We start from the raw sequence: 52,483 nt of genomic DNA on the forward strand, positions 1-52,483 counted from the left end.
CTAAACCCTGACCCCTGGCCCTGACCCTGACCCCTGACCCTCACCCTCACCCTCACCCTCACCCCAACCCCAACCCTCCCCCTAAACCCTGACCCCTGGCCCTGACCCTGACCCTGACCCTCACCCTCACCCTCACCCCAACCCCAACCCTCCCCCTAAACCCTGACCCCTGGCCCTGACCCTGACCCCTGACCCTCACCCTCACCCTCACCCCAACCCCAACCCTCCCCCTAACCCTCACCCTAACCTCTTAACCGTACCCTGTCCTCTATGAACATCTGTAATCACAGAGTCCCTCACAGGTCTTTCTTTAAAGATTGAGCTGGCAAATGCGGGTAAGTTTCCTGGCTCAAATCTAGGATTTGCCGTTAACCACAATTACTTTCCTCTGGAGCCCGCGTGCTGCAACCACGGAAACCCGGGCACCTGGGGCTTGCGGTCTGCAGGAAAAGCCGCCTCACTGAGAAACCTGTGCACGCAACTGAAGAGTGGCCCCTGCTCCCTGCAACTAGAGAAAGCCCGTGTACAGCAACAAAGACACACAGCACAGCCAGAAAAATAAATGAATACAATGTTTCCAAAGCTTCAAATTTTATCTAAGGTACTTTTATTCATCTCCTACTCACTGTATGAGGATGGCCGTTAGAACATACTTACTTTGCCTGCAGATAAGCAGAAAAACGATGAAATCTGACAATATTCTTTTTCCCACATGATTTCCAAAACCAAGAGGTAGGTGAGGACAGACCCCAGTCCCTGTTTCTGGACGAGAGAGTGGTTTGTGGGAATTGTGGAGGAAAGGGCAATCGCTCCTCGTTTGGGACTATTTCTTCCAGGGCATTGGAAGCCATGGGATTTCAGGACGTCTAACCTCAGCAAATAAGGGCGAGGTGACCTGAGTCTGAATCCCCCCACTGGAAGCCCAGGCTCCGGGCGCTCCCTGGACAGAGGAGGCGGCATCTCCGCTGCCCGAGGGCCCAGCGAAGGCTCTCACGGCGCTGACACAAGGGAAGCACCAGGTCTGCGTGCCCTTCAAGGTCCACGTACCACGCCAAGCCCCTCTGTGACCCAGGGGCGGTGACGAGACAGCTGGGACCGTAAACATTGACGGAAGATCGTCCCTGTTGCCTCATTTTCTGAAAATTGTACCTTTAAGAAACACTTTTAGAAATGACGCAGGGAAGGACATGATTTCCTGAAAATGCTGCAGTGTAACTCAGATTGAAGATGTGAGAGACACATCCAACCACAGGGAAGAGAGAAATAATAAGGAAATAAATACAAACACTCAGGCAGGCAAGTGTGCACACAGGACGTCGTTCAGGGCCGGGCAGACGCTGGGGCTGTGCTCTGCCTGGGGGTCGTTGTCCCCGATGCCCCGCAGACCAGAGTCCACCTGTGCTCGGGCCTTGATCAGGTGCCCGGAGAGCTGTCCTCGCCCTCCCCCGGCTGCCGCTGCCGCTCCAGCCCCGCCAGCTCCTCGCTGGAAGGCTCTGCGCCCCTGGCCCTCGCCCGCGGGGCACGGAAGACCCTCCGCAGAGAGCAGGCCTTGAACGTGGCGAGCAAGCCGTGGGTGGGTGGCTGGCTGGCTGAAGGCTGGGGCATCCGTGGGCAGGTCCTCCACTCGCACGTCGTCGGAGAGGTCGTCCAGGTTGCCAGGGCGGCGGGGAGCGCGGTCCAGAACGAGCAGCGCTTTGAACGGGGGCGCGTGCGTGGCGCAGTACCTCTCCACCGGGGCAGGACAAGTCCCCGAGCCGCTCCTGGAAGAAGCTCCTGGTGACCCGGGCCCCCTGTGCGAGCGCCACAGCGCGGGCATGTTGGGCTTGGAGAAGCCCCCTGAGCGCACCCGGGTTCTCCGCGAGAAACACCAGCAGCGGCAGGGTCAGGAGATCGCGGGCGCCTGTGAGCCCAGGGTCCGGCGTCTCCGCCGCGGAAGGGCCCGTCCTGCTGGGCAGCCGCCTCCAGAACAACCGGGTCTCCTACCCCACGGAACACCTGCCGGGCCGCGTCGCCGCCGTCCGGGATCAGTCTCTGCAGCGGCGCCGGGCACCTGCGCGCAGTCAGAGCAGCGCCTTTAAGCGCGCGAACCAGCCGCAGCTGGTCTCGACGGTCTCAGGCCCAGCCCCGCGCCTTGCGCCCGCTTGAGCTCCGCGAGCAGGCTGCGGGCCTTCTCCTGGCCCAGCACCGCGCTGCCGGGCGCCGCGCACCTCCTCGGGTCCTCGATCCGCACGCTCAGCAGCCGCTCCATGATCTCCATCACCAGGCTGCGGCTGTGCGTCAGCCTGGCGGTGGCGCGCGGCGTGGATGCTTGCGAACTCGCTCGGATCTTGTCCTTGTCGCGGATAGTAGCCACAGGGGTGGCGGACAGCCCTTGAGTCCTCCTGATCCCGCTGAGCTTCTCTCCGGCTCCAAGAGCCGCAGCACCTCGAGCTTCACCTGCAGGTCAATGGCCTTGCAGTCCCGCTTCGCGCTCTGGCGCTGGCGCGCACGCGGCGGCCTCTCCAGGGCGGGCTTCAGGCCCACACCGCTCTCTCCAGCATATTTCTGCTCCCACCTTGTGGCTGCCGATTTCAGGACCGCTGCCGCCCCTGCCCCGGCCCGCTGCAAAACGGGTGATGGCATTTACTGGTGCTGAGTGCCCACAGGCCTGGGGGAAACCATCAGAGGTCACCAGCTGGAGTCTCGCTCTAGGTGGGGGATTTCAGGCCATATCTGGCCGGAGCTCGCTGCTCACTGGATGGATTATTGCCCAACGGACCACAGAAACTTCACCAAAAACCCACTGCCACCTGCCCGGGCTCCCAGTACTCGCAGGCCTCAGTGAAGCCTCCAGGGTGGCAGGACACACCGCAAACTGATGTCAGACCAACCACAGAAATTACCAGAGGTCAGAGCTTGGCCCCAGGGACGGCAGCCACGGTGCACGACCCCAGCTCCCCGTTTGGCAGTGGCCAGGCAAAGGAGAAGAGCCAGCCAGCCGGCGGCGGCTGCCACATCGGGGCCCTGACTTACCAGACGTGAGCCGTGTCGCTAAGGGTGTCGGGACTCAGGGATTTTGTTTCTGGGTGTGTTGTGGGGTTTTTTTTTTAATTCACTTATTTTGGGGCCATGCCACAGGGCATGTGGGATCTTAGTTTCCCCAACCAAGGTGGAACCCGAGCTCCCCGCTGTGGAAGAGTGGAGTCCTAGCCCCTGTACCACCATGGACATCCTGTGTTTGTTTCTATGGAGGAAATGCTTGTGCAGAGGAAAGCCGCCCAGACAGCGTACTGCAGGCCCTGCGTCCTTCCACAGCCCAGCGCTCAGAGGCAGCCCCGCAGTCAGGACGGGTGATGGGAGCCTGACCCGGGAGCACCCCAATTGGTCTCAGAGTTGCCAGCAGGACACCAACTGAGTCCAACTCGGGCAGGTCTGGCAAGGCCGCTGCAGATGCTCCCAGGCCCGGCAGTGTCTCAGGAACACCCAGGAATGGCAGTCAGCAGTGGGGAGGGCCGGGGTGGGTTCCCCTCTCCCCCCTCATCAGGCCACGCTCCTGGGCTGGTCTGCTCTCCTTCCTGCGTGTGAACAGGTTCCTCTCATCATGGGGCAGACCCTGGGTTACCCACCAGGATCACAAACACACAGGAGCCCCTGACAGAGAGAGATGTTCTGGTCCCATCCAGAGGACAGGCAGACCCGGAGTGAAGAAGAGCCCAAGAAGGCAGAGCCAAGATAATGGTGTGTGTCTCAGAATGACAGGCGAACAGCAGCCCTCATGCCCCATCAGCCTGGGCAGACGACTCCAACAGAGCCACTAAAGGCTGGGGCTGCCTGCACCACTGGAGGGGAGCCCGGCACGAATGAAGTGACAGCAGTGGGCTGCAGAGTGTGGATGGGGCTTTTTTTTGAAACATCTATGTGGCCCACATTCACGCACACATCCATGTGTGCACTGCCCGTGTGTACATGAGGGACGAAGGACACACAGTGGGTGACAGTGACCATCTCCAGGGAGGCAGACTGAGTGTGAGGCATAAACTTTATACACTTCTGCTGAGGTCTGAATTACTATAGAATGCACCTACATTTTACATTTTTCTTTAAAATCGGAAGACGTAAATAATCAGCACTGTATTTCTATCTTTGTCCAACAAAAACTGCTAATATAGTAAGTCCCCTACATAAGAACAAGTTCTATTCCAAAAGCACATCTGTAGGTCCAACAAAGTTAGCCTAGGGACCTAACTAACACAACTGGCTACGTAGTACTGCAACAGTACTGTATTTAGTACGGCTACATAATACTACAATAGCACTGTATATAGTACTGGCTACATAGCACTGCCATAGTACTGTATATAGTACTGGCTACACAGTACTGTGATAGTACTGATATAGTACTGCCTACATAGTACTGTGATAGTACTGAATATAATACTGGCTACACAGTACTGTGATAGTACTGAATATAATACTGGCTACACAGTACTGTGATAGTACTGATATAGTACTGCCTACATAGTACTGTGATAGTACTGTATATAGTACTGCCTACATAGTACTGTGATAGTACTGAATATAATACTGGCTACACAGTACTGCATAGCACTGTATACAGTACTGGTTACATAATACTATAATAGTACTGTATGTAGTATTGGCTACAGAGTACTATAATAGGTTTATAATACTTTTCACATAAATAATACATAAGAAACACATAAAATAAAGAAAGCATCTTTAATCTTACAGTATAATACCTTAGAAAGTATAGGAGTATAGCACAACACCTGATTAGAGGGACTGGCATGGAGTGAACAGGCAAGAAGTTACTGGTGGAGCTGGGCGAGGAGGGGGAGCTGGCAGAGAGAAGGACCGTCAGCAACGGAGACGGCAGGTGGGCTGTGACGTCACTCAGGCCTGACTTCGAGGCACAGGTTCTGGCTCCTTGCTGGATTCAATTCCATCTCCCTCTTTAAAAGCCGATCCAGGGATGTCTGGGCAGTGGCTCTTTTCTTCTCATCATAGACGACACGGTAGCACTGGATTGCGTTCTGAACGGCTGCCTCAACCTTCGTGTACCGTTCTACATTTGGGTCCTGGGCCTCAAAAACGAACAGTGCCTCCTCAAACAGAGCGAACCCCCTGGCCATGTCCTGCATGGTGAATCTCTTCAGCTCTTCACCTCGTTCTTCCTCCTCCTGTCTCTCTTCGTCCTTTCTCTGGGCCTCAAGTTCCATCAGGTCTTCATTTGTGAGCTCCTCGTGTTGCATGGCAAGGAGTTCAATGAAGTCATCCTCCTGCAGATCCAGCTCCAGCTTCTCACTGAGGGTCACTAAGTTGCTGAAGACCTCTCTGGACTCCTCATCCACCTTCTCGAATTCACGAAAATCATGAACAAACTGTGGGCAAAGGTTCTTCCATACACCATTCATGGTGCCGGCTGTAACCTCACGCCAAGCAAAATCAATGTTTTTTATGGCTTTGTAGATGTTATAGTCCTTCCAAAATTGTCGCAAGGTTGTTCCTGACTCATCACTCGCCTTTACTGCCTGACGAAAAGTGTGACGTAAATAATATTTCTTGAAAGTTGATATAACTCCCTGGTCCATGGGTTGGATAAGGGGTGCAGTATCCGGTGGGAGACGCACTACTTTGACGTTGGGATGAAAATCGTCCATGAACAGGGGGTGGCCTGGAGCACTGTCAAGCAACAAAAGAATGTTGAATGGGATGTCCTTCTCCAAGCAGTATATCTCTACCTCCGGAATAAAGTGGTGGAAAAACCAGTCCTGGAAAATGGCCTGTGTAACCCAGGCTTTGGGGTTACTCTTCCACACAACAGGAAGAGAGCCCTTGGCTATATTTCTAAGGGCTTTTGGGCTCTCTGAATGGTAAACCAAGAGAGGCTTCAGCTTCATATCTCCAGAAGCATTGCCACCAAACAGCAGAGTCAGCCTGTCCTTTGCTGCTTTATAACCTGGCATCAACTTTTCCTCCTTACTGATGTAACTTCGGTCTGGCATTCTCTTCCAGTACAGTCCTGTCTCATCCACATTAAAAACCTGCTCTGGTAAATATGCCCCTTCATCAATAATTTCTCGAAGGATCTCAGGAAATTCCCGGGCAGCAGCCACATCTGCACTCACTGCCTCGTCACTTACTTTTACACTGTGAAGATTGGCTCTGGCCTTGAACCGATAAAACCAACCACAGCTGGCATTAAAAGATGGGCCGTCTGATTCTTCGCCGTATTTCTTCTTCAGGTCTTCATACAGGCTTTTAGCTTTCTCTTGAATCAGCATTATGTTGAGCGGGGCTCGACGCTGATGCTGGTCCTGCAACCACACACTGAGAAGTTTCTCCATCTCCTCCATCGCTTTCCCACGCCGCTTGGATATGATCGTCGACATCATCGACACAGCAGACTTCACGTGTTCCAGGATCTTGTCCTTGTTCTTGACGATCGTGCCAATGGTTGAACGGTTCAAGTTAAACGAACGAGCTACGTCTGTCATCTTCTCGCCTCGCTCCACTCTCTCAATTATCTTCACTTTCGTTTCCATCGTTATCGCATGGCGCTTCTTAGCAGTACCAGCTACATCACCGCTGCTCTTACGCTTGCTTCCAGACATCCTGGGCTTGAAATAAAGATACTGTACTACTGTACTGTGAAGTACACAAAACACACAACCCCATGTAGAGGCTGCACACATGTGACAATGTACCCCAGACACATGAACTAACTTACGTGACGGGACATGCAAACACATGTTCACATCTTTAAAAGTGTGCAACGGGCAAATTCACATACAAGGGACTTACTGAACTCTGTATATGATGGTGTGAGCCTGGACCAGGGTGCCAGGCAGGGGCCAACCCAAGGGTGAGGGACCAGGGGCGGGGGGCCAGGGGGTGCTGGGCATAGCTGCTTACGGTGACCTTTCCAGGGCTGGGGTGAAGAAGGGTGGGGGGCAGAGTTCAGCAGGATATGGCATCTCTGACTGTGGAGGACTCACAGCTCACCTGAGCTCCATCCGAGAAGGGCTTGGCTGGCTCTGCGAGGTCTCCAGGCTGTTGGTCCTCAGGAGGGGCCTGGACCAGGGCTGAGGGGGAAGGGGAGTGTTAGGGTCTGCAGCCCCGCCCCGCGGACACAGGGGTCGGACACCCAGAGGTCAATGTGCAGCTGGACACTGGCCGGGGACTCAAAGTTGGATGAGACCTCGCTGCCCTCAGACTCACAGAGGGTGGCAGCCCCTTCTGACCCGCACACGTGTGACCTCGAGAGCACACCCAAGGCCTTTGAAACCCAAGTCACTGAAATGCCAAAGAAACAGTCATCAGATGCTTCCTTCGGCTACAGCTGGGTAGTCGGTAAAGAGCTGTGTCAGCAGGCCTGAGCTGTCCAAGCCCTGCACACTCCCGGCAAAAGTCTGGCCCTTGATCTGCTCCCAGTAGGGGACCTCAAAGCCCTTGGAAGATTCTGCCTGGTAACATCAGGCAAGACCCCCGGGGGACAGCACCCCAGGCATGCTGCTGCACATCACTGCCTGGGGAACTAAGCATGACCCACACAGCTCCCACAGGACAGGACTCTGGAATCTCATGCCTGGTGTCTCACAGACTGGGCACCTGTTCCCATTGCTGACTTTAATGTGCATCCTTTCACTGTAATAAACGACAACCAAGACTATAACAGTCTTGTCGATTCCTGCAGCTCCTAGCAAATCACAAAGCCTAAGGGGTGGTCTTGGGGACCCTGAATAAAAACATCTGTCTGCACAAACAAAGTATACATAAGTTCACATGAGCATTAACCCTAATAGCCAAAAGGTACCAACAACCCAAACATCCATTAACACTTAAAACAAAAACAGACTGTGCTATAACCATACAATTGGATATGACAAGGCATAAGAACGAATGAGATACTGACATACTATACCATGAACGCTGAAAACATTACGCTCAATGAAAGAAGCCCATCCTCTAAGCCACATACTGTATGACTCCACTTACTAAGACATCCAGAGTAAGAAAATACACAGAGACACCAAGCACGTTAGCGGCTGCCAAGGCACTGGGAGAGGGCAGAACGAGGAGTGACTGCTGCTGGGCACAGAGTTCATTTGAAGGTGATTACACTATGGTGTTAGACACGGGTGGTGGCTGTACAACCTCGTGAATGTACTAAAACCCATGAACTAGACGATTTTTTGACATGTGTGTTACAGCTTACTAAAGATGGGTTTTTGTTTGTTTTTTGAAGTGCTATGGTTTCCACCCCTTGATACAAGGGGCCAAGCAGGCAAAGGAGCTGCACAGACACTGAGTGAACGAGTACACAAAGGCCACGGGGACCTGATGGCTGTCACCAGCCATGTCTCCTGCCTGCTGCGTGGCTGTCACCTCCTCAGGTGTGTAAGTGCACATCCAGACCAAGGTGAAGACATTGTACAGCACGAACCGCAAAGCCACCCTTGGCCGGGCTTTCCCCACTCCCTCCAGAAAAACGAGGACACCCTACTTGTGACTGGAGGGTCTCATCATCCAACTCTCAAACCAGACGGGACTCCACCAGGCCAAGGACCTTGCTCTCTCCCCTCCCCACTGGACCCACAGGGCTTGCACATGCCATGCACTCAGTGAATTTTCCAGGAAGAAAAAGAAAAAGAAGGCTCAGAGTACCCTCAGAGGGGGAAATGCCACGGCAACTGCAGGCTCGCACCTCTGGGAGGCTCACAGGCTAGGAAAGTCTTCAAACAGGTCATGGCTTCTGAGCCTTCTTCCCAGCAATGAGGACACAGAGGGCCGGGGCACAGTGAGCAGGCACTCAGGACCTACAGTCATGGGCTGGGTCCCCCTGCACATTCCCCTGCCCCAAGCCCAGTCCCTGGGGCTCACCAGTCTCCTGAAACATCTGAGCGAGGTCCTCCACGAGCGCCACAGCCTCCTCGCCGCTCTCGGGGCACTGGGACTCCACCCAGACCCGGGTGTCGGGGGGCAGCACGCCCAGGAACTGCTCCAGCACCAGCAGCTCCAGCATCTGCTCCTTGGAGTGCACCTCGGGCCTCAGCCACTGGCGGCAGAGCTCCCGGAGCTGGACCAGCGCCTCGCGGGGCCCCGCGGCCTCCTCATAGCGGAAGCTGCGGAAGCACAGCCGGGGGTCCCAACCGAGAGCAGGCAGGGGGGTGTGGGGCTGAGGCTTGGAGAACGGTTCCGGATCCCACGGGACGTCCTCGTCCTCCTCCACCTTGATGATCACGAGCTCCTCCTGACCGAAGGGTGCCGGGTCAGCTGCCATGGTGAGGCGTGGGGAAGCTGGCCTCCCCGTCTTCACTCAGCCACACGCACCGTCTTCCTGGGACACACACACACACCCAATCAGGGCTGTGGACCACCCACACCCCTCCACCCACTTACACGCTGCAAGGCCACTTGCCGTGAGGGAGAGCATCCCCAAACCCGGCCACCTGGGCAGCTGGTGGAGGACACCTTGTACTGAGAACCTGGTTAGGACAGTGAGGGAGAGGGTCCTGGAGAGAAGCCTTCAGGAGTTCAGGCCAGACTGGGCCAAGGAGGAGGGCTGCTCCTGGGGAGGGAGCGTGGACATGTCCAGTGTCTCAGTGACAGAAAACCCGGTCAGCAGCCAGGCAGAGGTGTTAGCGGGAACTAGCGGAGGCCCAGTGACCAGGGAGGGCCCCAACCCAGGGACCAAGTGCACAAGTGCAGGATGCAGTCTGCGGGGCACTGGAAGGAGCGACAGAAAGGAGAAGTGTACGACACGGCAGCTGGGGACAATGAGAGCAGCCACACAGGCAGAGCAAGAGCGGGCGCCTACCCTGAGGGCCTTCCTTCCTTCACCTTAGGCTCCTCTGGGGCCCGGTCCTGTTGAATGGTAAAATTTCCAAACAGCAAACAGAAGCTACTGCTGTAAGTGTTCACCAAAAGATCCTGAAAACCAGCAATTCCTCAGCTGGCAACTCTGGGGAAAGGAATTGGAGGAAGACATCTGCTTTTCCTTTTGTAACGTCTGCAAAGCATCTGAATTTCTATCTTTCCACCGGTCATTTGCTACCACTGTAACTTAAGAACATAGATCATTTTCCGTGCCAACGCATGGCTTTAACAGGGTTTGTCAGGGATCCCCTGAGCCAGGCCGCTCAGTCCAACAACGCCCAAACACCCGGGTTCTGACCCCCGAGTACCCTGCCTAGACCCGCCTGCACTCTCACCTCAGGGGGGCACGCGCGCAGGTGCAGCGGCAGCAGGGAGGTGCCCTGAGCTGCAGAAACCCAGGAAGACTTCTCAGGAGAGGTGCGTTTAGGGGGAGCTAGGCGGAAAAGCTGACCCAGTGTGTCCACAGAACTGGGAACCGCCGGCCGGAGGCCCAGAAACTCCGCCAAGAAAGCGACCACCGCGGATGCACAAGAACTGACCCTGAAGCGCGGCGAAAGCCCAGCTCCTCGCGGATCACTTCCGGCCCGCGACTCGCTTCCGGGACAGGCCCAGTCCCACCGGACTCCATGTCCCAGCAGCCCCCGCGCCGCCGATCCGAGGAAATCGCTGAGGGACTCAGGGAGCGGGTGGTGCTCCTCCGCCCTCTTGTCCCGCGCCCTCTGGCCAGCTGCATACCCTGCCTCGGGCTTTTCCCCCACGCGCCTGCTGTCTCCCGCGGACTCACTGCCCTCGGGAGCTACGCCGGCTGGCGTGGAACAACGCCACCGTGCAGAAAAGACGACCAAACACCCTGGGGTCCCAGGACCAGGAGTTTTCTGGCTGCTCCACGGACTATTTCCGAAGCCTTGTTCCCACCCCGCCCCTCGCCCCCTCTCCCGAGCCCCCAGCCACCTCCCCACGACGCTGCACGTTAGCCAGCGGAGGTGAGTTGAGGTAACCCGACGCTTCTGCAGCTCTATGACAACCTCCCGCGCCGGGAAGTGGAATTGGCGCGAGTCCCGCTCCGCCTCTGAGGCCCGCTGGGAAATGTAGTCCTTGGCTTGTCACAAGACCCTCCCAGCCCAGCTGCGGATACTACATTTCCCAGGGGGCAGCTGGGGAATGAAGTTCTTCAGGGCCCCGAGACCGGTGCTCCACTGCTCTTGGGCTGAGGTCCGGTCCTGTCCCTGGTTCTGAGGAAAGCAGCCGATGGGTCGACGCGCGCGCGGCCTGTCCACCATGGCCTGCCTCACGACCTCACCTGCGTCTCTACCCCTCCCTCCGTTAGGATGTGGCATCTCCTCGCACTGGGTCCTGTCTCTTCCAGCTGCTGGGCCACACTCCGGCTCCACCGGGGCTGCTTCTGCCTCCCCGTCCACAGGCGTTTACCAGCCACACAATGCTGGGCCGCCTCAACACGTCCCTATCTGATGCCTGGCATTTTGAAATGACCGGCTTCCAAAAGCTGGGCACCACCTCCCAGAAAACCTCCCCTATCGGTCCCGCTGGATTTGGGTCCCTCCCCGGTCACCCATCATAGCCATTGTCACACAGAACGTAACCGCCTCTGGACTGGCAGCTCCGAAACCAATCTCTCCCACCCTGGTCTCCCCACACCCAACATGTTACAAATGCCCATAATTTGTGTAATTTATTAATATAGTCAGTCACCAGGCTCCTCAGCAAAGCGCCTTCTCTTCTTGCCATCCCTTTTGCTGCTCTTGCCAGGAAAGCAGGCCAGGGGCCACATCTGACCTTTCTCCCTGGAAGGCTGGACCCCTGCCGTGGCTCAGGCTGCTTTTATGTGCTGACAGCATGCCCACCACTGCAAGTACTAGCTGAGTGACAGGAATGCTCTCTCCCAACTTCACTCTTGGTGTGTCTGCGTGTGCATGTGCACATGTGTGTACAAGTAGGTGTGTGAGCATGCACGTGCACCCACACAGGCACAGATACCTGTGTTGAAAGGAGGCCAGACAGCCATGTCTCACCACCTGGGGCTCATCTAGTTGGGGTACAAGAACACCTTCCCTTGCAGATTTTGTGTTGATAATCCACATGGTATGTCTGCAGACTCAGGCGGATACCCCAGTGTACGTCAGACATCACTTTGCTGATAAAGGTCCGTATGTCCATCTAGTCAAATTATCATCTTTTCATCTTTTCCGATGTGAGAGTTGGACCATAAAGAAGGCTGAGCGCCCAAGAATTGATGCTTTCGAATTGTGGTGCTGGAACAGACTCTTGAGAGTCCCTGGGACTGCAAGATCAAACCAGCCAATCCTAAAGGAAATCAACCCTGAATATTCATTGGAAGGACTGATGCCGAAGCTGAAGCTCCAATACTTTGGCCATCTGATGCAAAGAGCCAACACACTTGAAAATGACTGATGCTGGGACAGACTGAAGGCAGGAGAAAGGGGGTGACAGAGGATGAGATGGTTGGATGGCATCACCGAATCAATGGACATGACTTTATGCAGACTCCAGGAGATAAAGGCATAGCAACCCACTCCAGTATTCTTGCCTGGAGAATCCCATGGACAGAGGATGCCGGTGGGCTATAATCCATAGGCTGGCAAAGAGTCAGACATGACTGAAGTGACTTAGCACGCACAGCACCAGGAGATGATGGACAGAGAAGCCTGGTGTGCTGCAGCCCATGGGGTTGCAAAGAGTCAGACACAACAGAGACTGAACAGCAACAAGGGGACAGAACAACAAGCTGAACGTTGAGGCCACTGAACCCCCAGGAATGACTGAGTTTTTACAAAGAGCTCTAGATCTGGAAGACCATCAGAGTGACAAAAGTTCGGCCTCAGAGGCTAGAGGGAAGCCAAGATAACCACAGCACAGAAACCCAGGGAAGAAAAGATCTCCAAAGCAAGGAATGGTGCCTGGTATCAAAAGCCACACATGCCCATAGGCTCTGGCACAGTGCAGGCTCAGACAACACAAGTCATAGAAGCCCAAAGGGGTGAGGATGACATGGAAGGTGAGCCAGAACAGTAGGAAACCCCCATCCAGAACTGGTGGGAAGTCACAATAGGGCACAGACAGTCAGGGCTGGCAAACAGCAGAGGCTCGTCTCAACCATGGCCCCTCACCACAAGGAAGGCTGCTCTGGTGGGCTGTGCTTGGCAACTGCTGTTCTATAGGGTGTGTCTCTGACATGGATGGGCACTCCTGGGTCCCGCAGCTCATCTGCCAATCAGAAAACACTGCCCTCAAGCCTAGTGTTCTGTGTGCCACTGTACAAAGTTGGCCGTGCATGAGGTACGAAAACCATGAGTCAGACGTGGCAGGGTCTACCCTCCAGAAACAAAACTCATCAGACAAAGCACATCTGCAATCAGGCCCAAGCCTCAAATCACACAGGTCATTTAAAGAGGTCTGTCCTTCAGAGTCTGTGCCATGGCCACTCACCCACCCTCTGTGGGCCCCACCTGGGCTGAGTGCAGGCTTCCTGACGCTTTTGTTGACACCATCAGGGGGCCTCTGGAGGCCCTGCAGCAGCCCGAGCCTGTCGCCTCCTTTCCCGGAGCAGCTCCCGGAGGTGGGCAAGGGCACAGTGGACAGCCCGGGCCACCCACAGGCTGCGCTCCCGGTTGGGATCGTTCTCTGAGAGGACCTGCAGGCCAGCAGCGAAGTGGGACAAGGCCCGGGCCAGGTGCTCTGAGCACAACGCAACCACAAGTGTGTCCTCGGCCTCCGCACCCCCTGTGGCCTCCGACTCCGGTCTTCTAGAGGCCAGGCCCTTCCCACACTGGCAGGGCAGCTGAGGGCCACGGGCGTGCCCACCGTCCGTGCCCAGGGGGGTGGGCGTGGGCTCCCCGTGGGCCTGCAGCAGATGGCTAACATCGGCCTCAGCCACGTCGCCCAGGCCTGTGCGGCTGGCTAGTGTCTCGATGCTGCGGGGGAGCTGGGGCACGGCGCTGGGCTCGGGAGCACCAGCCAGCACGCACTCGGGCCAGAGCTTCCTCCAGGCACTGTTCATGGCAGCAGGCTGCAACTCCGCCCAGGCCTCAGCGATGTTGTCCACAGCAGTCATGACAGTGTAGCTGCGCCAGAACTCCCACACGGAGGGCCGGTCTGCACCGCCCATCTCCTGGGCCAGCTGGCTGAGCGTGCGGCGCAGATACTGGGCCTTGAAAGCAGTGATGACACCCTGGTTCATGGGCTGGATCAGGGTGGACGTGTTCTTGGGTAGGAACTCGACCCGCACATGGGCTGAGAGGCCACCCAAGTGGGCAGGGTGGCAGGGCGCACTGTCCAGCAGCAGCAGGGCACGGTGCGGGAGGCCATGGCTGGCACAGTAGCTTTCCACAGCAGGGCAGAAGCAGCTAGTAAACCACTCCTGGAAGATGACAGGCGTCAACCAGTCGTTGCGGTTGGAGCGCCAGACCACAGGCAGGCTGGCCTTGGAGCAGCCCCTGAGGGCACGCGGGTTCTCTGAGGGGTACACCAGCAGGGGCTTCAGCTTGAAGTCACCAGCCGCATTGCCACCGAGCAGCAGGGTCAGGTGGTCCTTAGAGGCCTTGGGCCCGGGCCCAGCTGTCCCCTCCAGCGCCAGAAGCATGCGCTCAGGGAGCCGCTTCCAGAACAGGCCCGTCTCGTCCACGTTGAAGACCTGCCGCGGTGAGTAGCAGCCCTCCTCCAGGATGGCGCGCAGCACTGCCGGGTAGCGAGCGGCAGCCTGGGCGTCGGCCACAGCGGGCTCCTCCGTCAGCAGCACGTTGTGGCGCACCTTAAACCGGGCAAACCAGCCGTTGCTGGCCCCAAAGGTCTCGGCCCGGCTGCCGCCGCCCTGCTCGTGCTGCAGCTGGGCGAAGAGCCGGCGTGCCTGGTCCTGGATGAGCAGTGTGCTGACCGGCAGGTTCTGCCGCTTCTGCTCCTCGATCCACAGGCTCAGCAGGCGCTCCATGTGGCCCATCAGTGCACCCCGGCAACGCGTGAGCTGCGTGGTGCAGACGGGCGCGGCTGCCTGAGAGCTGGCCCGGATCCTGTCCTTGTTGACACGGATGGAGGCGACCGTGGAGGTGGCCAGCCCCAGGGCCCGGGCAATCTGTGTCAGCTTCTCCCCCTCCTCAAAGCGCCGAAGTACCTCCAGCTTCACATGCAGGGTGATGGATTTCCGGTCCCGCTTGGCACTGTGGCGGAGGCCAACCCCGAGGGGTGCCTTCCCCAAGCCCTGCGGCTGGGGGGGCTTCAGGCTGCCTCCCTGAGCCATGCATCTCAACACACTCTCTTCCCTCTGCCCGTCGGCGGTACCCAGCGTCGTGCCACAGTGGCCCCTGGGCCTCTCCTGCCACTCCATCTCTGCCTGAAGAGGGGAACACACGGGAGTTACTGTGAGTCCGAGAGAGCCGAGACCAGCACCTGGCCCTCCCGTGTTATGACCTAGAGCCCGCAGCCCTGTGGCCCACTGCCTTGAAGGCAGGTCCAGTCCCTTCTCTCCCTAATGCGAACCAAACTGCATACACACTTCTGAGCATTCTTTGCAACCAGAGAAGCATTTCACTTAGTTTTCGTTTATGAGGTCAAAAAGGTCTGCTGGAGGGCAGCAAAGGTGACACAGACATAAAGAACAGACTTTTGGACATAGTGGAGGAAGGAGAGAGTGGGATGATTTAAGAGAATAGCACTAAAGTATATACATTACCATACATAAAATGGATAGCCAGTGGGAGTTTGATGTAGACACAGGGAACCCAAAGCCAGTGCTTGGTGACAACCTAGAGGGATGTGATGGGGAGGGCATTCAAGAAGGAGGGGACATATGTATACCTATGGCCAATTCATGTTGCTGTTCAGCAAAAGCCATCACAATATTTAATTGTCCAGTAATTAAAAAATAAATGAAGAGGCTGAACACATCAAAAAAACAAAAACATCTGTCAGGTGACTTTGCTCTTCCCCCAGCAAAACTCTTGAAACCATAAGGGAATGCGAAGAGAGTCTAGAAATTCTGATCCACCTCCCAAACACTGATGAGCAGAAGCATCTCCATGCTTCTCACTTGGTATGAGAAACTGAATAATGCCTCCTAAACACATCCACATTCTAATCCCAGGAAACAATGAATAAATGACCTTTCAAGGCAAAAGGGACAGGTGTGATTAAGATAATACTCTTAAGAGGCAGAGATTATCCTGGGTCATCCAAGTGGGCCCTACACAAATCAGAGATCCGTGTAAGAGGACGCAAAAAATTTCACTCACTCAGAAGACAATGTGAGAAAAAAAAAGAAAAGGCAATGTGACCACTGAAAACTAGAGCTTCAGAAGGAACCAGCCCTGCCAATACCCTGATGTTAGCCCTGAATCTGAATACTGCAGATTTCAGAGCTCCAACCTCTTAATAAACTTGTGTTGTTTGAAACTAAGTCTGTAGTAATATGGTACAGCCATGACAGGAAACTAACACAGAAGGGAACTTCCTTAAATCATGCCACCACTGTGGAGCACGTCGGGACAGAGAAGGTGGTTCTCCACACAGCAGCCAACTTCTCCACACAAGTCAGGGCGGAATTACCTGGCGGACCAGTGGTTAAGACTCCACGCTTCCACTTCAGGAGGCACAGGTTTGATCCCTGGCTGGAGAACTAGGATCCCCACAAGTTGCGAAGTGCTGCCCTCCCCACCAAAAAACCAATGGCGCCTCTGCTCAGGGTCCTCCCAGGCCTCCCACCCCGAGTCAAAGCCACAATCATCACCAGCTGTGTCAAGGGCCTCTAAGCCTCCTTCTCTCCTTTGCTTACTCATGACCACATCCTTAGGGCAGGCTAAGGGCACCCCCAGCCCAGGGCCTTGGCTACTGTGGCTCTGGTGCACAGCAGGGCGCCCTTCCCTCTAATAGGCAGGGCTTATTCTCTCTTCTGCAGGCCTTTGCTCAAATGTAACCTGATCAGAGAAGCCCTCCCCACCTTTATCATGCATCCATCACACACTGCCTCAGGGCAGGAGCTGTGCCTACAGAGTACTCCAGCTGAGTCCCCAGCGGGAGAGCCTGGCACTCTGGTGGCATTCTATGGTCATGTGCTAACTTATCAAATGAAGCACCCTGAAGGGATGCTTTGTCCCTTTTGCATTTCTCAGTTTGTCCCTTTTGCATTTCAAACCATGTGAAAGTAGCACCTGGTCAAAACAGTATAAGTTTTTTGAAGGAAAACTTGTGAAAAACAAGGACAGGTACCTGACAGGTCTTTGTGTTTTGGGGAGTGCCTATGGCACCCACGAAGAGTACTTCCAGGGACCCAAAGGTTGCACCTGGGGTACAGAAGCGTAGGCACGGGGAAGGCTTCCAGGAAAAAGGCACCGAATTCCGAACAAGTCACGCGCCCATCCCTCTCTCTCCATATCGATGCCTTCGCCTCCTCACCCACAATTTTACACTCCTCCGTATATGCACACATTCTCTCCCTCGCCCTCTACAAAGTCCCCAAGCCCGCCGTGGAGGGAGGCGCGAGACTACATTTCCCAGAAGGCGGCGGGGCCGCCTAAGACTCCCATTGGCCCCTTTCCCGCGCGTCCGTTCCCTTCTCCCCACGAGAGCTGAGTGTATGGGCGCCTCGGCCCCTTGCCACGGAGCCCCGGCTTCCGCGCGGCCGACGGCCCTCACCTCCGGACCGCGACATGGGCCGGCTGCCTCAAATGGGCCGGCGGGGCTGCAGAGCCTCCTCATCTCCTGCCTAATTCGCCGCTTTCCAGAGGCGGACGAGCCCAACCTTCATCTTTAGCGGCGGAGGCGGAGGTTGCCGGGCGACGACCAGGATTGGAGGGGGCCGCGTTGGTCCCGCCTACTGCTGTGTCCGGTCGCCCAGGGCCTGCTGGGAAATGTAGTTCTATGAGGAGCCCGACCAGACCTAAGTCCGAGCGGGGGAGCTCAAAGCCGTGTCTATCCAAGGGTGACTTTCTTGCCTATTAATTTCCTTCTCCTGTCTTTTCTGCCGTCTGCTTTCCATCACTTTCTTTTTTCCTTCCTCTTTCATGAAATTTTTAATAATCTACTTTTCTTATATGTATGCTAGTAACCTGTGAAATGCCAGGCTGGATAAATCACAAGTTGGAGTCAAGATTGCCTGGAGAAATATTAATAACTTCAGATATGCCAATGATACTACTGTAATGACAGAAAGCAAAGAGGAACTAAAGAGCCTCTTGATGAAAGTGAAAGAGGAGAGTGAAAAGCCTGTTTAAAATTTGACAAAGATCCGTATAGTCAAAGCTATGTTTTTTCCAGTATTCATGTATGGATGTGAACGTAGGACTATAAAGAAGGCTGAGCAACGAAGAATCGATACTTTCGAATTCTGGTGTGGGAGAGAAGACTTGAAACGGAGCAGGATATGGTCCTTGCCCCATCACCACCACCACCACCAAGTCCTGTGCCTGCCTTTTTTTCTGTGGAAAACTTTAGTCAAAGAATAAGTTTAATCAGAGATGAGAGAAATGCTGAAACAAAACAAAGGAGACTAAATAATAATAATGTAGTTATTAAGCATAGTCATGGAGAAGGCAATGGCGACCCACTCCAGTACTCTTGCCTGGAAAATCCCATGGACGGGGGAGCCTGGTGGGCTGTGGTCCATGGGGTCACTAAAAGTCGGACACGACTGAGTGACTTCACTTTCACTTTTCACTTTCATGCATTGGAGAAGGAAATGGCAACCCACTCCAGTGTTCTTGCCTGGAGAATCCCAGGGACGGGGGAGCCTGGTGGGCTGCCGTCTATGGGGTCGCACAGAGTCGAACACGACTGAAGCGACTTAGCAGCAGCAGCAGCAAGCATAGGCAAGGACCTTTAGTTTTTTCTCAAGGGCTATAGATAATATTCTGAGCCATATCCTGTGAGATGTCTTATAGATATCAAAACACCAGGTGGGAGAACTACATGATGACCAGACTACACCAATGATATGAGCTGCCACAGTTCCAAGAACTGGCTGCAAAGAAATGGGAACAAATGCACCCTAGAACTGAAGATTAACTATACCTAAAATAACCAAGATCATGTTGGTCAGACCACTGATGACCAATTTGAAGATGACTGTTAGAGGTGACCGGAGAAGGCAATGGCACCCCACTCCAGTACTCTTGCCTGGAAAATCCCATGGACGGAGGAACCTGGTGGGCTGCAGTTCATGGGGTCGCTAAGAGTCGGACACGACTGAGCGACTTCACTTTCACTTTTCACTTTCATGCATTGGAGAAGGAAATGGCAATCCACTCCAGTGTTCTTGCCTGGAGAATCCCAGGGACGGGGGAGCCTGGTGGGCTGCTGTCCATGAGGTCGCACAGAGTCGGACACGACTGAAGCGACTTAGCAGCAGCAGCAGTTAGAAATGACTGTGCCATTTCTGCATGTAGCCACCCCCCTCCTCTGTCTATAAAAGCTCTTGCCCCCTGCTTGTTGGGGGTGAGGGTGAGGGTGGGAGTCCGCCTTTGGACAGATGTCTGACACCCTCCACCCCCAGTTGCCAGCATCTGATATGAAGCAAACGTTCCTTTCAACCAAGCTGGCCTGTTTATTGGCTTTTGAGCGGTAAGGAGATGGACCCACCACACATTCTTCAGTAACAGATTTTTGAGAGTCCCTAGGACTGCAAGGAGATCAAACCAGTCAATTCTAAAGGAAATGGACCCTGAATATTAACTGGAAGGATTCATGCTGAAGCTGAAGCTCCAATACTTTGACCACCGGATGCAAAAACCCGACTCACTGGAAAAGACCCTGAGGCTGGGTAAGATTGAGAGCAGGAGAAAGGGGCGATAGAGGATGAGATGGTTGGCTGGCATCACTGACTCAGTGGATATGAGTTTGCACAAACTACAGAAGACCACTTTGGGTTCCCCACCAACATCAACTTCCAAAGTTGATACATATTTTCAGCGCTTTGAAGTTCCAAATCTACTTCCTCATGGGACTCAACATCTTGTTTAATTTCTTCCCATTCTCCATATGGGTTTGATTTTTAATTGTATTTATTTGGGCTGTGCTGGGTCTTCATTGCTGCACAGGCTTTTCTCTAGTTGCAGAGAACAGAGCCTACTTTCTAGTTGCAGTGCGTGGGCTTCTCGTTGAGGTGACTTCTGTTGTGGAGCATGGACTCCAGGGCTGTGGGCTTCAGTAGGTTTCCCGGGCTCTAGAGCACAGCCTCTATAGTTGCGGTGCATGGGCTTACCTGCTCTGTAGCATACGAGATCTTCCCAGACCAGGAATCGAACCCAGTCTTCTGCACTGGCAGGCAGATTATTTACCACTGATCCACTATATATATTTTTTTCTTTTTCTTAATGAGTTTTGGATTTTCCTTCATTTGGACCTGATGAACTCTTCCTTTAGGTATTTGTTTTCTTTCTGTTTCTGGTTCAGTACCTTTATCACTATTTTTAGTTTCTTCTTTAAACTTTATTTTTAGCTTCTTCCTTAAACTATTTTTAGCTTTTACATTGCTGTAGAGACCTTTCCTTCCCCTCTCCCTTTTTTGCTTCCTGTTCCACCATCAGTAACTATGTGACTCTGATAGTTTGGACTCTTCCAGGGTACCAAGAAACTTTTAATTGACTTTACTAGATAAGAGATCACCAGACTGTGGAATGAAATCTTCAGGATTTTCCCATCTGGATTCCCCTGAAGGTTATAATAATATGTATAACCATCTTCACTTAATCCTTCTACCCAGTCTTCACTGCTGCTTTTTTAAGTTTCCTTGAAATCCTTCAGGTTTTTCCCACTGAGGTCCTCCTGTGATAAGATCATGATAGAAATGGTAACCCTCAGAGATAACTCATTCTGCCCATCTGCCCTTTGAAGGGTCTTTGTCTTCCTGCTGATTTTGATGCAGAGATGAATGGAACAGCACTGGTCACTAACGATATGCTTGGCTCTGAAATTTCTGACTCTGAGCCAAACCTTTTCAAATCCTGTTAGTATCCCTGCAGGGCAGCTACCTCCACTGCAGCAAACTCCTCTGATCCTTTTTCTTCTTCCTTTCCCTTCTCCAACTCCTCTGATCCTTTTTCTTCTTCCTTTCCCTTCTCCAGGCTTTCCTGTTTAATCTCACATATCCTCCTTGACACATTTTCTTTATGATTCTTTCCTCTTTCAAGAAAGTAAACACTAGGCCTATTGTACACTATCAAGCACCTGCAGTACTCACAGAATTTCTTTGGTTGTGACTCCCAGTAGTCTTCCATGGACTGGACCAGCCGCTCTGAGGGTCATCCCCAGGCCTGGGTGAGGCTCACATTCCCTATGCGGGATGAGTTGGGGCCCAGCTCACCGAGAGGCCCACTGGAGCCTCTGAGCCGGGACCCGGTCTCTTTCTTTCCATCATCCTTCGTACCGCCTTCCTTCCCTGGTTCTCTCTCACTGTTTTCTCTTTCTTCCTATCTGTTCCACATTCGGGGAGAAATGGTTGCCTTCAGACTGTCAAAATTTTAATTTTTGAAACCGCTAAAAACAAACTCAGTGAGCACGTGTCAAAGAGGTATTTACCGCCGGTAGGAACTAGCAGGATGACACAGGTGGTTCTGGGAAGGTGAGAGAGAAGAAACAACAGAGAAGGTGAAAGAACAATCAAACACTGAAATAATAGCGCAAAGTCGGATTGTCGGTGTCCCACACAGGAGTGGGCAGGCATCTTAGTGTCCTACAGGGTGGTTAAAAAAAAAAAAAAAAAACTTGGGGTACCCTTCTCTCCTGGTCAGAAAGCATTTAAAACCTATCAACCTTTTACAAGTTAGCATCTAACGTCACAGTATCTGAACTCTGATCAAAAGAGTTGCTTCGCTTAGGGAATCAGACAACCTGAAGCAGTCTTACTAGAGACGGTGCTAGGACTTCGAGCCATCTTTTTTCTCTTATCGGCAAGTTTTGGGTAAGTTTCCTTAACAAGTGTCCCTCCTGCTCCGTCTGTCTCTCTTCTTGCTGTCATCCTTCTCTGAGCCCTTGAAAACTCTCGACCCATTTCACTCTATCTCCAATTTCTGTCCACATCTTTCCTCTTCCTTCTGTACTCCTGATCCTCGTCTGTCCCTTGAATCTCGCGATCTGCACGTCTCGCTGTAAATCGATTCTCCCTTTATCTCTCCTTTCCCTCACCATCCCGGCCCTGATTTCTCTACCTCTTGTTAACTGTTCTGACACACGTCTGACCAGCCCTGACTCTCTGATCTAGGTCTCTGAGAATAGGAAGCCCTCTCCGCTGTCTGTCCTGCCTGTGTCTCTGTCACTATGTGTTCACTTACTTTCACTCTCTCCTCGCTATCTCGCTCGCTCGACATCTCTACCCTCACCCCACCTCTCCCATCCTCTCAGACACCAGCCGGTACACGGGATTGCCCTAGAAACCACCTGCTCAGCCCACCGGTTACCGTGGAGACGCCTGGGGCCCGCCTACTGCCGATGACAACAAAAGAGCGTCAAGGGGCCGCGCACGCGCGCGGAAGGCCAACCGACCACACCGCTCGGGCCCGAGGCCCCTGCTCTCTGTAGGGGGGATGGGGGGAGGGGGGGAGGGGGGAGGGGGAAGCAAAAATGGCAGGCTCGTTTGCGGTCCCCAGGGCGGAGGAAGGGGTGACCCAGTCTCGGCAGGGAGTCTCCATGGAGACGGGGGCTGAGGGCGTCCTAGCGAGGGCCGTGATTGGTGCAGAGCCCTAACTCCCGGAAGCCCCGTAGAGAATTCGGTAAGCTTGCTGGGGAGCATGCGCTGCCCGGAAGGCGGTGCTGGGCGCATTTCCCCGAGAAGCTTGCTCGCGTCGACGGGTGCCGGGACGCCTGGAAGTGAGGCTGGGAGAGCGGGGAGACAGGGCCCCGAGAGTGGCCCAACCGTCCGGAAAAACACTGCCCGGCACCACAGCGGGAGGAGGGTAGAAACTGAGGCGAGGGTGAAAACAGGAGGGGGGCGGGGGCGCGAGGCGGCGCTCGCGCTGCTGCGCGGAGCACTCTGGGAGCTATAGTCTGGCCCGGAGGGGAGGTCGGCGAGTGCGCAAGCTCGGGAGCCCGGTGCGGCCAGCTGAGCGCCAAGGTGAAGGTGGGGGCCCCTGGGCCGGGAAGGTTTGGATAGGGACCCGGACGGCAGCCCTGCGGGGCGCGGGGCACGGGGCAGGGGCCTGGCGCTCCCTGCGGACGGGCCCGGGGTTGTCGCGCGCCGAGCAGCAATCACCGCGGGTTGCCACGGCGATAGAGCCTGGAGTCCCCGCCCCGTTTCCATGGCGGCACCGGGATCTGCCCCGGCTCCTTGAGGCAAGCGCCGCCCGCCCGGGCTGCTATTCGATGTAGTTCGGGAAGCTCGGCAGAGTCGCGGAGGCCCAGCCTTCCCCTGGGGTTTCAGGCCGACTTGGAGCCTTGAGGAGCCAAGGTCAGACTCACGGGATCAGGCGGCCTCGAAATCGAACGTAATAAACGCCGGTTTCTTCCCAAAGCTCGCACCGTACCTCCAGCTGCAGGAGCAACGCGAGTGGAGCGGGGTCGCCCCCATTTGCATACGGGGGAGCGGAGATTCACAGTGGCACAGCGACATGGCAGGATTACGTGGCAAATAGGCTGGGTCGGGATCTCCGGCTCTCCTCGTAGGCTCCGAGGCCAGCGGTCTCGGGCCCCTGACACCCCTCTCTGAAACGCCATCACCCGCTAGCCCCACCTGAGTCAGGAGGTCGAGGAGATAATGGGGCTCATAAAAGGGGGCTGGATAGGGGGAGGATGGCGTCAGAGTGCTGTGCCCTACAGTGGGCCTCGCACAGGTGTGGGCTGGGGCCGCTGGACGGGGGCTGCCCTGTGAAACCACGCTGGGGGCAACAGTCGGAGAAACGGTTTACGCAGGAGAGTGGATGGCAGTGATGGGCCGGCGCTGGCTGGGGCGAGGTGGCGGTGGTGCGGACGCCCGGCGGCGGGGGTCGTAGGTGTAGGTTCCTCTCTTGCCGGCAGAGGGCTGAGGGCAGGGCTCAGGCGATGCGTGTAGACGGGTGGGATTTAGCGGGCAGAGGAGGTGCCTTCTGGGCCTGAGAACCAGCCCCGGAACAGGGGGTTACCAGAGACTGCACACGCCCAGCTAGAGGGGTTCAGCGAGGGCTGGCCGGCCCCACGCGCCAGCCTCTGGCCTGAGCGGCACGCCACTGTCCCCATCGCAGGGGCCTCCGTGCGCTCCTCCCTGGGGGTGGACACTGACCTCAAGAGCCCCAAGCCTGGTCTTTCCGATGAGGCCGGCGGCTTTGGGCTCCCCGGGCCGCGCATCCCTAGAAGATGAGGGGCCCGTCACGGTGAAGCTGGAGGACTCTGAGGAGGACGAACCCGCTGCCTGGGATCTGGGCCCAGAGGCGGCAAGGCAACGCTTCCGGCGCTTCCGCTATGAGGAGGCCGCGGGGCCTGGCCAGGCGCTGGCCCAGCTCCGGGAGCTCTGCCGCCAGTGGCTGCGGCCCGAGGCGCACTCCAAGGAGCAGATGCTGGAGCTGCTGGTGCTGGAGCAGTTCCTGGGCGTGCTGCCCCCCGAGATCCAGGCCCGCGTGCGGGGACAACAGCCAGGCAGCCCTGAGGAGGCCGCGGCCCTGGTGGAGGGCTTCCGCCGGGAGCCAGGAGGGCCCCGCAGATGGGTGAGTCAGCCAGAGGCCTGGGGTCTCTGCCTCATCCTGGGGGCGCCCTGCTCAGCAGGACGCTAGTCCCCCACGGTCTGGAAGGGGTCACCTATAGCAGAGCCTGTGCCAGGGCAGCCGCGGTTCCGACTCTAGCCCTCCATCAGCTGGAGTCAGGATTTATGGGGGGGGGGGGGGTGGGGGGGGGTGGGCGGTGTCGGCAGAGGAGAGCAACTGTAGGGCGTCCCTGCCCTCCTTGTCAGTCCCTGGGGACCGTGGGTCCTCAGAGGCCGAGTCAGGACCCCTGGGATCCCGAGAGGGTGGAGGCCAGGGAGCTCCCTTCCTGAGCTCCTGATGGGGGGCACCTACCCAGGTCACAGTCCAGGTGCAAGGTCAGGAGGTGCTCTCGGAGAGGACGGAGCCCCCCGACTTCCAGGCCCTCCCTCAGCCCATACCTGAGACTCCAGAACCTGGGCTGGAGATGCTCCCTGGGGCTACGGAGCAGTCAACACTGGGCCTGCGGGTGAAAGAAGAGTCCGAGGTTACCGAGGAGCCAGGTAAGGGCAGGCGGTGTGCCTCTGTTTCAGCGGCCCCCACATCCCGCCCAGCCAGTGGTGGCCATTCTCCCCTGTGGGCCAAGCCTGCCACAGCTGTGGTTCCTTCCATGTCCTCAGTCAGCATGGTGCTGGCTCCTGGGGTTTCCATGTGTAGGAGACAGGAGTCCTCTCCCCGAGGACATCTGCAACAGTGGGAGCATTAGCCAACTGCTGCAGACCAGACAGCAGACTGTTGCGTGGGGGGGGCCCCTAAGTGCTGGGGGGTGCCCTTCTCTCCTCCACCTCCCAGGCAGGTGCCAGACGCCCCCACACCGCGTTCCTGTGTGACCCCGAGAGCCCCCTGCCACGCCAGCTCCAGGTCCCACCCCACCGGATCCCAGCACCAGGCACAGCACTGAGGAGGGCGGCGGGGTGGAGTGCCCTGGAGCTTCCTGATCCCACCCTCCTTCTCCAGAGCCACTGCATCCTCGGCCTCTAAGCAGCCTGCAGGGGACCCCTTTCACTCTGCTCCCCGACCAGGCCCGGGTGAGTCCCTGCTCTGGGAGCCTCAGAAGGTGGGGCTGGGTGGGTCCCTCCTGGCTGGGCCTGGTCACACAGACCAGCAGTGACCGCTGTGGTTTCAGGACTGTGTCGTGGTGCTGGACCAGGCCTCCCCCCATAGTGAGCCTGGGCCTGAGGTTTCCTCCTGGAGGCAGCACCGTGGGGCCCTGTGGCAGGAGGAAGCTGGGGGCATCTTCTCCCCAGGTGAGTAACACAGGGCCCCCTTTCCTCCAGCGCCACCTACGCGCCCGCATTGCCTGGGCGGCCCCTGCAGTGTTCAGCCTGCTTCAACATCTGCCCTTCAAAGCCAAGCCCTCCATTAACCTCCCAGCCCCGTAAACCCTCCTGAGAGCAGGACTCACGTTCCTCACCTCCTCTCCCAGCCATCCTCCATGGCCCCCAGCTTCCAGGCCTTAGTCCCACAAACTGGACAGCAGGTCAGCAGGGTGGACAGACAGGAGGGACCTTCACACCTTCACACAGGTGGGGACTGGGCGGGACAGTGCAGTGTCCCACCCAACCGCCCAGGTTCTCAAGCCAGACGCCTTGTGCGGTCCACCTCGGTCACATGCCTGCAATGGCCCACCATCGTCCAGGCCCCATCTCATCTTCATCACCATTCCCTGGGCCCCTCCACTTCTGGGTTTACTCCCATGTTCTGGGGGACATTCCTGTGAACTCTGGAGCGGGAGGAAAAGTTCTGAGAGGTGTTACATATCTACAACACATTCGTCTAACACTCCCCGTTACACTGAATTTTGGCTGAGTGAAGAGTTCTTTTTATTGACTCAGTCTCCAAACATTTTTTTCTTAACTGCTGTAAAACTGGGTCAAAACATTTTTTATCATCACTGTTGGTGAGCCTCTTTAACTTTAAATTCAATTTCTCAATTGTGGGAAGCTGGCCTGAATTGTTTCTTTGAGTTCCTTCCCCTGCATTGTTCTATTCTCTTTCTAGAATGCCCGTTACTCGGTTACTGGACTCTAGGGCAAATGCTCCAGTGTTCTGTTCTCTGCAACTTCCCATCCCTTTCTTTCTGCTCTATCTTCCAGAAAATTTCTTCATATATCCTCCAGATTCTCCTTTTGAGATTTTCACATCTGCTAGTACAGTTTCAGTTCCCACCAGTGTCTTCTTTCCCTGAATACTTATTTAAGCCACTTTCTGTTCTTACAGTTGTAACATCTTTCCTTATTTCTCTGAGGATAATAATTTGTTGTTGTTCAATCGCTAAGTTGTGTCTGACTCTTCTCAACCCCATGGACTGCAGCACCCCAGGCTTTCCTGTCCTTCACTATCTCCAGGAGTTTTCACAAATTCATGTCCATTCAGTCAGTGATGCCATCCAACCATCTCATCCTCTGTCCTCCCCTTCTCCTCCCACCTTCAGTCTTTCCCAGCATGGGGGTCTTTTCCAGTGAGTCAGTTCTTCACATCAGGTGGCCAAAGTATTGGAACTTCAGTTTCAGCATCAGTCCTTCCAATGAATATTCAGGACCGATTTCCTTTAGGATGGACTGGTTTGATCTCCTTGCAGTCCCAGGGACTCGCCAAGAGTCTTCTCCAACACCACAGTTCAAAAGCATCAATTGTTCAGTGCTCAGCCTTCTTTACATTCCAACTCTCACATCCATACATGACTACTGGAAAAACCATAGCTTTGACTATATGGACCTTTGTCAGCAAAGTGGTATCTCTGCTTTTTAATACGCTGCCTAGGTTGGTCATAACTTTCCTTCCAAGGAGCAAGTGTCTGTTAATTTCACAGCTGCAGTCACCATCCACGGTGATTTTGGAGCCCAACAAATGATGACTTGTCTTCAAGCTTTCTCCCAGTGTGCTCTCTGATGTCTCTGGCAGGTGAGAGAGGGCGGCTGGGAGAGATGAAGAGTTTGCTCCCCACAGAGACCCACTTCTTGGGAGATGTGAGTGGGTGGGTGGAGCAACCATGGATGCCACTGAAGAAGTCATAGGGCACCCTGGCTGGGCTGTGTGGAAGCAGGCGCCCTTGCTGTGAGGGTCTTCAGTTCTTCGCTCTGAGTGTCCTAAGAAGGCATGTCTAGCCTCTTGCCTGCATCCTGGCTGGGAGACAGGTTGGCATCTCAGTCCCCTGGGTGGCTTCATTTACCCCTCGACTTCCTCAGTGTTGGTACACACCCTCAACCCAGCCTTTTGCCAGGATGGGAGAAGAGATCCAGAAATCAGAGCCACTGCAGTGCCCACCCGCATCCTCCATTTCCTCAGAATTGTGTGCAGAGAGGGCCCAGTGCTGTTCCCTGAGGTAGCCCAGCTTCAGCTTGAGTCAGCTTCCCCCACCCGCCTGGTGTCCCTGCACCTTTACCTGCATGGCCAGAGGGACCTGGTCCTTCCGAACCCTGAACTTTTCCAGCCTTTGAGATCAAACAGGTTGATTTCTTTCCATTTTCCCCACTGCTGCACAGTTACTATTTGCTCGGTCTGCCATCCAGAGTAGAAATATCAGGGGTTGCTTTATTTCCTTTCCTCTTCATCTTTGTGGATTTTATACCTTGAAGAAAACCAAACAAAACCTTTATGGTGGTTTTTACTGCTGTTTCACAATGAAACCAATTTAAACAGATACTATTATTACCCAGAAGTCCCCATTTGCTGTTTTTATCAATAAAGGGCCCAAACTCATTCTTTCTTCATGGATGCTGACCCATCCTTTGAAAACCTGGACATACCTGATGTTATTTCTGGACTTGTTAGCTAGCTTGGTTTCCTGAGGTGCAAGTGCTCTCGCTGGTTGCACTGCGAAGAGCCTGCCCTTCACGGCTCGGGGACCTCCTCGTCTGTCCCTACACTAAGCATCATCCTGGGTGACAGGCTGCCACAGAGTCCATCATGACTCTAAACTGGAAGACTCACCTGGGCCCCCAGCCATTCAGTGGAGATCCCTCTGCAGGCTCACACACCAAAGGTCTGTGGGTGGACTGGGCTCACCCAGGCCAAGTCCTCAACGCCCTGCTTCACGGCAGAACCTGGCCTCGGCCACCTGGTCTTTACAGCCTTAGCACTTGCAAGCACAGTGCACAAGCTCTGGACAGTCCTTTCTTACTTTGGAGCTGCCCCAGGTATTTTTAAGGTTCTTCTCTTATGCTCTGTCAGTGCTGCATACTGAAGCTGAGAGGAGGTCTGGCAGCCACCCCTTCCGCTGTCCCAGCTTTCAGCTAGTGCCCTGCCTCTCTCAGCACAGCGCAGTCTCTGCTCTCTCCAGCCACACTGGCACCTCTGCCTACGGCTCCTCGGCAGGTCTTTTCTCTGCAGCCCTGGTCGCCCACAGACAACCACAGCCCCCGCTTCAAATACCGGTTCCCTCAGCCACCGTGGGCTCCACACCACAGGGTGTCCTGGCTGCTCCCTTTGCCCTCCACGGAACGTCTGTGCAGCCAGTGTTTTCATCAGGAGAACATTCTGAATAGGTAGCATTCATGTTAGAAAATTCAGAAGGCCCGAGGGCCTATACAGCAGAGCACCCCTCCCCTGCCTGAGTCACACGGTCCTGCACCCCAACAGCCAGCAGCACTGGTCTTTTGTGTGGACTTACAGAAAGATTCTGTGTGCAGGAAAGCAAATACAAATGTGGATGCATACTCATTTGCCGTCTTTAAAACACACGTCGAAGCTTAATTGTCACCCTGTTCCCCGCCTGACATTTTTCATGCATCTTCCCACTTGAACACACAGCAGCAAGCGCCCTCCTCTTTGGACAGCTCCCCACGACACACCTGTTTACCCATCCAGGCTCCCACTAACACTCTTGAGTTACTTTTTAGTGAGAACTGAGAACCCTCCTATAACAGTCATTTCACACAGGGAGGAACACAACTGGTGGAGAAGTACTTAGAAGTGGAATGGTTGGATTAGCCTACGGGAAATTTATCGTTTGATGTACTTGGCGACGCCAGCTTCTATCTGTGCTCACCAGCAATGCACACAGACACTTGGGTTCTGGAGTAAGATGTGGAACGGCAGATGAGTATGGCCCTAATGTGCAGTTTTCTTATGGGGGGAACTAAGCATGTTTTAGAGAATTTAAGCAACAGTGACGTTTCCTTTCCTTTTCTAGTCTTCTGCCCACAATCTTTCCTGTTCACTGATTGCTGCTCTTATTTTGGTTAATTAGACCCTTGACTCTCGAGGGTTTCTCAGTTTGTCATTCATCTTTTGACTCTTGAGGGTTTTTGCTGAGCACAAATGATTTCCTTTGATGCAGTATAATTTATCTGCGTTTTCCATGGCAACTTAAAGATTTTCTGTCATCTCTGAAGCCCCTGCTCCTCTCTCTCTCTGTCCCTGATGTAACTCCCTCCTCCTCTGTGCCGGGCTCATATCTCCTCCCTCCTCCACCATCTAAGGATGGAGTGCTCACAGCCTGGCTGGAACCTGCTCCTTTGAGCCAGACGCCCAGCCCTGTCCAATCGCAGGCAGGCCCAGGGCCCCGTGTGCCCTGTAAATGCCACGGCACTACATCCACATTTCCCTACAGATGGGGCCAGACTCTCCAGTGGCTGCACAAGGTCTCAGCGGTGCCTCAGGAGCCGCGCGGTCATCACAGGCCTGGCACAGCAGACAAAAGTCCTGGTGCCTGCATTTCCCGCCTGTTCGCTCCACTTCCAGCCTCCCTCAAACCCACCCACTTCTCTGCATCTGTGGGAACCAACATCACCCACCTGCCCAGTGCAAGGGCCACTTTTGCACTACAGCCCTTCCAGAAAGGCGGTTTTGCAAACTTAAGCCACACATGAAAAGCCCATCGCCCGTTTTTAGTCTTCCACCTGTCTGTCCCATCCTTACCGCCTTCGGAAGCTTGCTCAGAAAGAACCCCTGCCCCTGCCCAGATGACTTCTGTCTGCCTCCTTGGGCAGTTTTAGGTCGCTCCATTTCACACCCTTTCCCCAGGGCTGGAGAGTCTCTGGGTACCAGCGGGTTCTCTGTTATGAATGAGTGGATCCCCTTGTGCCATGCAGGGTTTACACTCCAGATGGACAACGTCTCTGTGGACCCTGACATCATGAGTCCCCACGTCCACCTGCCCTGGGACCTCGGCGAGGCCAGCCTCACAGGCCGACTCGAGTCAGCCTCCCGTGAAGGTGGCTTTTCACAAGCGCTAGTGCCCTCCAGCGACCTGGGAGGTGAGCCGGACCCCACGGAGGATACCTGCCAGGGCCTGAGCCACGGGCTGGGCGCGGCGAGCTGGCGTGCCCCCAGGGGTCGCAGCCGGGCTCGGGGGCGCCCCGGCACAGGGGCCGGAGCTGAGCGAGGGGGGCCGCTGTGACGTGTGCGGGAAGGTGTTCAGCCAGCGCAGCAACCTGCTGCGGCACCAGAAGATCCATACCGGGGAGCGGCCCTTCGTGTGCGGCGAGTGCGGCCGCAGCTTCAGCCGCAGCTCACACCTGCTGCGCCACCAGCTCACGCACACAGAGGAGCGACCCTTCGTGTGCGCCGACTGCGGCCAGGGCTTCGTCCGCAGCGGGCGCCTGGAGGAGCACCGGCGCGTGCACACAGGCGAGCAGCCCTTCCGCTGCGCCGAGTGCGGCCAGAGCTTCCGCCAGCGCTCCAACCTGCTACAGCACCAGCGCATCCACGGCGACCCGCCGGGCCCCAGCGCCACTCCCCCCGCCCCTCCCGGCGCGCCCGAGCCCCCCGGCCCCTTCCCGTGCAGCGAGTGCCGCCAGAGCTTCGCGCGGCGCGCCGTGCTGTTGGAGCACCAGGCGGTGCACACGGGCGACAAGTGCTTCGGCTGCGCCGAGTGCGGGGAGCGCTTCGGCCGCCGAACGGTGCTGCTGCAGCACCGGCGCGTGCACAGCGGCGAGCGGCCCTTCCGGTGCGCCGAGTGCGGCCAGAGCTTCCGCCAGCGTTCCAACCTCACGCAGCACCGGCGTATCCACACGGGCGAGCGGCCCTTCACCTGCGCCGAGTGCGGCAAGGCCTTCCGCCAGCGGCCCACGCTCACGCAGCACCTGCGCGTGCACACGGGCGAGAAGCCCTTCGCCTGCCCCGAGTGCGGCCAGCGCTTCAGCCAGCGCCTGAAGCTCACGCGCCACCAGCGGACGCACACGGGCGAGAAGCCCTACCGCTGCCGCGAGTGCGGCCTGGGCTTCACGCAGGTCTCCCGGCTCACCGAGCACCAGCGCATCCACACGGGCGAGCGGCCCTTCGCCTGCCCCGAGTGTGGCCAGCGCTTCCGGCAGCACGCCAACCTCACGCAGCACCGGCGCATCCACACGGGCGAGCGGCCGTACGCCTGCCCTGAGTGCGGCAAGGCCTTCCGCCAGCGGCCCACGCTCACACAGCACCTGCGCACCCACCGGCGCGAGAAGCCCTTCGCCTGCCAGGACTGCGGCCGCCGCTTCCACCAGAGCACCAAGCTCATTCAGCACCAGCGCGTGCACAGTGCAGAGAAGCCAGAGCAGGCGGCCCCACCATTATCCACAGTTGGGGGCGGGGTGTGTGTGGAACACCTACCTCATGGGGTTGCATGAGATCGCGTGGGTACAAGCCAGCTCTCTTAGGGGCCGGCTCCCAGTAGGTGCTCAATAAACAATGCACATTATCTCCGTCTGGGTCTGCACCCACTCAGTGTCTGCCTACCTGCCTGGACCCCTCTCAGCCCTCACTACAGGTCTACCACCTTCTCTGTAACCACGTGGCTCCTGCAAGACCCAGGGCTCCCGGCAGATGTGGCCCCTAGCAGGGCCTGCCCATGTCTGCAGGACGTCCCCTCACAGCGTGGCTCCTGTACTATTTGCTTTCGACCCACCACTCTGCCCGCCAAGTCAACGACCAGGAGAGGACCCCGGAGGGCACAGCCCTGCCAACCAGCCAAGATAATTGGGTGCTAAAGCATCAAATGGGTGCCCATTCGGCCACCGCCAGCCTGAGTTTATGTGTTTATAAAACCGAGGAGGCCATATCTTAGCTGTAAAAGCTGTAAGGTTTTAAGTGGGAATCTAGTCTTAGGAGACTTTCCTCTGTTCCCGCAGACTCCAGCTGGTCTGAGAACCAAAGCTGACAGCAAGGCCAGGCCAGTTCCCCAGCCCTCCAGGTGCTGTCGTAGGCTGTTCTCTTCCCTCCCTGGCCCCAGGCACAACCCCTAAGTACCCCCCAACTGGAAGGTCTCTATCATGTGTGTTTGGTAACTAGTCACAGGACACACCACCTGCTGACATACAGGTGGACAGACATTGGCAGCTCCAAGTCAGAGTTCTGCAGACTTTAGGGCAGGACCTCTGGACCCCTCCCTCCTTTTCCTGTGCCACTGCTGCTTTTGCCCTGTCCTCCCCTTCCATCCTACCGCTGGGGCCTTAACACAGCCCCCAACTCCCCCACTGAATGGCGGAAGTACCCGAGACCGTGGGTGAAAGGCAGTTCCAAAAAGGGGATCTTCATGCAGCAGGGTCTGGCTTGGGACTTAAACCTCACCCTAGGCTGGTGTCAGCCTGATCTTGGTCTAGAGGTCTCAAGGGTTCTAGGAACAGCCCTTCCAGAAGCGCACCTGCAATTTCACCTGCCACTTTGAGTCACCCCAGTCCCTACAAGACTTGGGCCCTGGTATCAGGAAAAGACAAGCAGCCTGGGCCAGAGGCTTCCTATCAATATGGGAGAGAAGGCCTGCTCCAAGCCTCAGCCCCCCTCCTCCCCAACTCTACCCCTCTCCTTCCCCCTCCCTGCTAGTCTTGCCCCAGCCACAACCAGAGCCATTCTTGGCATCTACTACATCCGGCAAGGTCAGCCACTCCCCCAGGCAGGGGCACTCCTGTGTGGCATGATCAGGACTGAACGGGGGGGTGTGCGGGGGGGTGTCCCTGGGCCCTTTGACAGCACTCAGTTCTCTGGTCACAAAGGGTTCTGAGTAACCTGGTGTGGGACATGTACAATCAGAGGGAAGAGGAAGACAGGGAGGGGCTGAAGAATCAGATCAGGGAAGACACACAAATGAACACAAGTAGCCAGTAGCTAGTGGTCTCAGGTTGGAGTGTCGCAGGAACTTTATAAAATCCTGTAATGTGGATTTTTTTTTTTTAACGACTTGTGTGACTTATAATCTGAAACAAAGAAAACTCATCTTTGGTCATCTTTGTGTTCATCATGAAATCTGTGCAAATACAACTACATAAAAACATGAAATTCCACACAGGAAAAATTACAACAAACGTGAAAAGCACAGAGACATCCGGATGGGACCTCACACCCAAATCCTTGAGAAGTCCAGGGATCCACCTCCCAAAACAGCCCTCTGGGAAGACGTCAACGTGAACAGCTATGTGAGGGCCACCCATGAAAGGTCATTTCTGCAGCTGACCAGGAACACCTCTGCAATCCAGTCACACGGCTACAGGTCAAGACCCAAGTGTTACTGCGCAATCAAGACTGAGGGCTTGGACAGAATGACCATTTGGCCAGAGCCATAGAAGAACCCAGGAGAGAAATACACAAGCACTGGTCATCTAAGAAAGTTACAACAGTGCCTAGCCAACCTGTCCCCAGACTGTCTGTATCCGAGTTCATACTGTCCACTCCCAAGCCCAGCCGGCTGCCCCATGCCACATCTATCTAGTTATTCTCATCAGCACCCCAGCCTCCCAAATTTATCCACTGTCTCCACCCATCAGCACTGCTCTGATTCCAACCATCCACCTCTAGCCTGGAGGCCCACAGCACTCAGCCTCCCTGCCCTGCCCACCCCTGCTCCCTCATTCCCTGGACAGACCCTTTCTTCCCAGCATCAGGACCAGAGGCTAGGCTAACAATTGTAGGTGCACTTTCACCCTCACAACCCACTCACCAGGTTCTGCCCGGTCCTCTGCCTGGTCCCTCCACAGCACTGGCCCCAGCTTCCCTCAGGGCCTTTGCACGTATTAAGCCCTGTGCTGCCTACCAACAGGTGGCAGGACCAAGGGCCACAAGCACCTGTACCACCCAAACCACCTGTGCCTTTTCGCCACTTGAGTGAGCACGAAGGTGACAAGCTTAGCTGCACCACCTCCAACGCAGCTGCCTGCCTCACTTAGGCCATCCCCTCCTCCTCGGTCCAGACACTATGGCCCCCTTTGCTTAGCATTTTGTTTCATGATCAAGTCTTACCCACTGCACGGTGGGGAAGCCACAAGATCAAAGATCACACGAGTCTAGCTGTGGACTGTTACCTCTCCAGGGAATCAATACTCTATCCCGAGATGGGACCTTAGCTGAAGGGTCTCAGCAACTGGCCTGAGGGTGGACACATGAACCAGGCTGGCCAATAAAAACCATCCCTGAGACTTTGGTTGGAAACTGTAGGTTGGTCATCAACCCTCACGTCCTGTACAAAAATAATCACCAAGAGTACAGCGGATGAGAACAGAAAGAGGAAAACTGAGTTTGGAAGAGGCCTCCGCGTCCCAGGACCAGTCATGCCTGAAGCCTGAGAACACTAGGATGGTTGCAATCTCATCCGCCCCAACCCTGAGGTTTTCTGCAGCTTCCGATCGCTCAGCCTCACCCCAGCACCTCTCCAGCACACAGCTCTCAAGGAAATCAACAATGCCGGCAGTGTGGGGCGAGGACGACCAGAGGGTTGAAGGGGGGGCTTCTGGAATGGCGGAAAGAGAATGCAAGCGGGAGAAAAAGCGAACGGCTGCACAGCCACGACTGGGATCTGAGACCACGGAGCCCAAGGACGCCAAGGGTACCCGGGAGGAGGCTGGGGTCGGCAGGGACGCCAAACCACGGCCCGAAAAGGTGGAGGTTACTTTCTGGGGTGAGGATCGGGCCGGGGTAGCCAAGAGGAGGCCATGGGCTGAGCCTGCCCACCACTAGCGCGGGCCCAACTGGGCCGCCGGACTACTCCCAATGTGCTCCAGAAGACGGCGGCACGCCGCCTCAGCGACGGGATGGGTCGTGCGGCAGGAGCCTCATTCGGACGCGGGAAGGCTGAGGGGCAGAGCCCCGGCCGCCCCGCGGGCCCGGACCCCCGCCCCGACCAGCCCTGGTGGCGCCGCTCACCGCCTGACGGTGTCCTTGGTGACAGCTTGAAGTCGCAGAGCCGCTCCGCACCGCCTGCTCCCGCCTTCCGACGCACGCTGAGCTGCGATTGGAGGGGAGGCTGGCTCCGCCCACCTCGCGCACGCAGACGGCGGAAGGCCGGGGGTCGCCTGCGGGGGGACTCTAGACCCTCGCGGAGGGCTGCCCCCAAGTGTGTGAGCCCGTGAAAATCTCCAGTGTTATACTACCCTCTGTTATACTACTCAATACACGTTTTATTTATTAGTTTACCTCAACCAAACTCTCTGCGAGCGGGTTCTCTGGGCCTGAGATGGGACACCGAAGGTTCTGAGTCACGCACTCTAGGCCTGGCTCCTGGCTCTGACCCTAACCCTGCCTCGGTCTGTGGCCCCTTGGAGACAAGCCCCTTGTTTGGCCCGCCTACACCGCCGTCCGCACGACTGCGAATGATCATAGCGGCCCGCAAGTGACGCGGCCTGCATCTGCCCCACTTAAATATGGCGGTGACACCGCCACACGCCCCGCCCCCCCCGCTTCCTGGACTCGCGGGCGTCCCCGGAAGTGACCGGCCCGGCCTGCACGAACGGAAATACCCGAACCAAGCCGAAGGAGCCCGATCCCCAAGTCCCAGCGCGGAGCAACGTGGGGCGGTGGCGGCGGCTGCGCAAGCGCATAGCGCAGGCCGGGCGGGAAGAGCCGAAGCAGGCAGGCGACGGAAATAGCCGAAGCGGTGGGGCGCCCGAGGCCGTTGCGGACCTCCGCGCTGAAGCCGCTGCTGCCACGGAAGCCGGCCCTCCTATCTAGTACACGGCCACCGCAGCCCCCGCCTCCCCGTTCCGCCTCGAGCCGCAGAGCCCTCGCGAAGAGAGAGAGTGACCAGGCTCAGGGACACGGCCTGAGGACCCCGCGTCCGCAGCCGAGCCTGAGGACGCCGGAGCGGACGGCCGAGAGGAGGGAGCGGCGGGTGGGGGCGGGACCGAGTGAGCCCGAGAACAGCCGAGCGGGCCCGAACGCCGCCGAGCGGGCCCGAGGCGCCGGGCCAGGCCAGAGCCGACTACGGGAGCCGACGCGGGCCGCGCGGTGGGCGCGGAGCAGCGCGGCAGGCCCGGCGGGCGGCGGCAGCAGCCAAAGAGGCCGCGGCGGCGGGTCCGAGTGGCGGAGGCGGCGCGGGCGGCGGCGGGGGGCCGGGTGGCCGGGGTCCCGGGCCCCGCAGCGGCGGCAGCGGCGGCGGCGGCAGGATGATCAAGCTGTTCTCGCTGAAGCAGCAGAAGAAGGAGGAGGAGTCGGCGGGCGGCACCAAGGGCAGCAGCAAGAAGGCGTCGGCGGCGCAGCTGCGGATCCAGAAGGGTAAGGGGAGTCGGGGGATGGGAGTGGAGGTCGGAGGTCAGAGCCTGGCTCGGGGTGATACGGGAGTCAGGTGTGGAGTAATGCGGCTGCCAGGGGTCAAAGGTGTCAGAAACGGGGAGGCCGCGGATGTGGGGATCGGAGACCAGGGCCTGGGGGCCGAGGGGCCGGGGGTGGGGTTACAATATAGCCACCAAAGTGGTCGGAGGTAGGGGGACCGAGCAGGGGGCACTGAGCGTATTCGGAAAGCTAGGCGTCTGATACTAGGGACCGAGAATCTGAGGATGGCAGCGGAAGGGGGAGACGGGAACCTGGGCGACAGGAAGAGGAGATATGGACAGTGAGGCCGAGGATTGACGATCGGGGTGGGAGATTTAATGTATTAACGCTAGAGTCACTGGGAATCAGAGTCAGGCCTGGTGAAGTGGGTTCTGGGGCCTGGATGTCGTGGGTCTGGGGGAGTCACATGTCAGTTTGGGGTGACAGGAGGAGGGAGGAATACTGGGTGCCGGGGATTATAGAGATAGGAGTAGGGTTGGGTTCAGACCATCCTGCTAGAGATGCTGGAAATCTTAGGCTCAGAATAGTATAGGGTAGGAGGCTATAGTATAGGGAACTCACAGATCTGGAGGTCAGATGGGAGGATCCTGAGTTTAGGATGACAAGCAGAGAGGAGTGTATGGACAGTGGAGGCCAGGGATTGGGGGTGGTGGTGATTTAGGGTGAGGAAGGGGAATAAGATCCTTGCATCTGGGCAGACAAGTAGAGACTCCTCTAAAAAGCGGAGGTCACGGTCAGGATGCTGGGTTTGGGGTAGTCAGAGTCTCTTGGGGGGCACATAGGAGTGGGAACATGTATGACTGTGGATTCAGAAGAGTTGGAGCTTACCCTGGGCCAGGAGTTCAAGCATGTCTGCAATGTTCCATAGATATGGAAGAGTCTACCTGGAGACGTGAAGCAGGAGGAGCAGGGAGAGGGTGGGGGATGTGGCCCACTGCCCAGGACAGAACCGGGGTCCTGGGAGAGGCTGTGGAGGCTCTGCTGGCACCTGCTCTGAGCACCCCCTCTCTCTCCCTTTCCCGGCCTGTTTCCCTTTTCTGCTGTGAAAACCCAGACATAAACGAGCTGAATCTGCCCAAGACGTGTGACATCAGTTTCTCAGATCCAGACGACCTCCTCAACTTCAAGCTGGTTATCTGTCCTGATGAGGTGAGGGCACGCTTAACTGGATTCTCAGGCACGGCAGGTGACACCACCTCAAGTTGGCTGGTTCACCTGCCAGGCCTTGCAGAGTGGGGTTCTGACTCCTCTCCTCTTCCTTCACAGGGCTTCTACAAGAGCGGGAAGTTTGTGTTCAGTTTTAAGGTGAGTCTCAGGTGGGCAGGGGTGGCTCCCTGGGCTGAGGAAGCAACAGCTGAGGCCCCAGCCAGGCACTGCTGTGCACCTATCCACCTGCCCTCTCTTCTCCTGGAGCCAGGTGGGCCAGGGTTACCCGCATGACCCCCCCAAGGTGAAGTGTGAGACGATGGTTTATCACCCCAACATTGACCTCGAGGGCAACGTCTGCCTCAACATCCTCAGGTGAGGGCGCTGGCCCTCCACTACGCTGCCCAGCCCTGCCTGCCAGGCCCCCTTCGTGACCTTGCACTATACCAGTCTCTTTCCCTTCCCTCCTCCTCGTGGTCTGTGTGTCCCTGTCTCGTCAGCTCTGCATTTTCTTCCTCATGGCTTGACCTTGGCTTTCTGGCCTGTGCTTCTCTGCACCCTCCCGCTAGCATTTCCCGACCGTGCTGTCCCATGCCCTGGGCCTGACCTGTCTGGTCCCAGCAGGGCCTGTGGTGGCTGCCCGCTCACCAGCCCCTATCATGATGCTCTCTGCCCACAGAGAGGACTGGAAGCCAGTCCTTACGATAAACTCCATAATTTATGGCTTGCAGTATCTCTTCTTGGTGAGTAGGGGTCGGGGTGGGAGGGCAGCTGGGGAGGGTTGGCCCTCTGCCTTCTGGGCTTGTTGATCTCCCGCCCCTCCGCCCCCCCATACCGGCCACAGGAGCCCAACCCTGAAGACCCACTGAACAAGGAAGCCGCCGAGGTCCTGCAGAACAACCGGAGGCTGTTTGAGCAGAATGTCCAGCGCTCCATGCGGGGTGGCTATATCGGCTCCACTTACTTCGAGCGCTGCCTGAAATAGGGCTGGCGCATACCCACCCCTGCCAGGGCCACCAGCCCCGGCGTCCCCTGCAGATATTTATTGGGGGCCACAGGTGGGGGGACATGGGGCGGCCGGTGGGGGAATCCCATGCCCTGGCCGGCCACCCCTCCCTGCTACCCGCTCCTAGTTTTTTTTTTTTTTTAAACCACCATGTGATTAAGGTCGGCGCTGCCTCCCCCGACCCGCTCAGCGATGGGAAATGAATTGGCTTGTGTAGCCCCCCGCTGGGTGCTGTCCAGCCCCACCCCCTACTCTGAGCTCTGGGGTGGGTGGCCATGGGGATTTGGGTGGCTGGGGACCCGGCACCCCACCCCCTCCACCACTGGAGGTCCCACCAGGCTATTAAAGGGGAATGTTACTGCATGGCTTCCGCCTCTTCCTTTTGTGGGGTGGGAGGGGCAGATGATGGCCGCCAGAGCTCCTGCAGCAAGAGTGGTGGGAGTTGTGTGCTCACCGGTGGTATGAGGGGACTCCCCCCTCGGGCAGGGTGAGATGAATCCCACTCTGGGACAAAGGAGGGGCAGGATCCAGTGACCACTGGCTTCCCGGCCAGTGAGCCGGCACAGGGTCTAAGCCCGCACTGTCTGCTGTTCTGCCCTCCTGCCGGAGGAGAACTGCCTGGTGCCACTGGGTACCTGAGGTTCGGAAACATCAGCGCGAGTTCTGGGTCCCTCGGATGAGCAGGGCTCTACAGTGGGTGACGTGGTGGGGTGCAGGACCACCGGGTGGCTGGAAGGAAGGCGCCCGAAAGGGCACCAAGCCCACGGGGCCAAGAGGGGACAGGGCTCCGCTCCCTTAAGCTGGACTTGAACCCGCGGAATGCCAAGCTTGCGGCAGCGAGACGGAAGCTGCGGCGCATGCGCTTGTGGCCGGCACGTTCCTCGGCGCGTGCGCACGCGCGTTCTTGTCCCCGCCCAGTATTCCGGGCGCCGGCGGGGCGTGTGACGTCAGGTGGTTTAATCCGGAAACGGCGGTGACGGCCGAGGCGACAGAACCGAGGGGCTGTCGTTGGTGGGCGCTCCAGGGCTCTGAACGAGAGAAGCGTGACCCGGAAACGGAAGCGAGTCCCCATCCCAACTCCGGTGAGTCGCCCCTACTGGGGTGCGGGCCCTGGGTGGGCGCGTGGGCGGCGGCGTTCGAGGGCCTCGCCCCTCCCTTGGACCCTCCCTTATCCTCTGGGTCCCCATGCTGTTTTGCCTTCGGTGCTCAAGGCCCCGAAAGGCCCCCAAGAGTTTACTGGGTGGACAAGGCACCCCATCACCTAAAATCCCGCCCTCTGTACAGGGGTCCCCAACATCCCCCAGCCTTATTCTCCGCACCCAGATTCCCTCAGCATTTAAGCCCTCCGCCCTAAACTGAATGCCATCCACGCGCTGTCAGCTTCGGAGCCCCCACATCGACCCTGTCTGTAGCACTTGCGGCCTCCAGCTTCTCATATTAGGCACCCTGTCAACTGGCCTTTCCTTGGCGCTCCGGGTTCCGAGCCCCCTCTCCCCGCGCCCGTCCCCCTGCTGCATGTGTGGAACATGGTTATCTCCAGCCTAGGTCCATTGGACATTCTAGGGTCTCATCCTAGAGTCAGGAGGAGATTGCAGCCCAGGACCTCTGTAGGGGCACTGTGGGGTAAGAGGAGCTGGGGTGGCTGTGGCTCCCCAAGTTCCAGGCTCCACTCTTTCGCCTTTCCATTCATTCGTTTTCTCCCGGCTCACCCTTTTCCGTTTTGTGAGTCCTCGTCTGTCCCCGCCCATACACAATGTGACCCCAGCTGTGCCTCACACCACCCTGCAGCCAGGTTTCACGCTAGCCCCAGGCTTACTGGTAGGCTCCTGCTGCCATGGACCTGTTGTTTGGGCGGCGCAAGACGCCAGAGGAGCTGCTGCGGCAGAACCAGCGCGCCCTGAACCGGGCCATGCGAGAGCTGGACCGTGAGCGACAGAAGCTCGAGACCCAGGAGAAGAAAATCATCGCGGACATCAAGAAAATGGCCAAGCAGGGCCAGATGGTAAGCTTGATTGGGAACAAACTGGGACTCTAGGCCAGGTGCCGTCACTTGGTCAGACCCTGGAGCTGCAGCAAAACAGGACATGTGTTCTAGGGAAATGGAATGAAGGGTTCGGGTGGGGCTTTCCTTAGTTTCAGAGTCCAAAACTGCTGCCTCTGTGGAGTTGGTATTAGAGCCTTGAGTAATTAAGAGAGCGACCCTGCGAAGAGCAAGTGTCAAGTGTGTCAGAACAGCACATGTTCGGTGAGGGAGTGATAGGGAAACTCAAAACAGTGGTCCATGCCAGACCACTTAGAATCTTGGTTGACAGTGGGAGCTGAGGGCTGAGTTAGAAGTAGTTACTTCAATAGATGTGGTCTGGGATCCACTTGCCCTGAGGGCCCAACTAGCAAGAGATGGCTGAGTTTTGGCCTGAGCAGCTTGTTTGAGGAGGTGCCATTTCCTGGGATGGGCAAAGCAAGGAGGAGCTTTGGGGAGGAAGTCACAGCTGAGGTCGGATACATTTGTATGTAAATCGGGATTTGGTTCTTGCCTGTGAGGTGGAGGGGGAGATCTTTGGCCAGGATTGAAATTCAGGAATGGGTGTTGACTAGACATGGAAGAAAAAAGATTCCTGAAGGGTGGGCCCTGCTTTTCTTCTGGATTCATGGACGAGAGAGATGAGAAGCCTACAGAGGAATCTGTGCAGCGGTGACTCGAGACACATGGGGGTAGAGGGGAGCAGTGAGCACTGGGGCAGGTCCCCAGGAGCCCCTGAACGCCTCAGTGGGCACACCCCCAGGTCTCCCTTCCTGCTCTCTGTCCCCTCCTCAGGACGCGGTCCGGATCATGGCGAAAGACCTGGTGCGCACCAGGCGGTACGTCCGAAAGTTTGTGTTGATGCGGGCCAACATCCAGGCTGTGTCCCTCAAGATCCAGACACTCAAGTCTAACAACTCAATGGCACAAGCCATGAAGGGCGTCACCAAAGCCATGGGCACCATGAACAGACAGGTTCGCCTCTCCCCATCCCCCCTCCCCCCTGCTGACATTGGGCCCAGACTCACCCTCCTCCCACTTTCAGCTGAAGTTGCCCCAGATCCAGAAGATCATGATGGAGTTTGAGCGGCAGGCAGAGATCATGGACATGAAGGAGGAGATGATGAACGACGCCATCGATGACGCCATGGGGGACGAGGACGATGAAGAGGAGAGGTTCGGAGACAGCTGGCAGGAGGGTGGGGAGGGATGCCTGGCTCTGCCCGATTCTCACGAGCATTCTCTCCTTATCTAGTGATGCTGTTGTAGCCCAGGTCCTGGACGAACTGGGGTTGAGCCTGACAGATGAGCTGTCAAGTGAGTGTTTACGCCTTGGGCCCTGTGTTAACCCTGTGACCCAGCCACCACCTCCCTCTCCCTGCATTATTCCCTTCTGCATGGGCGCTCTTCCTAACCCCCACTCTTTGCAGACCTCCCTTCCACCGGAGGCTCCCTCAGCGTGGCTGCCGGTGGAAAGAAAGCAGAGGCTACAGCCTCTGCCCTGGTGGACGCAGACGCAGACCTGGAGGAGAGGCTCAAGAACCTTCGAAGGGACTGACTGCCCGTGCTGCCCCAGGGAGCCAGTGGATGGCCTAGCATTTTCATTGTACCTTCTGTAATAAAAGAGGTTGGACACTAGTTCTGGGCCTGTGCGACTGGCCTGACGTGAGCAAGGCTGGGTTAGGAAGTCATTCAGGAGGCTTGGTAATGTGCCAGTCACTCAGGGTGTGGGATAGAGGGCTGGAATGGTTTCACCTGGGCAAGCCTACCAGGTCCTCAGGAGGTGACGGTGAGCTGCGAACACTGGCCCAGCACCCCTCCTGCCTCAGCCTCAAGGCTAGCACTCCCAAAGATGGTAGGTCCCCCCAGATCTCTTGCCTATACCCCAGGGATACAGTACCCAACTTTATTAGCCCAGTGGAAGTCTCAGCCCACCCAGCTCGCTGTGATACCCCATCTGGTTATAAGAAATGTTCTGCCCCAGTCCAGGGTGCAGCATGCACCTGGGGATTCCCCTGCCTGCCCACCATGTAACCCTCCCCAGACACCAGGTGGCTAAAGACACGTGCCCCACCCCCACCGAGGTGTTTGGCACGAGGGCTTCAGTGAGGGACTGATGGCAGGCAGACAGCAGGCCCAGGACCACTGTCCCCACCAACCAAGACCTGACTAATCGGTGAAGTTTTTATTAAATCCACAGAAGTAAAAACCATATCGTGAGGGACTGGGGTATGGGCCACCAAGGAGCGGGAGCCAGGCCACTGGAGAGAAGACGAAGGAGAGGGGAGGAGTGACAGGACATAGAACAGAGCCAGGCTGGGCTGGCTCAGGGGCTGCCCAGCCTCAGGGGCCCTCACCAGGGCCAGTAGAGAGGTCCTGGGCACTCAGGCCAGCACCAGGCAGGCTCAGCGGCGGGGGCTCCACCAGCACAGCGGAGAACTTGGTGTCCCCGAAGGCCTCATTCATGCGGGTCTCAAAGAAGCGCTGTAGGCCAATGATGGACTGCACGTCGGCCTTGTCCTGCCAGGCAGATTACAATGGATGGGTCCTAGCTCTGCCCCCCAGCCTCCCCTCCTCCAACTCACCCCCATCCCCACAGGCTCACCTCCGTCAGCTTGTTGAACTGCTTGAACATGCGGCCCACATCCTGGGCAAACTCCTGGGGGGAGCTGTAGGGGGGTGACAGCTTCTCCTGGAGGCGGGCTCGGATAAGGGTCAAGTCCAGGGTGTCACCAGGCTGATCCTGCAGGCAGAGGCCACAAGCTGAAGGTGAGGCCGAAGAGCCCCTGGACCTCCCACCCTCCCAAGCCCCAGAACTCACTGGGGAGAAGGTGGAGTCAGTAGCCAGCTGGTGCAGAGGCCGGCAGGGCTCGTGGCAAAAGAGGGCCAGCAGGACGCGCTCACACTTCTGCAGATGACACAGACGTCAGAGTCAAAGGGGAGTTGGGAGCTGCAGGAAAACCCAGCATATGGGTGCCCCCCCCCACCTGCTGGTTGGCTGGTGAGAGCTTGGCCACCACTCCGGTACTATCCCCCCCATCCAGGTTCAGGCTGCCATCCTCCTCCTTCAGGTCAGGCAGCACGTGGCAAAGAGAGCAGCTCCACTCCTCCCTGGAGTAAACAGAGAGGTGAGGGGCTGCACAGGACCTGGCCCAGCCCTCCACCCTGCAGACTCCACAGCCTCGCACCCTGGCACATCCTGCAGGGCAGGCAGGTGGCAGTCCAGGTGGAAGCAGAATTCGCACTGGTTGCACATGACGAGGTCACCTGGCTTCTGGCAGACACGGCAGATGGTGGCACTGTCATCCAGGGAACCTGGGCCACCAGCTGGGACTGAGGTGCCCTCTGGAGCCACCACCTCCAGACCTGAGCTGGTGCTGCCACTGGGTGAAGCCAGGCGGGGACCCTCCGCACCAGGGCCCTCCCCCAGGGCCATCAACACAGGTTTGGTCTCCGGGCCCTCGGTGGCAGCTGGTGGAGCTCCAATGGCAGCCTCTGTTTCTTCCTCCTGCGAGGAGGCGAGGGGTGGTTTAGTGGAATGCTAGCTGGGACAGCAGACCTCCACTCTCCAGCCACAGTAGCTTGAAGCAGGCTCACCTTGACAATGGCCATTCCAGGCAGGGGAGGGGCCCCAGGGACCCCCGAGGGCGCAGTCCCAGGCTGGCCAGCAGCAGCGGCGGCAGCACCTCGCTCGATGACGATGAGGTTGTAATCCTCAGTGGTGTTGCCTGGGAAGACCTTAAAGACTGGTGGCTGGCTGTCAGCCGTGAGATCCAAGTCCAGGCGTTCGAGGCTCACCCGAGGCACCTTGCGCATGAGGCCACTCACCTCGCCGTCACCTGAGCGGGGTCTGTGGGTGTGGCTTGGCGTTGAGCACCCCTGTCCCCATGACCACCCTGTCCCTACATGCACCAAAGGACAATCACACTCACCGCTTCACCCCTGACACATGGGGCTCAGCACTCGAGTAAGGGTCATCTGCTCAGGACACAGAAAAAGACAGGTTTGATGAACCTAGAACATTGGATTTCTCCCACCTACCGGGCAGAAACCACTCACCTGATCCGAAGCCGTAGCCTTCCTGCACCTCCATAGGCTGTAGGAAAAGCAAGACAACCTCACCAGGCCGGCCCCCAGCGGGCCTCAGGCCCCTCTCCTCCCCCATGGCCCCCTCCCCTACTCACCTGGCTGCTGCCAGAGCCCTGCTTGCCCAAAGGCCCCGGAGCCCGAGGAGGGGCCATTGGTGCTGGGCCCGTGGAGTTGGTTCCAGGACGCTCTGCAACAATCTTGCCTGCAGCAAGGAGGTAAAACAGCTTAAGGCGCAGTTCCTGGGAGAGCAAGCTTCAGTGAGAGCAAGACAAACACCCACCAAAGGCCTCTGCACTCTTGGTCCAGGCGTTGAGGTCCCACTGAAATTTCATCTCGCCGTGAGGCTCCACGGGGTCCACGATCATCTTAAGGGCCCGGTGCAGCTGGAAGTAGATCTGGGGGAGGGCGGTACATGAGCAGAGGCAGAGAACAGCATTCCAGGGCCTTGGGAGGTGCTGACCCACAACCCACCACCTGGGTGCCCACCAGCACACACCAGCTTCTTGGAGAGCAGCAGAGCCGTGTTGTTATCACTCTCCAGAGCCCAAGAGGCAAAGCGTAAGATGTGTTCCTGGTGCTTCTGGATCTTGGTCATGGTCCAGTGCTGCCGTTCCAGGCGCTCCTGCTGCCCCTCTGTTACCTTCTGCAGGTTGAGAGCAGGAGAGGTCAGGGAGGAAACGGCACTAGAACCTCTCCCCCAACCCAAGGATGGCATCAGCGGCCAGCAGAGGGAGCCAAACCCCCAGGACGCCGCTACCAGAGCTACGGCGAGCTGTCAGCAGACAAGCACCACACAGGAAGTACCTGGGCGTCGTTGACCAGCACACGGCCCCGCTTGTTCAGTTCCTTCATTATCTGCAGGATGGCCATCTTAACATCCACTTGCACGCGCTTCTGTACGTCGGACACCTGGCGGATCCTGGGGGGTGGAGGGTGAGATCAGGGCCAGTCAGGCAGGTGCTCACCCCAGGACCTCCCCCATCACTCTGACCTCCACTTACGAGCTGCGAACCTCCTTGGTGTTCTTCTGCAGTGTTGCATGCTTGTCCCCGAGGCGCTTCACCAATGAGGCCAGGAGCTTGCGCTGGTTTCTCACTGCATCCTCCAGGAACTGGTACCTGAGGACAGACAGAGGTGGGCCCGGGCGCCCAGCATGGGAATGGGCAGCACCCACCCACCATGCCTCAGGACTCACTGGTGGTCTTTGTGGGCGTTGAGCTGGCAATCCCGGCAGGTGAGGGTGTCGCAGCTCTCGCAGAACAGCACAAGGGGCTCGTGCTTGTGCACATTGCAATACACAGTGCGCTCACCGTCCCTCGACTTGGCCGGCCCTGAGGAATGGGGTCTATGAAGCAGGAGCTGGTCCTCACCACCTCAACTCAAGGAGCAGACAGACCGGGGCCTCACATCGTGTCTGTCCTGCAGCCCTGGCTTAGCTGCTAAAAAACGCAGAGGGCCTACAGCACTGGACAGGGAAGGGCCCAAATCCTTGCTCTGAACACCCTCTGCCCTAATCTTGACCAAGAGATCCGCACTCCCGCTCTTTCAGCTTCTGGGAATGACAACTTAAAAGTGTAAGGACGATGGCCTCTGACGACCACCCCACTGCAAACTCCTCCAAGCAGACACTCAAGAGAGCTTCTCCGCCTCTGCGGCCCCCACTGCTGGGCTCCCTTTCTCCTCCATTCAAAAGACTCTGCCACAGGGGAGGGGACTCTGGCAACCATGGCATCCGGACACACGCAAGAGTTTTCTGGCTCAGACAGAAACCAAACGAGGACCTAAAGACATGTCAGGTACCTTTTCCTCCTGAGCCACGCCTGGAGACCTCTTCTCTCTTCTCTGGTAAAAGGAGACCACATCATCTTAACAACCCACAAGGAGCCTCGCAAAGCCTTCTCAGGCTGGACAAAGTTGATGTCAGACCAGGACCCTCTGAGAGGGGTCAGGCCTCCCACACAGGGAAAAGGGTCTGAAAGTGCTCAAAGCAACAGCCCCCAAAGACTAATACACCACAGTGACCCCCACCGCTTCCCAGAATCTGCTGCCATTAGATAACTGCTTGGGAACAGCCAGGCCCTTCCTCCCCAATCAAGTCTCAATGCTACACTGACCCAGCCTGAGACATAAAAACATCAAAATACAGATAAGGCAAATCTCAGTGCCCCCAATTCAGAGCCCTCCTGCACCCTGATCTTTGCTTAGAACCCAGGATCCCCTTGGAGACCCCTGCCCTTCCCTCCTGGCTCCTCATGACTCACAGCAACCACCTCCATCTGGATTTTCCCATCAAAACTGTCCTCTGGGCTGCAAGAGCCACAGCATGACTACCAAACCACCATTCACGGGCAGTTCTGGATGAAAAACCAAGCCCAAGCCCCTCTCCGAAAAACAGCCACCAGGTTCACAGAAAAGTCTGAAGAAAGATATCTAGTTAAGACTTTGAAACATCTGCGATCTAACAATAAGAACATTTACAGCACTCACTGGTCAGTGCCAGTCTGAGGACACTCATGGCTTATGAGGACACAAGGCCCAAAGACCTCACTTTTCCTACGGAGCCTTAAACCACATTCCAGGGAATCTCAGGCCTAGGAGATCCCTCACACCATTCCCCAACAGCCTGCATTTCCCTATCGGTACATGTGATCCCTCCACCTCTGGAGGAATATCCTCTGCCTGGGGATTCCGTGAAGTGCTTCCTCAAAGCCTTGACACACCCTCTACTGCAGCATGAGATCCCCTGTGCACTCCACACATTTCCTGCCTGTGGCTTTTCCCCTTCTATCCGGAGGGGCAGAGGCAGCCTCCCCCTTTTTGAATTCCGCCCTCAGGCCTTTCACTTGGTACCCCCTCAGAAATTCCCTGACACTCCACCGCCATCTGCAACCAGCATCAAAAGCAGCTGGACAAACATATAGGGGAAGAATCAAGGCAGCCCCCTCCGTGTTGCATACCAGTGGAGCGCACGGTGTGGTCCTTGGTGTACTTCACCCGCTGGTGCGCCTCCACACACGTCTCACAGAGCGGCTCAGAGCACTCCACACAATAACTGGTGGCTGGGGCATTATCCTCACAGCTAGTGCAGCACTGCTGAGCAAAGGCAGAGTCAGAGGAGACAGCACCACCAGACACATCTGCATTCAGACCCAGAAAATACAACCTGGTAAGATGATGCCTTTACTTAGCCTAAACAACCTGCTAAAGCCGTAGTAAAGCCTGGAGCTGGTACTATGCTCTGCGCTGCAGATTCCTACCCACGTCCAGAGGCCTTCCAGGGATTGCTTGGGCAACACATACCTGATTAGCATCCTGGGAATCCGTGGCGGCCTTACCGCCACAGTCTCGCATGAAATAATTCTCCACGATATCTTTGGAGAAACATTGCTGCTTACATACTGGACAGTCCACCACTGTGAAGAACAGAGGAAAACAAGATCACCGCATTTTCACATCCAGAGTGCGATACCATCCTCCACAGGGACCAACTTCCACCCCATGCTAAGCCAACCCTCCGCTCCGGGAGAAGCAATCAAACCCTTCCTTGGCCTAACTTGAAACAATCGCCCCATCCGAATACGAGACCCACAGCCCGCACCCGTTTTGGCCACTGTCCGGTCCCGACCCTCTCACCCAGATGACCCCTGCCATTGTGACGCTGGGGACCGACCCCCAATACCCGAGCCACCTCCGAACCTTGGCTGCAGGGTGGGGGAGGGGCCGCCCCTGGTCCGACCGCACTCACCAGAACCGTCGCCCGCTGCACCTCCATCCCCCGAGCTGTTGGCGGCTGCAGGCGCCGGGGGCCCGAGGCAGGCGCTGCAGGCCGAGTGCAGGCAAGGTAGCAGGCGCGGCTCCCTCTCCGGCCGCAGGCGCTCCCGACACACGCCGCAGTGCTCCAACAGTTCCAGCGCCTCGCCGCCGCCCCCCGCGGGTGACGACGCCGAGGCGGATGCCGCCGCCGAGCCCGATGCGGAGCCCGCGGCCGAGGAGGCGGCGGCGCGCTTCTCGGCGCCCGCCGAGCCCTCACTCGGGCCGGGGCTGCCGGAGGCGGCCGCCGCCGCCGCCGAGGCCGCCGCAGCCGAAGCCGCCATTCACACGCCGCCGGGGGCGCCCAAGGAGGGAGGAGGGGCGCGGGGCCCGCCACGCAGGCGCAGAGGCGTTCGCAGCCAACGGCTGGGCCGCTGCAGCCGCGAGGCCTAGCGCCGCCAGGCAAAGCCTGGGGCGCCGCCCGCTGCGCGCGGGGCGCTACCGAGGCTCACCCGGCCGCTGCCCGCTCTCCCGCCGCCGCCGCCGCCGCCTGCGCCGCCGCCTCAGCGGCTGCTCAGATCAGCGCCACACGGCACGCGCACAACCGCTCGCCCGCGCGCCCGCTCGCAGAAAGAGCCACTGTCGGGGGGCGGGACAGAAATAACTGGCGCCGACGCCGTCGCGCACGCGCGTTGAGCACCTCGAGCCGGGAGGCGGGGCCGGAGCGCGCGAGGCCGCGAGTACGCACGCGCAGCCCCGGGCCCCTCCCAGCCCCGCCACCACCCCTCGCACCGCCTCACCTGAGGCAGGGGCCGGGCAACTGTGTCTCCACCGCCTAAGCCTGACCCGTGGGCCGGGCGCGTGCCCGCTACTGTAGTGCCCGCTTCAGGCTGCTTGCTGCGCAGGCGCGCACGTGGTCGGCCCCCGCCTGGGTCCCCGCCTCTCGGGCGGTCGGGAGAGGTCGCCAGCAGCTACGTCACCAGGCGCTCTCAGGAGGGGGCGGGGTCGAGACCTAGCGGAGATGCTGGCCCGGGCGGAGGGGCCAAGCGTCCCCACCCCGTGGCCGGGCCGCCTACTGGCGTTCTAACCTTTTTATTGTTTAACGTGAGAAACACTGAAACCTAAGTCAGCTAGCTCCCAAGGGGCTCAGAGCAGCGAAACTGAAATTCCGCCTGGCCCCCAAGGCCCCTGGCCACCTTTTAGCCAGCCAGCCACTGCGCTGGCTTTGACACTCTTCGGGTGGGCGGACTGAAGAGGGGAGCGGAGTCTGTGGGGAGGTCCATCCGAGGATGGAGGCAGGATCTGTAGGGCGGGTAAGCCTGCCTCAGCCGGGAGCAGGATCTGCGTGGGAGGCGGGTATGCCTGTCTGAGGAAGCAGTGTCTGGGAGAGTTCTGTCAGGTGGGGGAAGCTAGGCCTGGAGGAGGAATCTTAGTTGAGACAAACATGGTCTTTCTGTGAGAATCCTGTCAGAAGCGGAGTCTGGGCGGAGAATCCTGTGGGTGGGGCGGAATCTGTGGGGGAAGAAGGGCCCTGTCGGCACGCGCGGGCAAGGGAGCAGGGACTGCGGCTGGAGCTGGGGGAGGAGGGGTCCTGAGAGGAAAGCAAGGTCGTCGGGAGGGCATCTGTCTGGAGTCACCGGGCAGAGAAAACCAGAGGCACGGGCGCCCTGGAGCTGTGCGTGGGGTGGGCCTCCGTCCCTGCGCGGGGCTCCCGGCCCTGCGGCCTCCAGTCCGGCAGGAGGCTCGGCGGCTACTCTGCGAGGACTCAGAGAACCTGAAGGGCCGTCACGTCCGGCGTCCAGACCCGACTCTGCCTGGCGCGGGCTCCACCGATCCCCAAAAAGCTCCAGGGAAGCGGGGCGCGGCCTCCCCAAACCGACTCCCCAGGAGCCCGCACGCGGAGGCGGCGCTGGAGATGCCTCCGGCGCGGCCCGGCCGCCGGGATCTTTGGCCCCCGCAGAGCCTGGGGGCCGCAGGGCTTTGTCTCGGCGCCGGCCTTTGTTTCGGCTCGGGCGCGGCCCCCAATCCCGGCCCCGCCCGCCGCAGCGCCCGCCCCTCCCCCCGCCGCGGGCCTTGCCCTCCCCCGCGGCCTGGGCCTAGACCCCGCTTCCCTCCTAGGAAGAGGGAGGAGGAAAGTTGGTGGCTGGCCGTGAGCTGCCTGAGGCGCGGAATCCTTTAGTAATTATTTGCTGAGCACTTTCCATGACCCCAGTCCAGCACTCTGTGCTGGGCCCCAAAATCACCGGGTTGCGTGGGGTAGGGATGAGCCATACCTATCCTGGCCCAACAGTCAAAATACGTAGGTGATGGTCAAGAGTGTGGGACTCAGGGCTGGCCCTAACAGTTAGGGGAAGAACAGTTCAGTCACTCAGTCGTGTCCGACTCGTTGGACCCCATGAAACGCAGCATGTCAGGCCTCCCTGTCCATCACCAACTCCCGCAGTTCACCCAAACTCATGTCCATTGAGTCGGTGATGCCATCCAACCATCTCATCCTCTGTGGTCCCCTTCTCCTCCTGCCTTCAATCTTTCCCAGCATCAGGGTCTTTTCAAATGAGTCAGCTCTTCTCATCAGGTGGCCAAAGTATTGGAGTCTCAGCTTCAACATCAGTCCGTCCAATGAACACTCAGGACTGATCTCCTTTAAGACGGACTGGTTGGATCTCCTTGAAGTCCAAGGGACTCTCAAGAGTTTCCTCCAACAGCACAGAACAGTTCAGGCAGAAGCAAGTGCACAGGCCCTGAGGCAGGCAGGCACTGAGGCAGCAGTGACCAGAGAGGTGGGAAGTGCCTAGAAATTGCTGGACAGGTTGGGTCCTGCGGTGGCCCCGGTTACTGTCCCTTCACTAGACTCCGGCAAGGCAATTCTTTCAGAATAGCATCAGTGGAGGCAGGTTCGAGTGGAAATCAGGCTCACACAAACTGGGGGAAGTGTGATGGTGGAGACAAGTGGGCTTGCAGGAGGGCAAGGCCAGGCCAGAACCTGCCTCTGAGTCCTCCCTGAGGAGCCAGCCTGTCCAGAAGAGTATGGCAGGGCATGATCTTACTCCCCAGTAAGCTGGTGTCACATTATACCCTTAACCCCTGTGTTCTTTGCCACCCTCTACAGCATCTCACCTTTTCCAATCCTGGACCACTAGAAATTGTCTATATTCCGGCTTTGCAGACAGTGTACCTGCCTGCAAACAGCCATCCTTACTGCCTCTTCACTTGCCAAACTCCATGCTTGCACAGGACTCAACCTCCAACCTTTGGGTATTACCCCCAAAGCCACTTCCTGGGGAAGTCTTGTAGCAGGATCACTCCGATCTCTTTCTCCATCTTCACAGGTTCCATTTGGGAACAAGACAGTTGTAATAGTTGCACATCATCAATGTACTTTATGCCACTGAATCATATACATAAAAAGAGTGGAAATGGCAATTTTATGTATTTTACCATGCATATAACAATCACACTTTGATGAGTCTGTCC

The 52,483-nt window shown here is 57.5% G+C and overlaps 6 protein-coding genes and 1 pseudogene across 17 annotated transcripts; 3 read left to right on the top strand and 4 right to left on the bottom strand.

The window, feature by feature from the left end:
- Positions 1-4,700: 4,700 nt before the first annotated feature.
- Positions 4,701-10,505, bottom strand: LOC113875869 (tigger transposable element-derived protein 1-like). Of its 9 annotated transcripts, none has more exons than XM_027514534.1 (4): positions 10,419-10,505; positions 8,884-9,340; positions 7,006-7,085; positions 4,701-6,620 (listed from the first exon to the last, which is right to left on the bottom strand). In XM_027514534.1, exons 2-4 carry the CDS (start codon positions 9,281-9,283, stop codon positions 4,890-4,892), a joined length of 2,211 nt encoding a protein of 736 aa, XP_027370335.1. In that variant the 5' UTR covers positions 9,284-9,340; positions 10,419-10,505; the 3' UTR covers positions 4,701-4,889. The 9 variants fall into 9 exon arrangements, with proteins under 9 accessions (XP_027370335.1, XP_027370333.1, XP_027370334.1 ...); XM_027514532.1 differs by having other exon boundaries at positions 4,701-6,635; XM_027514533.1 differs by having other exon boundaries at positions 10,215-10,453.
- A 2,758-nt stretch (positions 10,506-13,263) lies between these two features.
- On the bottom strand, positions 13,264-21,455 carry LOC113875881 (tigger transposable element-derived protein 1-like). Of its 2 annotated transcripts, none has more exons than XM_027514565.1 (2): positions 21,080-21,455; positions 13,264-15,241 (listed from the first exon to the last, which is right to left on the bottom strand). In XM_027514565.1, the coding sequence occupies exon 2, from the start codon at positions 15,233-15,235 to the stop codon at positions 13,406-13,408; it is 1,830 nt and encodes a 609-aa protein (XP_027370366.1). In that variant the 5' UTR covers positions 15,236-15,241; positions 21,080-21,455; the 3' UTR covers positions 13,264-13,405. The 2 variants fall into 2 exon arrangements, with proteins under 2 accessions (XP_027370366.1, XP_027370365.1); XM_027514564.1 differs by lacking the exon at positions 21,080-21,455 and adding an exon at positions 17,539-18,025.
- On the bottom strand, positions 20,144-21,128 carry LOC113875893 (annotated as a pseudogene).
- Positions 21,456-22,127: 672 nt separating the features above from the next.
- MZF1 (myeloid zinc finger 1) lies at positions 22,128-32,169 on the top strand. The gene is given in 6 exon segments (XM_027514542.1): positions 22,128-24,509; positions 24,862-25,045; positions 25,500-25,570; positions 25,669-25,789; positions 30,578-30,870; positions 30,872-32,169. Coding segments are annotated over 6 exon segments (2,283 nt in total). The 5' UTR covers positions 22,128-24,116; the 3' UTR covers positions 32,093-32,169.
- A 4,100-nt stretch (positions 32,170-36,269) lies between these two features.
- UBE2M (ubiquitin conjugating enzyme E2 M) lies at positions 36,270-39,513 on the top strand. The gene is made up of 6 exons (XM_027514594.1): positions 36,270-36,941; positions 38,053-38,147; positions 38,265-38,303; positions 38,416-38,519; positions 38,824-38,887; positions 38,989-39,513. The coding sequence occupies exons 1-6, from the start codon at positions 36,833-36,835 to the stop codon at positions 39,127-39,129; spliced, it is 552 nt and encodes a 183-aa protein (XP_027370395.1). The 5' UTR covers positions 36,270-36,832; the 3' UTR covers positions 39,130-39,513.
- Positions 39,514-39,812: 299 nt separating this feature from the next.
- On the top strand, positions 39,813-42,808 carry CHMP2A (charged multivesicular body protein 2A). 2 transcript variants are annotated; one of them, XM_027514592.1, is made up of 7 exons: positions 39,813-40,232; positions 40,714-40,773; positions 40,939-41,152; positions 41,966-42,145; positions 42,216-42,346; positions 42,426-42,487; positions 42,601-42,808. In XM_027514592.1, exons 3-7 carry the CDS (start codon positions 40,985-40,987, stop codon positions 42,726-42,728), a joined length of 669 nt encoding a protein of 222 aa, XP_027370393.1. In that variant the 5' UTR covers positions 39,813-40,232; positions 40,714-40,773; positions 40,939-40,984; the 3' UTR covers positions 42,729-42,808. The 2 variants fall into 2 exon arrangements, with proteins under 2 accessions (XP_027370393.1, XP_027370392.1); XM_027514591.1 differs by lacking the exon at positions 40,714-40,773.
- Positions 42,809-43,340: 532 nt separating this feature from the next.
- On the bottom strand, positions 43,341-49,645 carry TRIM28 (tripartite motif containing 28). 2 transcript variants are annotated; one of them, XM_027514536.1, is made up of 17 exons: positions 49,005-49,645; positions 48,560-48,672; positions 48,217-48,349; positions 46,455-46,590; positions 46,261-46,377; positions 46,064-46,178; positions 45,756-45,902; positions 45,540-45,654; positions 45,355-45,461; positions 45,230-45,266; positions 45,103-45,148; positions 44,768-45,020; positions 44,359-44,678; positions 44,158-44,281; positions 43,992-44,078; positions 43,776-43,913; positions 43,341-43,690 (listed from the first exon to the last, which is right to left on the bottom strand). In XM_027514536.1, exons 1-17 carry the CDS (start codon positions 49,351-49,353, stop codon positions 43,514-43,516), a joined length of 2,514 nt encoding a protein of 837 aa, XP_027370337.1. In that variant the 5' UTR covers positions 49,354-49,645; the 3' UTR covers positions 43,341-43,513. The 2 variants fall into 2 exon arrangements, with proteins under 2 accessions (XP_027370337.1, XP_027370336.1); XM_027514535.1 differs by having other exon boundaries at positions 43,776-44,078.
- Between the last annotated feature and the right edge of the window lie 2,838 nt (positions 49,646-52,483).

The sequence above is a fragment of the Bos indicus x Bos taurus genome, chromosome 18 (genome assembly GCF_003369695.1).
Source record: "Bos indicus x Bos taurus breed Angus x Brahman F1 hybrid chromosome 18, Bos_hybrid_MaternalHap_v2.0, whole genome shotgun sequence".
Lineage (NCBI taxonomy): Eukaryota > Metazoa > Chordata > Mammalia > Artiodactyla > Bovidae > Bos > Bos indicus x Bos taurus.

Coding starts and splice junctions, on each gene's coding strand:
- LOC113875869 (XM_027514532.1), bottom strand. CDS start 9,283: ATGGCAGCTGACCCGGCACCCTTCGGTCAGGAGGAGCTCGTGATCATC. Junction 7,086..8,883: donor TCAGATGTTTCAGGAGACTG/GTGAGCCCCAGG, acceptor CTTCCCCCTCAG/CCCTGGTCCAGGCCCCTCCT. Junction 6,636..7,005: donor CCTTCTCGGATGGAGCTCAG/GTGAGCTGTGAG, acceptor ACAGTAGTACAG/TATCTTTATTTCAAGCCCAG.
- CHMP2A (XM_027514592.1), top strand. CDS start 40,985: ATGGACCTGTTGTTTGGGCGGCGCAAGACGCCAGAGGAGCTGCTGCGG. Junction 42,146..42,215: donor TGGGCACCATGAACAGACAG/GTTCGCCTCTCC, acceptor TCCCACTTTCAG/CTGAAGTTGCCCCAGATCCA. Junction 42,347..42,425: donor GAGGACGATGAAGAGGAGAG/GTTCGGAGACAG, acceptor CTCCTTATCTAG/TGATGCTGTTGTAGCCCAGG.
- TRIM28 (XM_027514535.1), bottom strand. CDS start 49,353: ATGGCGGCTTCGGCTGCGGCGGCCTCGGCGGCGGCGGCGGCCGCCTCC. Junction 46,591..48,216: donor CCACACCGTGCGCTCCACTG/GTATGCAACACG, acceptor CCCATTCCTCAG/GGCCGGCCAAGTCGAGGGAC. Junction 43,691..43,775: donor AGTTCAACAAGCTGACGGAG/GTGAGCCTGTGG, acceptor TCTGCCTGGCAG/GACAAGGCCGACGTGCAGTC.
- UBE2M (XM_027514594.1), top strand. CDS start 36,833: ATGATCAAGCTGTTCTCGCTGAAGCAGCAGAAGAAGGAGGAGGAGTCG. Junction 36,942..38,052: donor GCAGCTGCGGATCCAGAAGG/GTAAGGGGAGTC, acceptor GTGAAAACCCAG/ACATAAACGAGCTGAATCTG. Junction 38,888..38,988: donor GCTTGCAGTATCTCTTCTTG/GTGAGTAGGGGT, acceptor TACCGGCCACAG/GAGCCCAACCCTGAAGACCC.
- LOC113875881 (XM_027514564.1), bottom strand. CDS start 17,601: ATGAGGAGGCTCTGCAGCCCCGCCGGCCCATTTGAGGCAGCCGGCCCA. Junction 15,242..17,538: donor GCCCATGTCGCGGTCCGGAG/GTGAGGGCCGTC, acceptor TCCCCTCTTCAG/GCAGAGATGGAGTGGCAGGA.